Source organism: Parasteatoda tepidariorum, chromosome 2 (genome assembly GCF_982258835.1).
Source record: "Parasteatoda tepidariorum strain Cologne lab strain chromosome 2, Ptep-v5.0, whole genome shotgun sequence".
Lineage (NCBI taxonomy): Eukaryota > Metazoa > Arthropoda > Arachnida > Araneae > Theridiidae > Parasteatoda > Parasteatoda tepidariorum.
The window spans coordinates 19,446,387-19,515,576 of NC_141756.1; the positions used below are offsets into that span (position 1 = coordinate 19,446,387).

The 69,190-nt window shown below is 26.0% G+C and overlaps 3 protein-coding genes and 1 long non-coding RNA gene across 12 annotated transcripts in view; 2 read left to right on the plus strand and 2 right to left on the minus strand.

The window, feature by feature from the left end:
* Window positions 1–1,056: 1,056 nt before the first annotated feature.
* On the minus strand, window positions 1,057–20,436 carry LOC147814577 (uncharacterized). 4 transcript variants are annotated; one of them, XM_087156942.1, is made up of 14 exons: window positions 20,335–20,436; window positions 15,156–15,239; window positions 13,991–14,038; window positions 13,735–13,776; window positions 12,251–12,298; window positions 10,237–10,299; window positions 9,519–9,566; window positions 8,219–8,266; window positions 8,077–8,124; window positions 7,861–7,917; window positions 6,885–6,950; window positions 6,284–6,343; window positions 4,066–4,137; window positions 1,058–1,338 (listed from the first exon to the last, which is right to left on the minus strand). In XM_087156942.1, exons 1-13 carry the CDS (start codon window positions 20,344–20,346, stop codon window positions 4,066–4,068), a joined length of 696 nt encoding a protein of 231 aa, XP_087013068.1. In that variant the 5' UTR covers window positions 20,347–20,436; the 3' UTR covers window positions 1,058–1,338. The 4 variants fall into 4 exon arrangements, with proteins under 4 accessions (XP_087013070.1, XP_087013068.1, XP_087013069.1 ...); XM_087156943.1 differs by lacking the exon at window positions 20,335–20,436 and adding an exon at window positions 18,351–18,463 and having other exon boundaries at window positions 1,060–1,338; window positions 9,519–9,563; XM_087156941.1 differs by lacking the exon at window positions 20,335–20,436 and adding an exon at window positions 18,351–18,463 and having other exon boundaries at window positions 1,060–1,338.
* A 9,561-nt stretch (window positions 20,437–29,997) lies between these two features.
* LOC147814578 (uncharacterized) lies at window positions 29,998–38,592 on the plus strand. Of its 2 annotated transcripts, XM_087156945.1 has the most exons (9): window positions 30,001–30,305; window positions 32,769–32,828; window positions 33,712–33,759; window positions 34,477–34,533; window positions 36,093–36,140; window positions 36,238–36,285; window positions 37,068–37,124; window positions 37,928–37,993; window positions 38,451–38,592. In XM_087156945.1, the coding sequence occupies exons 1-9, from the start codon at window positions 30,285–30,287 to the stop codon at window positions 38,553–38,555; spliced, it is 510 nt and encodes a 169-aa protein (XP_087013071.1). In that variant the 5' UTR covers window positions 30,001–30,284; the 3' UTR covers window positions 38,556–38,592. The 2 variants fall into 2 exon arrangements, with proteins under 2 accessions (XP_087013072.1, XP_087013071.1); XM_087156946.1 differs by lacking the exon at window positions 33,712–33,759 and having other exon boundaries at window positions 29,998–30,305.
* A 5,828-nt stretch (window positions 38,593–44,420) lies between these two features.
* On the plus strand, window positions 44,421–47,786 carry LOC147814579 (uncharacterized). Its single transcript, XR_015430700.1, has 3 exons — window positions 44,421–44,538; window positions 45,534–45,602; window positions 47,430–47,786. It is a non-coding gene; the product is annotated as an uncharacterized LOC147814579 (long non-coding RNA).
* Window positions 47,787–54,714: 6,928 nt separating this feature from the next.
* LOC147814580 (uncharacterized) overlaps window positions 54,715–69,190 on the minus strand; it is a 19,185-nt gene continuing 4,709 nt past the window's right edge. The window contains exons 2-14 of one of the 5 annotated variants that reach the window (XM_087155620.1): window positions 68,599–68,682; window positions 67,457–67,504; window positions 67,203–67,244; window positions 65,846–65,893; window positions 63,844–63,906; window positions 63,080–63,127; window positions 61,800–61,847; window positions 61,658–61,705; window positions 61,450–61,506; window positions 60,469–60,534; window positions 59,854–59,901; window positions 57,679–57,750; window positions 54,715–54,988 (exon numbers count right to left, since the gene is read on the minus strand). In XM_087155620.1, coding sequence (XP_087011746.1) covers window positions 57,679–57,750; window positions 59,854–59,901; window positions 60,469–60,534; window positions 61,450–61,506; window positions 61,658–61,705; window positions 61,800–61,847; window positions 63,080–63,127; window positions 63,844–63,906; window positions 65,846–65,893; window positions 67,203–67,244; window positions 67,457–67,504; window positions 68,599–68,682 — 672 coding nt within the window. In that variant the 3' untranslated portion in view covers window positions 54,715–54,988. The remainder of the gene's footprint in view (window positions 54,989–57,678; window positions 57,751–59,853; window positions 59,902–60,468; window positions 60,535–61,449; window positions 61,507–61,657; window positions 61,706–61,799; window positions 61,848–63,079; window positions 63,128–63,843; window positions 63,907–65,845; window positions 65,894–67,202; window positions 67,245–67,456; window positions 67,505–68,598; window positions 68,683–69,190) is intronic. The other 4 variants (XM_087155623.1, XM_087155619.1, XM_087155629.1 and 1 more) reach the window with 4 other exon arrangements.

Below are 69,190 nucleotides of genomic sequence, written 5' to 3' on the forward strand. Positions count from 1 at the left end.
TAAATTTATTCTGTTTTTTTTTTTTTTTTTTTTTTAACAAAAACGAACTTGGAATTTGGATACGTATTATAAGATCTCAAATCATATAAGGAAATGTATGTTTATCTGTTTAAATTGATAAAGACTAGTACAAAAAAGCATCCTGAATAAATATCTAAGAACTAATTAAACTTTTCGAATTGCACCATTTTCCTTCATCTTATAGTCCTTATGAAAATTATCAGGATTTTCAATTCGAATTGGAATGATTCACTTAATAATCTAGATCAGTGATTCTCAACCACTGTACCGCGGCACTTTTGTGTGCCGCCAAATTCTTAAAATGTGCCGCCAAATATTAGAAATGATACAATAAAAATTAAAATCCTTTTTTTTATTATGAGTAAAGTTTAAATTAAAGAAAAATTTATATATATATACATATATACTTTTTGTAATTTCTCCACACTTTAACCACGTGAACATCTTTGTCGGCGATTGTCTTGTCTCTGACAATAATAAAATAAGATGGAAGTGTTTTAATTATATATGACACACAATTTTAAAAAATGTTATAAGAGGTAATCACTAAAGTAAGCTATGCAATTAATAAACAAATTAACAAAGGATAACTTACAAAAATTAAGCTAACAATTAATAATTAGCAAAAGAACTAGTTAAAAAGAAATCACAAAAAAATAACAGTTAATGCAAAAAAAACTAACAGTTAATTACTGTAGAAAGCAAGCTAACAATTAATAACTAGCAAAAAATAAACAACTGTTACTAACTAATAAAAAATTGGTTGAAAGAAATAATTAATCCCTTAATAAATTTGCTTTTGAAGTACAGATTATTTTATTTCACATTCAAAATTATTATCACAAACTATTTAACTCAGTATAAAATAGGTAATTAAACTACTTTAAATCTAATTTTTTTCATTGTGTGCCGTCAAATTTCGAAATCGTTAAAAGTGTGCCGCAACAAAAAAAAGGTTGAGAATCACTGATCTAGATAATACAAAAACAAAAGTGTTTATTAAACTTATTTACAAAAATCTTTCAAATTTACATAATTATCGTCATTTGTGTTGTACTATAACTGTGAATCGATGAATATTTAATAGTATGATAATGAATATTTTGAACATTTACATCAATAAAACATGTATGTAAAGACATACACAATACATTTCATTCAGGACGATATATTCATTCCAGTTCTAATGATGTGTGGAAAAAAAATTTCTTTTTCTTCTTTTTTTCTATTTTTATTTCATTTTTTTTTTCTTCTCATGTTGATATTCTATTTTCCATTTCTTATATCCAATCTCTCAAACAGGATTTTTCTCAAAATCTAAAAATAAATAAATTAACAAAATTAATAATTTAAAATAATTGCATGCATCTTTAAATACTGTTTTGGTGTTATCTCAGTCAGGTTCATTTCACCACTAGCTTTATTAATTGTAACAGAAATCAGCTTAGAAAATATTTAAATAAACATATTTAAATAAACATTTTTATTTACTAAAGCTTATGAAAAAGAATTTTAAGGGCTGTTTTGTTCGACGTTGCATGAAATGATGCTTTTTTTGTTACTCATGACCGCTTGATCAAGCTTAGCCTATTTTTCACAAGCGCCTTCATGTTCGTTATGAAAATGGTGCAAAATGGAGAAAAGCCGCAGTTTGAGAAAATGAAAGCCGTTTGTGGTCTCATTTTTAAATATTTTGAAATTTACTCCGAAGCTGCATTTTCTGTGCTCATAAAAATTTCTAAAAAATAAGAATAAGGCATTGATTTTGATAATCTTTACCTGAGTGGAAAAAAATTCGAAAAAATTGGTGATTTTTAAAAATGGTTAAAAACTTTTAAAATATTTTTTTATTATTTGTCCGTTATAAAGCAGAGATAATTCTTTACAGCAAGATGGTATATACAGTTTAAAATTTTAGATTTGCTTCAAGTGTAAGACACTTAAACTGCGTTTTTTTTCTTCTTTTTTTTTATTACTTTCCTTAGCTTTAAAAAGCCTTGTTAATAAAAAATATAAATCGTATTAACCGGCTAAGTATTTCAAAACACATCAAAAACAAAGACCGTGATTTGGCATTAACTCATATTCGCAGATTTGAAAAGACGCATATAGTATATTTCCCTGATGAATTCTGAAATCAATGTTCATTTATTTACATAAATAATTATAGAATATTGTTTATTTACACGATAAAATCAACAAAAAGAAAGTTAAATACTTTAACTTTAAAAAACTCTGCCAGAAGAAGTTCATGGCTTGCCAGTGCATTTCATGAACTAAAATTAAATGTAATTCAGTAAAACAAGCTCTTTATGGGCGCCATTTTAAAAAGAGAATACCTTGATACAACTTTTGATTTAGTAATCGAATTTCTCGTTAAGATAATTTTTAAAGATGCATAATACTTTCTATTTAATATACGTAGAGCCAAAGTGGCTAAGGTGCTTAAACGCTCGCTTCCCAGTGAGGTGACCCAGTTTGAAATCCCAACGATAGCTGGTTGATACGAATTCTGCTTCCAGTTCAAACCGACAACAGTGCTAACATTAAATAATCTCAGTAGTAGACGGATCATGGGTTAGAATAGTTTTGTTGTCAAACTAACCATTGGAGGCTTTTATAACCGTGGAACGAAAATACGTGTTAGTTCCATCAAACGGTACTCTACGAAGTTTACCCCAATGCTTGATCAAAGAGTTCCCTTGTCTTCAGGGTTGGGCTTAAAGTTGCAACACTACGGAGCTGAACATTAGTAGTCTTAAACTCAGAATTGGTTCAGCTGTTCAGGGCCAGTTATTAAATGAAATAAAATGAAATGAAATGGAGACATTAAAAAGCAAAATAATGTCATACATTTAGGTTTTATGAACAAGAATGCGAAGTAATAAGAACGTCCAATCCAAACTAAAAAAAGAATAAAAAAATTTTATTCCAAAATCGGAAGAAAAATAGTTAATAAGAATATTAGAAAATTTCAAAAAATAACACTGTATTTTTTCCCCCCGAGAGGAATGTTCTGGGAACATTCAGTCAGACATTTTCTGTTCGTCTCAAAAGGTCCCGCAGAGGACTGATTGTAAAAGACACGGTTCCCTGAAGCATCACTGAAGGATGTTTCCCAGATCTTTATCAAAATCTCATTGTGAAGCTCTAGGGCGACATAAATAAAGTACATACCTACCGCCTGAAGTGTTTTTATCCAAAAAGTAAAGAAAAATTCAAAAAATTCATTTCTTTAGGTGTAAAACATTTAAAAAGTTATTTGTCCTTAAACAGCAATAGATATTTCAATCTGCTATGCGAAGGTAATAAAGAAAAGAAAAAGAACGCCTAAATTTTTACGCATGCATGGACACATTGAACACTCAGTAGCTACACCCACCCCTCTTTGTATTACAGAATATCTCTGATTATACAGTGGAGCCTGTAAAAGTGACCACCTGGGTAAAGTGAGCACCTGAGTAAGGTATTTAAAGAGTCCTTTTTAAAGAGTCTTCATAAAGTGACCACCCCTATATAGCGGCCATTTGACTTGGTCCGGAGGGTGGTCAATGAGTGGGTTAGACAGGTTCCACTGTATTTCATTCAATAATACCTTTTCTTAAAATGAACGAGAATACTCTTATGTAAAATGTGTCATTGGTTATCTTTTTAATAAAGCTATAATAATCAAACAAATAGTCCTTAAAAATTAAAGTGGTAAGATCTTACTCAATTAAAAACTTTTTTAGTTTAAAAAATATATAAGAAAAAAATATAAATAAGAAAAAACAGTCAACATATTTGAGTTGGTACCCACATATTGAAGTGAACATATTGAAAATGAATACCGCCTTTTTTTTTGCTCATGTCGACTATTTTTTTTTCTTCCTTTTAGTACATCTTTGGAGTGTATGAATTGTATAATCAGGAAAATTTATATTTAATCAATCGATTCCTATAACCGTTTAAAGCTAAACATGAAATGTTTTGAAGGCGAATGTGTGAAAAACTTAAAAATAGTGCAAGTAATAGTAAGAAAAAAAAGAAGAAAAAAAAACTTACTCATTTTCGACAGCTTCTTTTATTATTCTTCGCACGCTCAGAGATGGAAACGTAAAAACCATCTGAGCACTCCTAAGAAAAAATTTTCGACAATTATTTTTAGGCATTTTAATAAATACAAAATGTACAACGAAAAACTTGAAGCAGATAGTTTTACTACTGCATTATGTGTTCAGTACACAAAATAAAAAATGAACCTCCCTAAATAACTTTTTACTTTAAATATTGGATTTTCGCGTTTTGGGACTCAATCTTAATGGCTTGAAGGAGTGACCTTGCTTAATCTAATTAATAGGATGATTTAAGTTATAAAATCAGACACAAAAAGACACTTTCTTCTGAATTCACATGCCTTTTTAATTTCAAAAATGCGACTTTTTCAAAATTTGATTTATCAGGAGCTATTCAACTGACTTCGTTAAAAAGAAAAAATTTACTTTTGCTATTTAAAATTTTATTTTTTAAAATGATATAAAAAATTGCATACCTTACAATTTAAAAAAAATTTCGACTGTTTTTAAATAAAATAATAATTATTAAAAGTTATATTTTGCAATATTTCAATTATCAATATATATTTGCAATATATCAATATTTATTAAAAGTTATATTTTGCTTTAGAAAAATATATTTTATAATTGTGTACAAACATTCTTCAATCCACTTAAAATGTTCTCGAGACATTGTGAAATATCCAAAAAAAGTAAAATTAACATTAAGGTTTCCAAGCTTTGAAACTCTCTCTTGTCCAGACTATTGAAACCGCATTTCCCAAATAGCTGCTACCCCTTTCCTAAATCTGTCGTCAAAAAGGTATGTTAATTCAGAGAAGGTCTATTTCTATATCTGAAATCATCTTTCACTGATTTGTAAGCTAAAATATGAATTATCGACATATTTAAATTAATAATTGTAAATTAATTATAGTAACTAATTTATTAATTTAATTAACTAATTATGAATATAAATATAAATAATGAATATAAATAATATTAAAATTAATAATTATAAATTAATTATATTAGCTAATTTATTAACTTTCAACTAATTGTAGTTATGATTATAAATAATATTAAAATTAATAATACATAGTAAATTAATTAGAATATATATTTAAAATCAACCTACTTTCGAACCATTTTGAACAAATGTGTTTCTGTATCTGATTTCGTAACTTAAAATATCCTCTTAACTAACTAATTAGCATATATAAAGTTATTCCCTTAAACCATTAAGATTGAGTCCTAGAACGTGAAGATCCGATCATTGAATCGAAAGTTTTTTAGAGCAGTCCACTTGCTTATTTATTTATTTATTTATTAATTTTTATTAATTAAATAATTTATTTATTTTGCTCATTGCACATTAATCCATAAAAAAGAAAAGATTTTACCCTCAATAGTTTTTCTAATGATCAAATTTCATGATCGAATTTAAAAGCAATCTCCGAAATTCTACAAGGTGATCTCAAATGTGACAGTTGAATTAATGCTAAATATTAATTAAATAACGGAATCAAATATTAACACATGCTTTGAAAAAAAAAATTGAAGAAGGTGAATTTTTAAAACTCAAATCCTAATAATCAAATAAAGTGTCGATGAACGAGAAATTATTCTAATTTTTTTCCATATATTTCATACATAAATAAATTTAAAAAAAAAGAAAATATGAAGATGTCGTAGAAAAATTGATATTTAGTTTTACACGCTTAGAAGATTTTACCGTCTAATTAATATTTTCTTTTTCCTAAGAAAATTTTCTGGAATTGGTTTTCAGTTCAGTTTTTAAATAAAGAATGTTTAAGTAAATATTACTTACATAATAATCCTCTCTAAAAGTAAAAATAATTTAGTAATAAAAATAATGTATTGAAGTTGCGAGTTTCTTTGCTTTACCTGGTAAAAATATGCGAGATAAAAATTAATAAATGTAAAATTGTTTGCCTATGTAAAGCTTATACGATTTGCTACAAAAGGTCTATTTTACATCAAAAGGCTTATTTTACAGAAAACGGGCCCATCAGAGACCGATTTAGTAAAAAAAAACAGTCTCAAATTTTTTTTTAAATTCACTGTTTGAAAATTGCAATACAGTTATAATAGTGCTAAAAAATTATAAATTATTTTTAATTAAAATTAGAGTAACTAAACAAAAATAATGCTGTAAAATTATTTTCATTATTTATTTTACACAGAAAAGAAAAATAATAACTTACATTTTCCTTATCATTTTTTCTTTTCCTTTTCTTTTCATTTTTTCTTCGTGGCTTATGATCCTGAAAGAAACATTTAAACATCTTGATAAAATCATCTTAATTTGATCTTACATCTTGTGGGACATTTAAAAATAAAATTTTATTTCTTAGCGAACCAAAAATATTCCAATTGTAAAATACAGTTTTGGTTTTAATTGTTTTATTTGATGAGTAAAGCAAGTTTCGGAAAAATGAAAAGCTTTTTTTTTCTTATTATCTTTTATTTTGCAATGTATTTTAATATTCATCTGTAAAACTCTTTAATATTTACACATACAATACATTTGTAGAGTATATTACTCATTCAAAACATATAAAATCTTCCAAAAATAAAATTCTGTAAATAAAGTTTAAAAATGTAGTAATAAAATAAAAATAAAATACTGTCCTCTTTATCAAATAATGTTTAAAAGCATGAATTTAAAAAAAAAAACCAATTCGTATGATTTTTAAAGGATGATTTCTAAGATAAACTCTTTGTTCTCTTAATATGTATATATTTATTGGAAAATGTAATTTTAAATGTAAGAAAATAAAAGAATTAAAGGGAATTACGACTTACAGATTCAGTAACTTTCTTTGCTTTCGTCAATTTCAGTATTAAAGCTTCTTCCTCTTCTACTAGTTTCTAAAATCATAATTAATAATTTTCAAGAGGAAAAAATAAATATTTATGAGATCAAATGAATTCTTGTTCATGAAAACAAAATAAAATAACGATAAATATTTGAAACCTAAAGCTTACTAGCATAATTTTAAAATTAAAATTAAAAAAATCAAGTGAAAAATTATTTGAGTTTTAAAAAATACCCGAAATTGCTTGATTTTTAATTAAAACTTTTTTGGAAATTAAAGCTGTTTTATTATAAGATGGCATCTCAGACATTAAATATTAATTATTAAAAAAATAAAATGTATAATTTGATCAACTGAATGAAACCATTTTTTTTTTTTTTTTTAAGTTTTTAATATTGCGTATCAGTTTGTTGTTTTTATCTGCAACAAAAGCCTTGAAAAATAAAAGAATTCTCAATGATAACACATATTTCTAAGCAAGTTGATAAATAACATGAAAGTAATTTTCTGGTTAAACATGAAGTTTTTTCTAAACTCAATAAAAAACAAAAAAAATTTTTTTTTTTTTTGAATTTCATTAATAGTTGTAAATTTTATCATTGTATATTAAATTGTTTCTATAAAAACGCATGAAAATATTTGTTTGATTATGTATTCAAAAAAATTAACTCAGAATTTTAAAATATTCAAATATCGAATAAGAATTTAATTTTTAGAATTTTAGTCTACAAGTATGTGTGTTATGGTCTCTAAAAGTTGAAATAAGTGCATCATTTGACCTACTATTAATGGGAGCTATTAATGAGAGCGACATTGAGTATAATAATAATTTTCTTAAAAATAAAGGAAGAAAAATAGTGAAAATATAAAAATAATAGTTTAAATGTCTAAAGAAGGTAAAAAAATAATATTCGAATTAATATCAGCATTTCTTTTTAGGTAAATGCTTTCAAGATATTCACCTTCAGTTCCTCTTCGACATGGCTAGCCTTTTCAAATATATTATCTTCCGAAGCCTTCTGTAAAAGATAAAGATGAGCAATTACTAACATACAATACAGTGAATACAGTGAATGAAATGAAAGATGCATCTGAACTTTCACAGCTAAAAAATTATTTTTAATATTAATTTTAATAGTCAAACACGAAATTATTAATAGAAAACACGAAATACTTACACATTCTTTTTCGAGATTCGTAATATTTGTTTCTTTTTTCGAAATCATCTGCAAAAAAAAAGAAGAAAAATTATTAAAAATACGTAATTAATAATCATCAAAGAATATTTGTATTTAATAAGAAATTAAAAACCATTCTTACATAATTCTCAGAACTTCTGAATAGATCAGCCTTTATACAGTCTATTTCCTGAAAAAAAAAATTTAAAAGAATGAAAAAGAAGCTAATTTTTCAATTTAAACAGAAAATATAATAACATTTTATCAGGCAGGATTCAATTCGTAGTTTAATCTTTCCATAAAAAATATGCAGTTGAAGAACAAAATTTATATATAGGAAACACAAATATAAAATTTAAAAAAAAAAAAAAGATGAAAACGATTTTTATAAACAACTAAAAATTAACGTGTATATTTCTCCAAATTTTTACCAAGATTAATTTTTTCGCATGATTATTTTTCTTTCATACATTTAATTGTTTAATAAAATGGAGAGATTAAAACAGAAGGGTTCATTTTAAAAAATAATAATAATTCAAACATATTTTTATTGTTACAATATTCTAAGTCGTAGAATTATAGACAGGCTTGCATTCACTTGCATGCAAATTTGATGGTTAATATTAAAATATTAAATTTACAAATAAATTAAAATACCAAGAAAAGATGCCCTAATACCCTCTTTCACGCAGTAGGAGTGGCCAGCCATGGTTTTACAAGTTAAAATTCAAAAAAGAAAAAGAATTCAAGAATATTAATAAAGAAAGAAAAAACAGACATCATATAATAGGCTTATGACAATGCCTGCTTGACATTTACGTTATTTAACATTTTTATAACAAGTAAAATAAAAAATAAACTCTGGTAAATATTGTGTGCCTTTTTTGTCGTATCACGTGCATTAATAACTTTACTAACTGTTGTAAAAATATTTGTAACATATAACGTAATTAATTGTAAATAAAGAACATACTTCAGCAATAGACTTAGCAATAGCTGAATCGAATAGTCATCACATTAATCTTTTTTACGAATATTTCAGCAAAAAAAAAAAAAAAAAAAAAAAATACTGACAAAAGATGTGGCTTTTAGATATAACTTTTAATTCGAAATTTTTTTGGCATTGTTGTGCCAAATACATTATAAGTAACTATTTTTTACAACAATGAATGAAAATCGGAACTTACGTTGGTAATGTGAGCAGTCATTTACTTTTACATATTATAAATTTTGCGTCATTTATTTTCGCGTCTTGAAATATCTTTTCGTCACATGCACTTCAGAAAGTTTATTGTAAAATTAAATGATTCACAACAATAAATATATAACTTCTTATTCAGAAATTTAAAACATTTTTTTAGAAGATGCAGGTAACCTATTTTCCCTTAACAATAAATCAATAATCAATGTTTTGTTTTAAATTTCAATCATACTATACTTACATAAACTTCGTTTATCTTCAAAATTTCCTTATACTCATCAGTTTTCTGCTAATAAAAAAATGCTATTAGTTGTTATTGATTTTGCGAAGAAAAAAAATTAAAAGCACTCGATTAAAAACATTATTGTATTAATATTTACAAGTATGTACGTTATAATAAAATAGACTTTAAGAATTAATGAAAAAAAAGTCTAAGGATCATATACTTAATTACAATTTAATAAAATAATTAAAATTAATCATAATTTATTCATAATTTACTCATCAGTTTTCTGCTAATAAAAAAATGCAATTAGTTATTATTGATTTTACAAAGAAAAAAAAATTAAAGGCACTCGATTAAAAACATTTTTGTATTAATATTTACAAGTATGTACGTTATAATAAAATAGACTTAAGAATTTATGAAAAAAAAAGTATAAGGAAATGAAATTCATCTTCTTAATTACAATTTAATAAAAAAATTAAAATTTATTATAATTTATTCATAATTTACTCATCAATTTTCTGCTAATAAAAAAATGCAATTAGTTATTATTGATTTTGCAAAGAAAAAAAATTAAAAGCACATTATTGTATTAATATTTACAAGTATGTATGATATAATTAAAAAGACATTCAGAATTTATGGAAAAAAATCCAAGGAAGTAGAATTCATCTTCTTAATTAGAATTTAATTATAATTTATTGATAATTTAATTAAAAACAAAAGATCTTACCATAGGCGCAGATTTTTCCTTCTCGTCTTTTGCTAAAAGCTTATCAATGAAAATAGCCAGAACCTGTTTTGAAAAAAGTAAAAACGATTAATTATGCAATGTTCATTATTTTAGCAATTCAAATAAATCTTAATTTTTTAAAAAAAAAAACTCTATAAATTACATTTCTTAAAAAATATTGCTTTCAATACATAAAATTGTAATTGTAAATTTTCAGTTTTTGGATTATTATCTAAATTAAAATCTCACAGCAATGGCGAATAATAATACCAACAAAAATAATATTCATTACGATATGCTTAAAACGAAAAACAAAAAAGAATGTTTAATAATAATACTTAGTTTATCAAAAAAAAATTTATACAACTAATTATTATTATGACTAGCTGAATCGAATAGTCATCAGTAAGAAACGAAATAATCATCAATAAGAATCAGTGTCAATCAACACTACGAAGTTATACAAACAGCTGAAAGACTTACTGACAAAGTTACCAACTGAAAGACATCTGGTGATGCAATTAATTTAACTAAAATAGTTGTAGTTTTTGTTATTATTACTATTATTTATTGCCCTTCCCTGTAATTTTATGTTATCAGATTAAGCATGGCATGTTTTTAGAAGTTTGCATAATCAAAATAAAGATTAATTAGATTAAGTCAAATTGAAATATAACTATTGGCATATAACAATTAATTTGGCAGATAGCTATTGTTTGACTTCAACACCTGATAGTCAAAAAATCACCACAATCAACAATTTCAACCTTAGTTATCTGTTTCAAAGCCTATTTCTACAGTACCAATAGTAGGTGTACTATTTAAAAGCTTCAATTAACATTATTGAGACTAATAATTATTGCTGAAATTAATTAAGCATCATTAGTGACAATAATAATGAGGTAATTTTTTATGCTTTTTCCTCGATTAATCAATTTCTACTCTCCAATAATTTAGTTTTTTAACGACCTTAATTAACCTATTAATTTAACCTATTAATTAAATTAATCAGTATTATTTTATTTTATATCCGTCGTTGAACAACCGACGCAATTATCGGGTTTAGGACTACTACTGTTCAACTCCATAGCCTTGTAATTTCAAACCCAATTCAGAAGACAAAGAAACTCGTGAATCTAGTATTGGGAGAAAATCGCCATCGAAAACTTTTTGATGGAACTAAATCGCATTTGCGTTGCATGGAAAGGAAACCACGAAAACCGCTCATGCTTATCCTGACGGCAAAGCGGATCCCTCTACCATTCAGGATCCGTCTACCATTAACGGTATCTTACGTCATCACTGTGATCGGTGCGAGCCGGGTGCAGAATTCCTATCAATAAGCCATCGCTGGGATTCGAGCTCGGTTTAACTCATTGGAAGGTGAACGCTCTATCCCCTGAGCTACCACGGCACAAGTTAATCAATTGCAGTTATCGAATATTATTAGTAAAGATACCAATATTTATGTAATTATTTTTGAATCGGTGTTCATTTTAAAGTTCGCAAAAATTCGTCCGAGTCTTACTGACGCCTTTAATATTTAACCTAAGATACCAGTTTTTATGACGCCTTTTATTTAAGAATTAAATATAGCCTTAAATACTACTGGTATTGCCGTTGTAAGTATTAGTGGTATAATGTTTAATATAGGCACTGTGGTATTAATTTTTTTATCATCCTCCAACACGGATACCATACTGTGCGCACCTAATACACAATCTTTAACTCTTAATTATATGTTGTATATTCTGGTGCGGTTTTATTCTATTAGATTTACTATGAGCTAGAAGTTTAACTCGCCAAAAGAAAGATTAACTATATACATATAATTTGAAATGTGATATTCAAAATTTATTTGTAATTTTAATTAAAATTATCGTTGAGCAAATGTGACAAAATTTATACTTTTAAAATATTTTGTCACTAAATAGTCACTAAAAAGATAATTGAATTGGACATTTTGTCACTAAAGAGAGAAATAAAAACTTGATAATAACAAAATTATTCTTACTTCCAAATCATCTTCAGGTACAGGAGACGAGTTATCAGGTGCTTCATTCTAATTTTTTAAAAAATAAATGAATAAATAACTTTTTTCACATTTTTAATTTCTATCATTTTGATAATATAAACAGCAAAATAAATGTAAGTACATAATTTCCTTAAACGTTATATTAAAATTTAATACTCATCCGGAGAATTTTTTTTTAAAACGTAGCTCAAAATACGTGTTTAAAGAAATGGACTCAGCTCAAAATGCGTCTTTACGAAAATGGGCAACTCAAAATACGTATTAAGAAAATAAACTTAGATTAAAAAATATATTTTAAAAAATGGTTGTTGAAAATGCGGTAAAGGGAAATAACTAATTAAGGAAATGTTTTCAACTCTTCAGTGACATGGACATAACATTTTATTCTGTTTTTCAAGCTTCTCTTACGAAAATTGCGCTTTTCTTTAAAAAAAAATGAAAACCTTATATTTTTAATTACTTGGCACATTAAAAAAGAAATATTTTTTAAAAAACAAAAATCAACATAGTTTTTTTAGAAGGCTGTCACGAATCATACTCATTTAAATTAGTGGTACTAAATTTATGTGGCGAAAGTTTAGATTTTAAAAAACCATTATATCAGTTAGTGCACTGTAAGAAATTTCTTGGTAAAAATGGTTAACTAGCGATTTATTCAATTGGTGATTCACCATATTCAATCAAAATGGTTAAATTACCGTAAAAAATAATATTCAAGCTGTTAAGCATGAGAAAAAGCTTTATTGATTGCTTTTCCTGATATGATTAAATAACCAGAATTCCACCCGCGTCAAATCGGCTCACTTAATAAAGCCATTCCGTAATGCTGGATACATACTATAGATGAGAGGGCTAAACGGTCCATCACGTGACTGACTAAAAAGGGGTTCGAATCCCAACGTTGATAGTGCAATATTTCTTCCACTCCTTCAGTACATGAAGAGTTTCCAGTGTCCTGCACTCTTCAGTGATCATGCATTATATATATATTGAACCATTCCCACATAAATGGCTCAACAACAGCAGAGCTCCAATTTCCAATTAATTTTAGAATCTACGCTGGTTGTAAATGGTTTCAAAACCGTATAGTTTTCTATTCATGGATTTTTAACAGTAGCAGTCGTAAACAGTTTTAAACCGGTAACGGTAAAGAAATGTCTCTAACCATAAACTTTATAGTTAATCGGATGGACAGACTGCTGTCGGTTATTTTACCGTAATTTCAGAAGGAAAAATCTATTAGTAGGTTCTGAATAATACGAAGGGTTCACCTGAAAAGTAATGTACTCATCCATTCCAAATCTGAAATCTAAGAAAATTTTTTAAACGCTACCAATTTTGCGATATTTAAATTAAATAATAAAATTTGAGTTTTTTAAAATAATTATATCGAAAAAGTTTTTTAAAAAATCTGAAATCATATTCAATTAAAATTTTAATTAGATTCTTTACTCAATACTTACAATCTTTTCTTCTCCCGACGATTCATCAGTATCAGGAGTCAACTAATAAAGAGAAATAAAAATTAAATTACCAGAAATTGAAACGATTATATCTTTTAAAAAATTTACTCAAGATACATGTGAAACTCAAACAATATTCAAATGAAACAACAGAATTTAACAACATTCTGCTTTTACATTGAGAAAAAAATTTGGAACCAAAATTATTATTTAAACAATTGTATCATTTTCGATACTTCAAAAATTTAATACTTACTGAGATTTTTTCTTTCGACGAGTCATCCGAAGAATACGATGGACTTGACTAAAAAGAATTTTAAAAAATAAAACGGTGTTTTTAAAAATTTTCACAAAATAAAAAATTCATAATATAGTATATATTTATTTATACGTCAAATTCCAGAAAAAATGAAAGTTATGACAAAATTTTTCATTGAAAGGAAGATTGTTACAAACCAAAGACCCATTTTTACAAATAGAAAAAGTGAAACCTAGTAAGTTTTTCCATAATAATTTAATGCTAATAACAATTTATATCTCAGAAAACCCTGATTAACATCAACTTAAATATATAATTCTAAAATCTCGGTCTAAAAAAAAATTCAAATTATCTACACAATAGTAGGCTTAAATTAATGTTTAAGACGAGAAAAACAAAGAAGTGTTTCAAATCTAACGAATCATTATTCAATAAAGCGGAATTAAAAGCAGCAAAACCAGGTTCTATATCAAAACATTTTTGTGTTTTTTTTTCTCTTTTTTTCCGCTTGAACAAATATTTGCGCATCATTTCATGATGTGTGAAAGAGATTCTTAAAATGAAAAGCGGTGCTTACAAAACACCTTGCATTTTAAAGTAAAAATGAATTATTTTTTTAATTACTTGAAATGCATTTCTTTTATATAATACTACTACTTAGACTTAATCAAATTAAGGCGAAATTTGATCACTTTAGCATTTATCATTAAAATCTTTTAAGCATTATTTATTAATAAACCGAATTTCGTCCATTATTTAAAATTGGACAGTTGCTGCAAAACATCTTACACGTAAAGAAACTTTGAAATGCTTGTCAATAATAATAATAATTATATAACATTTTTGTATTTTTATTTGAAGATAAATTGAATTTTAACTGTGAGAACTTGAACATAAACTTATGCATCATTTTAAACTATGATAGATATTCTTAAAATATATAACAGAAGCGGTGATTTTAAAAAGGAAATTTTTTATTACTTGAAATGCACTTCGTTTTAATTGAATAGTGCTATTTAGACATAAGCACATTGACACAAAAACTGGTTATGTTAACATTAATCATTAAAATATTTCACCAAAACGTAAGGAAAAATTTAAATTCTTGTCAATAATAATATGACTAATAATAATAATTTAGTATCAAATATCTATTACTCACCTGCTGTTCATCACTTGATAGCAACTCGATTTCCGCAGCAATTCCGGTCGCATCATAATAGGGATCAATGGTTGGAATATCAATCTATCAAAGAGATAAATTACATTTTTTTCTTGTGCATAAAATAAATGACCTATACAGCCTTTGCCTTATTCTCTATAACAGTTTTCCCCAATATTTTTGCCAATGCGAAACACTTATTAAAATATTCAAGTTTTAGGAAACATCAGGGTCCATGTAACATTATTTTATATTTTTTACTTAAGTATTTTATTTTTTTCTTTAAAGCGACACTTATTTTTTTTTCCCATAAGAAAATGTAAGTTTTTTAAAATAGTCAATATTTTGCAATATTTTTTTATTAAAAAAAAATACCTACTAATGCATATAAATAAAACTCAAATTTTATTTCGCATGCTTAAGCAATTGCTTGTCTTGAATATTTCAAAATGCAATGCTTTGTTTAATGAAAACAGACTGTCGGCTTATTTAAAGTTCATTAATAGAAAGGAAAAAAAAAAGGAAAGGTCCATCTATATTTCGCTTCCACTAGTAGGCAGGACAAGAGAACTCTTTGCTCCGCCTTCTACAAAAATAATCCATTCCGACATTGCGTCAAAACCGCGCCTTCCTACCGTTTAGCCAATAAACATTCAAATTTCTCGTAAGCAAAAATAAAGAAGGAAACTATTTTCCGATTCTTATAGGAATTTTATTCTAAGAGAGAATTTTGTATTAATAGTTCGCAATCTCTCTTCCCTTTAGTCAAAAACATAAAAAAGTAAGGCAGATGGAAGAAAGTGCTGCGTTTAAATAATTCATTTATTTCCTCCAAGCTGGAGGAAGAACTGTTCTTAGTAGCACAGATGTAAGTAAATATTTCAATTTACTTGAAAAACATCAGGTCTATTGTCATTTAAAATCAATCGATCAAAATTCTTTCACAAGTAATTAAAATGAGAATTATAATGCAGAGAAAGCTGAATATTTTAAAACTGTTTAACAAAAAATAAAATATAATTTTTAAAACTATTTTATTTAAGAAAAAAAAACTCAACAATTTATTTAATTTTTTTGATCACCCTGTTCACTAATTAAATTATAAAAGAAGCAAACCCTATAAAAACAACAACTACTGTCTGACGAACATCCCATGGGCGAGCCCCGACACTGAACTTGTTAATGATGGTCTCTACAGTACCTAAAGATTGGTATTTTTATTTTTAGGTGGGAAGAGTACTGGTACATTAGACTAAAAAAAAATTTTGATTTGGCGGATTGCTTTAGCTAATAATCAACTATTTCATGAAATCAGCAAGACTTTTACTCTTACTGGGTTATATCTGGTGATTGACAGAGAGTATTAGAATTCACAGCTTTGCATAAAAATTTGTTATCACTGACTATGTACTTTAAAATTTAAATCTTCCACATTGAATTGCTGCAGTTTTCTAGCAAAACAACGATTTCAAAAACGATTCAGCTCAGCTTGCGTTCTGACTCACACTCTTAAGGGATATGCGTAATCAGGATGACGATAAACTTTTAAAATTCAAGACTTGCTGCTCATAGGATTTAATCGAAAGCTGGAGTGATTTGAGTCGAAAAAATAAATAAATGAACGGGCCAATTCTTCAAAAAAATTGTCAAAAAAATAAATATTTTATTCCTTTTAACTTTATAAATAAAGTTTGTATTAAAACTTGAATATTATAATTTTAAGTATTATATCAGAAATCAGTAATAATTTTACTGAAATAGCTACTAGTAGCTAAAAATAATTAGTAAATGATTTATATATATATATATATATATATATATATATATATAAATCATATACTAATTATTTTTATATTTTGTTTTGAATCGGAAACTGATTTTATGCTTGTATAAGTAAACCCTCTAATTTTTTATGAATGAAAGATTTAACTAGTAGCTATTTCAGTAAAATTATTACTGATTTCTGATATAATACTTAAAATTATAATATTCAAGTTTTAATACAAACTTTAATTATAAAGTTAAAAGGAATAAAATATTTATTTTTACTAAAATAAATTGTTAAATATCTCTGTGGTTTATTTTTGGGTCACATACTATTTTTACGTTTATTTAAATAGAAATATTTTTACTCTTGAGAAATTTTTAAATCACAAATTTTAGAAAAGTGTATTAAAGAAATCGTGCTTACAACATGTAACAAGCTATTGAAAAAATTAAAAATATTTTTAAAAAAATAATTATATTTAAAAAACGGCGATAATAATTTGATAAAAACAAAAATCAATTCTAAGTTGCTACTTTATAACCAATTAATAATTGTTTTAATTTTATAAAAGCACCATTTATAACAAATAATAAAAATATAATCTAATTACAATTTTATAATATTTAGCTATAAACAAATTATCACTACTCCTGAAATTGAATAAAATACATCATAGCCTCTTTTTAAATTATAAAGTTATTAACATACAATTGAGAATTCAAAAAATATAGTTTATCGTTAAAGAGATAAATATTACCAAGCAATATGTTTTACTAAATAAAATTAAATTAAAAATTTTTAATTTTTGAATTTTTTTAAGTAAAAACATTTATACATTAAAAGAAAAAAAATTTTCTTCTCCGAAACATGTTATTATGGAATATTTTAAAACTTCCCGAAATTCAAACAATAAATATTGCGAAGAAAAAAAAAATTCCACCAAACGAAATTTTTATTTAAAAATTCTTTGTAACCGGATACAATTAACATTATGAACCCAAATTTCTGCAACGTTACTTAAAGAAATTTAATATTTAATGCTAATTAAAGTTAAGTCTATAATCCAAAACTATATAATATAAGGCTTACTACTAATAAGGAGATATCCTTAAATTAGTTAAACTTTTAAAGTATAAGGTATGCAAATGACTAACTATATAATGAAAATGTGTTCTTTATAAACATTGAAAGCCAAATAAATATAAATAACAAAAAATATATGCTTTAAAATTTACAAAATAGAGCTATGGAATATGTTTTTCCTACATTTAATATAGTTTAGATTTCATGCTTATTTACATATATTTGATTAAGAAACATTATAGAAACGTACGATTAAAAAACGTTAAGCAACTGAGTAAAATAACAGGAAATATATATTTAAAGAGACGCGGGGAAAAAAAATGTATGAAAATTCTATAACTTACGTGACAAGCCATATTCAGCAAAGACACAGCTCAAAATATTCTGCACGGACACAACTACCACCAGTACAAAATACTTGAAGAGTAATATCACATTTCTTCCCCCCCCACACACACACCCCTAAGTTCTCTTTAAAAAGGGATTGCACGCTTAGAACTCTGATGTTCTAAGGGCGGAAATGATAATAGCGCCCTCTTTCCTTTTTTCCCGTTTTAAAGATTACGCATTTTAATTTTTGTATTATTTAATCATGTTTTGCTACTTATGATTTAATAATGATCTATCTTAATACCTTTGGATTGTCATGTAAATATTTAAAATTTGTAAACTTTGATTAACAGCAATATTTTAATTTTCTGTTCACTAAAATAAAAATATTTTTTCTTTTGAGAAATTTTTAAATCACATTTTTTTACCTCACAAATATGTTACAAAAGACAATCTGTAACAAATTATTCAGAAAAAGAAAAGTTTAAAAAAAACTCATCAAAACAGAATTTTAATTAATATTTCTAGGTTACAGAATAATGTTAAAAATATGTACTCATATTCATGCTACGTTATTTACACAAAATTAATATTTAGCACTAACTACTGATATCTCCATAATCGAAAACTATATATTATTGTGTTTACTACTAATTAGGAAATATCTTTAAAATAGTTGTTTCAATGAAATTGTTACTAATTTCTGATATAATACTTAAAATTATAATATTCAAGTTTTAATAATAACTTTAATAATAAAGTTAAAAAGGAATAAAATATTTATTTATACTAAAATGAATTGTTAAATATCTCTTTGGTTTATTTTTGGGTCACATACAAATTTTACATTTACTTAAATAGAAATATTTTTACTCTTGAGGAATTTTTAAGTCACAAATTTTAGAAAAGTGTATTAAAGAAATCGTGCTTACAATATATAACAAGCTATTGAAAAAATTAAAAATATCAAAACATATAATTATAATAATTATATTTAAAAAGAGGACGATAATAATTTGATAAAATAAAAATCAATTCTTAAGTTGCTCGATAAGTGCAAAAATCATTAATATGTTTTAATTATTTATAACTAATCAATAATTGTTTTATTTTTATAAATGCACCATTTATTAAAAAATAATAAAAATATAATCTAATTACAATTTTACAACATTTAACTATAAACAAATTATCACTATTCCTGAAATTGAATAAAATACATCATAGCCCCTTTTTAAATTACAAAGTTATTAACATACAATTGAGAATTCAAAAATTAATAGCTTATCGTTAAAGAAAAATAACTAGATATAAGGATTACCAGACAATATTTTTTGCTAAATAAAATTAAATTAAAAAATTTTAATCTTTTTAAATAAAAAAATTTATACATTAAACGAAAAATTTCATATATAATTTTTTTTTCTTCTCCAAAACATGTTATTATAGAATGTTTAAAACTTCCCGAAATTCAAACAATAAAATATTACAACTTTAAAAAAAAATCAACCAAACTAAATTTTTATTTAAAAATTCTTTGCAGCCTGATACAATTAAAATTATGAAACCAAATTTCTGCAACGTTACTTAAAGAAATTTAATATTTAATGCTAATTACAGTTAAGTCTATAATCCAAAACTATATAATATAAGGTTTACTACTAATAAGGAGATATCATTAAATTAGTTAAACTTTTAAAGTATAAAGTTAGCAAGTGACTAACTATATAATGAAAACGTGTTCCTTATAAACATAGAAAGCCCAATAAAGATAAATAACAAAACATATATGCTTTAAAATTTACAAAATAGAGCTATGGAATATATTTTTCCTACATCTAATATAGTTTAGATTTCATGCTTATTTACACATGTGTGATTAAGAAACATTATAGAAACGTGCGATTAAAAAACGTTAAACAACTGAATAAAATAACAGGAAATATATATTTAAAGAGACGCGAAAAAAAGAAAATGTATGAAAATTCAATAACTTACGTGACAAGCCATATTCAGCAAAGACACAGCTCAAAATATTCTGCACGGACACAACAAACACCAGTACAAAATACTTGAAGAGTAATATCACATTTCTCCCCCCCCCTCCACACATACCCCTAAGTTCTCTTTAAAAAGGGATTGCACGCTTAGAACTCTGATGTTCTAAGGGCGGAAATGATAATAGCGCCCTCTTTCCTTTTCCCGTTTTAAAGACTACGCATTTTAATTTTTGCATTATTTAATCATGTTTTGTTAATAATGATTTAATAATGATCTATTTTAATACCTTTGGGTTGTCATGTAAGAATTTAAAAATTTGTAACCTTAACAGCAATATTTTAATTTTCAGTTCATTAAAATAAAAGTATTTTTTCTTTTAAGAAATTCTTAAATCACATTTTTTTACCTCACAAATATGTTGCAAAAGACAATCTATAACAACTTATTCAGAAAAGGAAAAGTTTAAAAAAAACTCATCAAAACAGAATTTTAATTAATATTTCTATGTTACAGAATAATGTTAAAAATATGTACCCATATTCATGCTACGTTATTTACACAAAGTTAATATTTAGCTCTAACTACTGATATCCCTATAATCGAAAACTATATAATATTGTGTTTACTACTAATTGGGAAATATCTTTAAAATAGTTAAGACTAAAAGTACAAATTAAGCACATAACTGCTGAAAATATAAAAATGTGATCATTATATATACTGAAAGGATAATCGAAGCAAATGATGAAAAAATATGTGCTCAAAAGTTAACAAAATAAAGCTGAAAAATATTTCTTCGTACTTCTAATGTACTTTGAATTCTACACAAATTTGCACATATACGAATAACGTTATTGTGCAAATAACCTAATAAAATGCGAGAAATATCTCTCTTATATCTTCTCTTTATCATGAGATTTAAGATTCTCTAATATTATATTATATAAAATATATATATATCCTATATAATATAATATATATCTTCGAAAAAGAGATAGTAAGAAAATACGATGACTTGAATGACAATATAAAGCCATAGCTCAAGCCACCTGTAGCCGTATGTAGTAATGCTGTTATGAAAAATATTCCGACTCAGCGACGACACAAGCACCACCAACTAGCTCTAGAATACTTATCGCGGAATACCTTGTTTCCTCCCCCTCTACATCTAAATTCTCTTTAAAAAAAAAGGGGGTGCCACGATTAGAACACTGATGTTCCAAGAGGGAAATGTTATGATCATTGTTTTAAAGCTCACCCATTTTTAAATTTCTATTATTTAATCGAGTTTTGTCACAAATGATATAATAATAATAATCTATTTTTATACCTTTAAATTGTCTATTGGATAACTTTTACGCAAGAATAAAAATTGCTCAATTTATAACCTTTGATAAATTTTAATAATTCATTATATTTCAAGGTCGTTCAAATCAAGCGTAATAAGATTTCTCAAAAGTTCTGGACTTTTTCTACTCATATCAACAGAAATAATCAAATTGCATACATAAAAGAATACAAAAAATAATAATTTTTATGTAAAACTGCAATTGATTTGTATATATGAAACTAATTTTGCATTTGATAAAAAATTCTTTAAGTTAAAGAAAATTTAATGTCTTACCTAAGCAAATTGCAAATTACCTGTAAACTTACGTAATATTCGTAATTTAACGATATCTCAAAATCTTGGTGTAATCCTTAATCAATATGTTGGCAATTTGATGCAAAAGAATGACTGTAATAATCGTTTAAACTGATGGTAAAGAAAAAAATAGTTTCTTTTAATTGTTTTACTATTAATCATTGAGATAATAAACGAAATGGGTGTTAAAAACAGCAAATAGATCCCCTCTTCGCAATTTAATTCCGCTTTGTTTTAATGAATATGAATACTTAGTGCAGGTGAGGAAATAAATTAACTAAATTTGACGACTGGCCTATCGTAAATTTTTAATGCGAAAGAGAACCTTTAATGAAAACCTGGGAATAGAATTAAGGAATACACCCCATTTCATTTTATAGATGAGTATAATAATAATACTTTAAAAATATCTATTTATGATAAAATATTTAACTCTGTAAAACAACAAATTGATTTTATAACTTGCGAGGCAATCTCCGTATTTCAACAAGAACTGATAACGAAACTAGTCGATGTCCGCCCACAAAAAGAACAAAAGAATTAAGGTGTGCTTTTAAAGTTGCAACCAGTTCTCAGAAGAAATTTGTGAATGAGGATATTTGGGGGGGGGGAGTGCTCAGTTCATATCATAATCTCTACGGACATTATTCAAAGTAAAATAATTTATATTTCAACTTATTTTAACATAAAATAATTCTTAAAATCAAAAGCATTCGATTTTTTTCCCTAAATAATTTTTCCATTTTGATGAATTTTACTAGGAATTAAACTAGCCAAATAAAAAAAGGTCATGCTACATTGAAAAACTTAATGAATAAATTTCGTAAAAAAAATTTAAAAATCTAAATTTGAATTAAATTACTTCTTTTTTTCGTCCCTTCCTCTAACTAAATTCAACTACTTAAAAAAATAAATGTAATTGAAAAATGTCAAAAATATGTATAAATAAATAAAGAAATAAAACTAAAATTTGGAGAAATGGATTTGTTGACGAATTCATTTCCTCGTGCATTTTCAAAACCTACTTCCGAAACCACTTTCTCATTTTTAAGAGGAAACTGTTTTCTGCTATCAATGTAAAGTTTTCTTTTGCCCTAAATTGCCTTCTTATGAATCTAAAGAAGCATACCATTTCAAAAAAAATAAATAAATAAAATTCTCTTTGTTCATTCAGGGTGGTTATTTTTGAGTCCCATACTTCTCGATAAAATTTTTCTTTCTAAAAAAACTGTAAAAAAATATACCAAATAAATATTATGAGCAATACCTTGTGAAATCTAATAAAATTAAATTTTATTATCTTTCACGTGAAACTTTATGAAAGGTTTACTTCATATTATGAATGATCTAACTTAATGTTATGACTTTATGAATAGTCTTGAATGGCTTATTGAATGAAATAAATTTATAAAATACCAAAGTACCTTTTCGCGTTTATTTATTTATTTTTTTTAATATATTCACCCATTTTTAGTAGAAAGTAACTACAGGAGAACGAAACATTCACATCATTTCGTGCTTTAGAACCTATTAATATAATTAGTGAATAAACCCCATTTCATTTAATTGATGATAATAATTATAATACTTTAAAAATATTTAACTCTGTAAAACAACAAATTGGTTTAAAAACTTGCAAGGATATCTCCGAATTTGAACAAGAACTGATAACGAAACTAGTAGGTGTTCACGTACAAAGTGGACAAAAGAAGCAAGGTGTGGTTTTAAAGTTGCAATCAGTTCTCAGAAAAAATTTGTGAATGAGGATATTTGGGGGGGGGAGGGGAGTGTTCAGTTCATATCATAATCTCTGCGGACATTATTCAACACAAAATAATTTTTATTTCAACTTATTTTAACATAAAATAATTCTTACATCCAAAAGTATTCGATTTTTTTCCCCTAAATATTTCTTTCATTTTGATGACTTTTACTAGGAAGTAAACTAGCCAAATAAAAAAAAGGATTTTACTACATTGAAATAAATGAAAAATTAATCAATAAATTTCTTAAAAATTTTTAAAAAATCTAAATGTGAATGAAATAAATTCGTTTATTCACCCCTTCTTCTGACTATATTCAACTATTTCGAAAAATTAATGTAATTAAAAAATGTCAAAAATATGTAAAAATAAATAAATAAAATAAAATAAAATAAAAAGAATTTAAATTTGGGGAAATGGATTTGTTGACGAATTCATTTCCTCGTGTATTTTCAAAACCTACTTTTATTTTTTTAAGTACCTTTTATGGTCACTTGACTGTTTTGATTAAATACGATGAAATTGTAATTAAATAAATTGCTATTTAAACATTTCTGTAAAACTGCTTATTGAAGTTGTATTTTTCCACTCGGTTATAAAATTTATTTTAACATTGGAAGGTAAGAAAACTGAACTGATTAATCATAACTCAACAAGAAACTGTTGGTGTTTTTATAAAATTATGCTTCGTTATCTTGATAATTATTTCTCTGAGACAGTAATATTTAATTTTAAATTCAAAATATTTGCGAAATTTTACTTTTTAATTGTATTTAATGCTTAGCATAGCATTTAGATTAAATTAACTCAGTTTTATGATAGATAAACAATTATAATTAAAACTGTCTGTATCATAAAATATAAATGACTTTTAAAGCTACATAAAAATAAATCAATGTTAGTTAAAAATATAATGTAGGTCAAAATATTATTTGATCCCTTCCGAAAAATCTATAATTGAAAACTGTTTTTATACCCGTTTAGTTGATCAATTTATCAAAATCAGATTTTCCATTTCAGTTTTAACTTAAACATTCATGACTTGCGTATTCCTTTCAAATACATTCAGATTTTATTAATTTTTACTTCTTTCTTTCTTTCTTTTTCTTTTCTTATCCTTAACTTGAGAAATACCAAATTAATGAGCTATTTTAGATTGGAATTTTTTTAAATTTATTGCTTTCAATATTGATTTTTTTCCCGATCAATTCAAATCAATCTTTTTCGCGCTCAATTTGCAACCAACTCAGAGTTATTCACTGTATTAAGCAAAGATAATTCTATTTAAGAGAAAGACATACTGTACACTATTGTGTTAGGTTTTATAAACTCTTTCTTATCAAATGTAACAGCGTCAAACAAGTCTTAACTACAAAACAAATCACTCTGTACCTTTTTTACATTCTAAATGATGTGTGAGTGAATCAAGTCAAAATCCCCTTTCGTTTACTTTAATGTAAAGCTGGCAGCAAGGTTTGATTAATTTTTGAGTCTAGACCAACTAATGAACAGGAAGTCCCTATTGAAGTAACCGCCTATTGTATCATTGTCTTAACTGAAAAACGGAAATTCCGTTGTAGCTGGTAAAACTTTTCTCAAAAATAAACGAAAATTTTTCACTGCAGTACCTCTACTTTATGAAATTAGGCGGGGACAAAAAACAAATGTTTGTTTAAACGGGGAAGTTTAGCATTAGTTCCATAAAAAATGATTTGGTTCCATTTAATTTTATTCATAGAAGCCGGTTATTCGATTATCCGATATACAAATCGGTGGGGACGACTACCACTTTACCATTAATTTCATCATTCTTTTTTTTTAAAACTTAGTAACAGGTGATTTTAAATTATTTACTTTCATAAAAACACATTTTAAAAATCCTATACACCGAATAAATTCGTGGTTTCAGATAAATTTAGAAATAATTATTTGCAACATCTATACTTCGTATATATGCGAAAAATAATTAATAGCTGTTGCCAACAGAAATTTGAAAATACGGCTCGATTTAGGTACTATTACTGAAAAAATACGGTGTATTCGGTAGCATTCTTAACTTATATATCGAAATCTCGTCAAAAAATATAGTAAAAAATGCATACAATGGAAATAAAAAATTTGTATTCAAGCGAGGAAAAGCAAAAACACTAGCGAAATTATTATAATCACTAATGAATAAAGCATCATCAAAATTAAAACGTCAAAAGTAGTTTGATGACCTAATTAGACTTGTGAATATTCCATATAATTCAATTCTTGTCTGTTTCCTTTGATAATTAAAGGAATTCAGATTTTTTTGTTAAGCTTTTGTTAGTCGTAATTTGTTAGATTTCAATTTTTGTCAGCTAAAATATTAAGATGAGATAATAGATTAAACCATATTTTTGTTCGAATTGAACCATTGTATCGAATGATTAAATTTACACGAAAATGTGGTTTAAATTGGCAATTTATTATAGTTGTAGCAAATTCGAATGATTACGGCTTATTACGCGGACAAAATTTTAACTGCGCAATATTTTATAACTTATACTAATTATTCCCTACGAATTTTAAAAAAAAATACAAATTGCCTAATTTTAAATTTTATTTTCTTGGAAAATTGTTTTAACCATTTTTCAGGAAAAAAAGAAAAAAAAAAAAAAAAAAACATTTAGAGTTCCGCGTTTTTTAGGATCTTAGTAATAAAATGGATAAAGGCTTACAAATTTTCCCTACGGTTGCTTTAAATTCTTCGATAGACCTAATATAAATTATTTGTTTCTTCTTTATTTAATATTTTTGAACATATTTTAAAAAATTTATTCGACTAAATTTTAATAAGTGCAAAAACGTGTGAAAGGCGGGAAATGCACGTTCTTTCCTTTTTAAATGGGTTTGGCAGACACGTGTTCTCTTGTAATGATTCTTAGAATTCAGAAAACTCTTTTTATGAGGAACAATGAAAGTGTACACATTCGATCTAGGTACTGAAGAATAAATAACACACAATGCGGATTGATATTCATAATTTACTTCCTAAATACCCTTCCTCACAACTGATAACGAACGCAGCAGCTGGAAACCAAAGATCCGCCACTGTTGTGGGTGGTTATGATGAATGAGTTTAACTTTTTGAGTGAAATTAGTACTTTAAATTTGTGAGATGCGCACCTGTGGTGAATGTGGATTTGACACTTCTATTTTTGCTTTAATCTTGAATGATACGTGCTGGGAAAACAGAACAACTGAAAGAATCATTTACTTTACAAAGTTTACTGCAACATCTGATAACAGATTTGCCATTTTCAAGCAAGGTGGTATTTTTAAATGCCAAGGTGGTATTTTTAAATGCGGGTAGTACATTTTAATCTTGTGTAGTTCTCATCCTTGCATTAAATATTATTCAAAAGCTCAAATAATTAGAGAGATTAATTTTACAGAAGATGCAAACTTCATGGAATGTAAAATGTGTGCGTTGGTTTTTATTTCACTTTTTTTTCTAGTTAGGAAATTTTACAGGAAATTAGAGTAATCACCACTGCCAGACGGAATTTATGCGCGATAGCGGAAAAAATGTAAATCTGAGACCCATTGTTATATATTAAATCTTCTATAATATCTTTTTAATAGTTTCAGTGATTCATATACCGGCCAATAGGAGAAAAAAAAAACTCCACATCAATAAGGAAATTATTGATGTGGAATTTTTTTTTTCTGCATTAAATTGTTTACACGTAACATAGAAAAAAAATCCTTTCATTATCACAACTGGGTATTTATGGTAATATCATGCATACTAAATGCCTATATTTTTAATTTCAAAGGACATATAATATTCAAAATATTTCATATATAATATTTTTTTAAAAATATTTGTTTTCTTACTATTGTTTCAGCCTGCTTGTTACGGACATAATAGCAAGCTTTAAATACGTTTTTTTTAAATCTCAAAAGAGGTATTTGCGGTCTAAATCTGCGGAGATCTGAAACTAAGGAGAAAAAAAATAATTAATTACTATTTTAAAGCTCATAACATAAGTAAACAAATGTTACAGAAACGCAATACTTAGTCTTTACTAGTAATTCCAATTATTCATCCCGATTACAATTCACTTTTGTGAAGTTTTAACCTAGTCAATTCTAAAACATTTTTTAAAAACAAATTTTAATCCTAATTATTTTTTATGCTCTTTAACCATTAGAATAATCCTTTTAAATTCTGAAACTTAATATTACGTGGAAAAAAAATCAGGTAAAATTACCGCACTATTTTGTAGTGGCATTTATGGTGGACATATGTATGAATAAATGAAAAGAATAATTTCGATGAGGAAAATCAACAAATGTATTTAAACCATTAATTAGGGTATTTCTCCATTTACATAGTAATGGTTTTGCTAGAAATTTTGGTTTTATAAATAAAAGTTCTGATTACCACACATTTAGTAGAAAATGCAAAACAGAAAAGTAAATTTAACCGAATAAATAGTTTAATGCCATGCCGTAGGGTATCATAATAAAATTACTGAATGTTATCACATTTACTAAATTTTATCATATATTATGAAAGAATATTTTATTGTTAATTTTACCAAAATCATTAAAGTGCTTCGTTAAAAATTACTGAGAAATTTCATATGAATTTTCCCGAGAGTGTTCCCATAGAGCATAAGTTTTGGCCGTATTTTTTCTCGCTCTATTTTCTTTCGAAATTAACAATTATAAAGTTTATTTAACATTATTTCGTTAAAGAAAGTTAGAAGCTGGCAGAAAGTGTGCAGCTATTTTAGTTAAACTAAAAAAATTAGACAGTATTACATTTGATAAATACAGTCAATTCGCTATAACTCGAAATACGATAACTCGAATATTACAATAACTCGATTTTTTTATGAGGCCCCGACCCTTTTATCTTCAATTTCATGTTAATTATTCTCGATTACTCGAGTTTTACTCCCTTTAACTCGATTTTTTTTTTGGATCTCTTAAAGCAAGAAAAAAAACCTAGGAGCTGATATCTTGCCCCTTCCTTTGCAACACACGCACAATGTCTTTCGCACTCTTCATGGAGAAGCTAAAGCTGTCCCTTTTGAAGTATGTGAACAGTGGTTAAATGAAACGTTACCAAATTTACTTCAAGGATACAGTAAAAATGATGTTTTCAATATTGATGAAATGGGTTTATTTTTTAAATGTCTTCCAAATAAGACTATGATGTTTAAGGATGAAAACTGCTCAGGGGGTAAAATGAGCAAGGAACGTTTGACTGTCCTAGTTGGAGGAAATGCGTCTGGGACAGAGAAATTGCCCTTACTTGTTATCGGAAAAAAACGAAATCCCCGATGTTTCAAGAATGTAAAAACGTATCCTTTGGATTACAAGTCTAACAAAAAGTTTTGGATGACATCAGTTTTATTTGAAGACTATGTAAGAAAATTGGATCGGAAATTCTTCGCTAAAAAAAGAAAGTGATACTCTTTATGAATAAATGCACAGCATATAGTGATCTATCTAATTTGAAAGCAGTAAACTTGCAGTTTCTCCCGCCAAACACAACAGCAAAGTTGCAGCCGATGGACCAGGGTATCATAAAGTGCTTCAAACAGTCTTATCGTAAATGGCTTGTCAGAAAAATGATCTTAAATATTGTAAGCAATTAAAAGATTTGTAATTAATAAGCATTAATTAAATAATCCGACAATATTTTGAAAGTTCAAAACCGAAACTAACGGTAAGTCGAACTTCCGATACGTTGAAGTTTTTCGTCAGTCCTATCAGATTCGAGTTATCGCAAATTCACTGTATAAAAGATTGTTTTATTAAACTCGAATTTAAATGACTAATTCTACCTATATCAGCTAAATCGCAATTCTTGGGTATAAAAAATTTCTTATCAATGAAGGGAAGAAATCTTTTTAAAGTAGTTACACTTCGTTTGAAAAAGAAATTAAAAAAAATATTAATATTGTAATTAACAATGATAATTGAAAATTTTTCGCTCATTTCCGTGCTTAGTGTTAATCCTTCAAAATTGCCATTAAAAGAATTAACATATTTTCTTAATAAAATAATTTATACTAAACTGAAAAAAAAAAAAATTTTTTTTAACTGTTTTTTATTTTTTTTTATTCATTTATTTTTTATTTTTTTTTATTATTATTATTATTATTAATTTTTTTTTTTTTTTGTCTAAAACAATTGATGAAAACGTCATTTTCGTTAAATCGAATCGAAAGCTGGTAAAAAGGTTTAAAAACTGAAAGAGGGAATTAAAAAACCGGTATTGTTGAAATATGGTTTGGTTTGTGAAAAATTGCCAGATGTTTGATGATATATTTTAAATTTCAAAATGCTGAATATTCTTTTTATTTCGAAATGCTGACAAGTTAGCCACCAGAGGGGGCAGTTTGGGGGAGAGGTGGGTGAAAAGGGGTATTTGTTCAGTAGTCAGTCCCACCAGAGGATATATTTTGTCGTGTTCGTTATTAGACTTCTCATTTACATTAGTTTTTTTCCTAACCATTTTTTCCATAATTAAAACACGCGTTAATTGTGAGATGGCTCCTAGGCATCAACAGGTACATAACATGTTTTTATTTTACTTTATTAGCAAAAAATAATTTTGTTTTGTTAATTATGTATTTAAACCACTATTTCTTCTAAAATAAAATGCTTTTACGTTGAAAAAATAATTATGAAAAAATTATTAACGTTAGCTATTTCGCCATTTCTTTTTCTTTCCTGCTCCTCTTTTTTTCTTTTTTTTAATGGAATCAGAATTGTCATGATTTCTTTTTCATATTTCTAGGAAACATAGATTTTTATTAATTAGTTCATAATAGTTTCAGTAAGTATTACTGATAAATAGTAAGGAAAGCCTTAAATATAAAAGACATTTTAAATCATTTTTTATTAAACATTCTAAAAAATTTTAGTTTTAATTTATTAAGAAATCCATTTGTTAAAGATTTCTCTAAATCAGGACTTTTGCGTGAAAGTTGCTTTTAAAAATAGACATAATAATTAGTTTATTCTTTGCTTGTGCATTTAAACAAATTAATTACAGCTAAAAAGGAAGAGTAAACTTCGTTTATAGACAAAAATCTATGTTATCTTATTCTATCTCTTCATCTTAAATCATTGCCTTTTTAAATATTGAGAAATTATTGGCATTTTTTTTCATCCAAAAATGCAGAAATTTATTTTTTTAACTCATTAGAAAATTTTCAAATGTTTTAATATTTTCAGAAAATAATTCGATTACTATTTTTAATTACAAGCAGGGAAATTTAATACACACAAATTTTTTTATTTTATTTCTGTCCATTTAATATCAACGATAAATCAAAAAACTGCATTTAACTTCAATTAATAGCTAATTATTTTTTAAATTATATATAATATCTAGAATGAATAAATCATATTCTATTATTTTTAGTTATAAATTAAAAATATTCAATAATCACGACAAACATTATTTATTCCAGTCCATTTAATATGAACAAAAAATCGAAAATATTGCATTGAAATTTACTTTATGGTTATTTAGTTATTTATTTTCCACTAGTATCTAAAATGGATAGGTCATATTCTATTACTTTTAGTTATGAATTTAAAAGTTTTATAAGCGCAACAAAAAATTTCTTTCCTCTCTAATTAATAAGAACAATAAAAGAAAAAATTGCATTTAATTTTTGTTTATGGTTAAATAAATATTGAAATTATATGTTTTAAGTAGTATCGAGAATATATAAAATTTATTGAAGAATTATTGTTTTATTTATTGAAGTCCTTTTAATGTGGACAATATATAGATAATTGTAGTACATTTAATTGTAGTTTAAGGCTATTAAATTATTTTAATTTAATAGCCTTAAACTACAATTAAATGTACTACAATTATCTATATATTGTACTGTTATAGATTTACATTACTTTTTCTCCAGGAACTTTGCATTAGATATTTATTCTAATCAGCACTATATTTTAACTCATGCATCATTTCCCGTAACAAGAAAGTAAAATATAGTTATTGTTATTCTGGAATTTTAGAGAATTTTTTAGCATCATTGAGATCGCTTTTCATCCATTCAAACAATAATTACAGTCAGCTTTCAATAAAATCCGATTATCAAATTTTCAATTTTCTTTCTCAATGCATAAATTTTATTTATTCACTATTTTTATTCGTTAACTAAAGACAAATATTTGCATGCGCAATAGGACCAATATCATGGATTTATCCCAAAAACATTTCGTTTGAAAAGCTAGCGCAATTTCAGAAATATATTCGCTCTAATTTTTTCAAACAATTCTTATTTTGTCAATTTTATGCAATATTATAGTCAAATTTTTCATTTACTTTTTCACTGTTAAAGTTTTTTTATTCATTATTTTTTTTTGTTTACTAACAAAAAATATTTGCATGCGCAATAGGATCATTTTAGTGACTTTTTCGCAAAAAAAAAATTTGTTTTAAAGGCGAGCTTAATTTTAGTAACCCATTAAAAATATTTAGTGCTTTAAATTTCTATTTAAAATATTAAATAAACTATTTCAGGGAAAATTATTCAGGGACGCTTAATATATTCAGTGTTCAGCGCATCGTGGGTTATAAATCCTCAGAGTCGGGCAAACGAAAGAGAATGCAGCAATGAACGTTTAAAACAATTAGTGTTAAGTATCAAAGCGTCAAGAGATCAAATTTAAAATTAAATGTAAATTTTAAAAAGAAGTGAAAGACTAAAAGAGATAAAAGTCATGTCCGTAAAATATATATGAAGAGCTGATCATTATATTGTTGTTGTTTCCTTTTGTTTTGTTTTTTCATAAATTAAAACAATATTCAGCTCTTGTAAACAAATATTAGTTATCGTTTTCCATCTTTAAAAATATTGTTGCATGAATTTCAAAGCTATCTAAGACTTGAATATCGTGATAGAGTTTTTATGACAGGTAAACACTGATATAGATTATAAGTCTGTGATTTAGAGAGTCATATATTTTACAGCATTAATAAATATTGATACTCTTTTTTATAGGAAGTTACTTATGATGGAACAACTTTTGCCATCAAACTAGAGATTTCCAGTTCTCAACAGGTAAGTTGCTTTCAACTTATCTTTTTTTCCCCCTTCTAAACATTAAGAAAGTTCCTCATTGCAAGGGATATCCTTCAAGAAACATTTTATGTGATTTTACATAAATAATGAAAATTTGTTTAAATTAAATTAATAGAACTTCTTCCTTTTTATTGTTTTTATATCCGAGATGGGTTTTCTTATTGTTTTTATATTATATATTTGGAGTCATTGATAACAAGGGAGTCGAAATTCATTCCATGTTTTAAGAATCTAACGAATCGATATAGTAGAATGCGATATTTGGAACAAAAAGTCATGTTTGATTCTCGATGAATATTGATTGGAATGGGAAACACGAATCTCAGAAATTATCAACAAATTTCATCAGGCAATCAAACTGGTTTTAATTTGTTAAAACCTTATTCAATGTCCAGGAATAAAGAGAAGATGAAGATCTTTTGTAATTTTCAATATATTTCTTGGGGAATATAAAATTTAAAAAATTATTGATTAATTCTGACCCTTTTCTAGAGAAAAATCTTAAAAATGTTATTTTATTTTTTAAAATTTTTTCCTTTTTATTATTTTTAAATTTTTCTAATTTTGAATTCTTTTAAAGTGAATTTATATGAGTGTGAATGAGTGAATCAATATGAGTAAAAATGAGTGTCTTTATTATTTGGAAGATACATCTCCAGTAAAGAAATTTGCGAGTATTATTCTTTCATGGAATTAAATACGATTTAAAATAAATGAAAAATAATTTTAATTTTATATTTTTTCTTGAAAAATATATTTGCGAAGGAAGTCAAATTATATTATTTTATATGAATAACATTTCAGTTCATTTTGTGATAATGTTTTTAACGAGAGATATTTTTCTTTCTATTTATTTCATTAGTCGAGTTCAACATCTACATTGAATGATTCATCTCCTGAAATCGATTGTGTAAGCATTTTACTCGTAAAATTTTAGATCATAGCATTTTAAAGTGCTTAGTTATTAATTATTGTAAATTATTATTATTACTTATTATTATTACGAATTATTATTAATCTGATTCTATTAATTATTTTTTTTATTATTCTATAAAGCAGTATTAGATTTATTTTTATTATTCCTACTGTTTCCTCATTTTATTCTAATAGCGCAGCACCTACAGTATCCGCTTTGTTTTCATTTTTTGGTTCGGAAACTATACCAGTAGTGAATGGTCACAAAACCATATAGTTCTGTACTCATGCTTTTTTAACCATACCAGTTGCAAACGGTTTCAAAATAGCTAAGGTAAAAAATGTTCCTACCTATAAACAATATGGGTATTCAGATGAACAGACTGCTACCGGTTATTTTACCGTATTTTCAGAAAGAAAATTCTTACAGCGTATATCTTTAGTACTTTCGTATCTTTTAACATTTCTTAGATTACGTAAATATGATCGTATTCAATTAATTAAATCTTTCGCACTTTTTATACAAATTAACTAAGAGATACGAAACAAGTTTGCTTACGTGGAGTATTAACTTTTCTTTCAAAAATGACTCTTCTCCTTAACTACTCCTTAGTTTATATAAACTACATTTTTTATCGATTAATTTGGGAAAAGACTTTTTTTTTTCATAAACTAACCCTTTAAAGATTTCTAATTAGTTGCCTTTTTTCAGAAATCCGAAGTGTTTAATGATTCATCTCGGAACGTTTCGAAGATTCAGGAAGCTTATGTAAGTATCAACTTTTTGAAATATAAATATGTAATTATGTTGTGGTGGTTGTTGTTAATAAGTGATTAATCCAGTAAAGGAGGTGAGGATGGATGGTGCTTTCTACACTAGAGAGAGCTGCAGGCTCTTTACTGCCTATACTTTCGGGTAAATTTCCTGGTGTATTTTGAGAGCATTTGACTCACAACATAATCATTGTGCTTTGAGACTTTCTTGCGTAGTATTTCTTGCATACATAGTACTTGTTACATAATTTATAATTTGTGTTTACAGAGAGTACTAAGTCTTAAACTTGAATTGCCTCTTGCTGTGTACCTTAACATTTGAAGAATTATCATTTGAAAAAAAGAATCGTTTTAAAGCACTTATTACCTTGTCACCACTATACCAACTTTAAAAATTTCAACATAAATGATAATTTGCAAAATGAGCTTAGTCTCGCATCTGGAACGATATGCTAACACAAATGTAAGATAGTACGCGTCTTGCAACGCGAACAGGCAGTAATAAAACACAGGCAGTTAAGAAACAGGCAGTTAAAAAAAAGCGAACAGGTAGTTAAAAAAGATCAAATCAGGACTGCCGTAAAAAAAGCGAGTTCATTCCAAATCTAGCAACCACGGCATATTTTTTAATAGTATATCCGTAAATAACTAATAAAAATTTTCATATTTAACTCTCCAGAATTACTTAATATTTTTAATAACTTAAGAAAAAAAGTTGATTTGTGTTCAGAAATCATATAATTCATTTCTTTTTATTGAAAACAAAATTATCTATTTGAAATTATAGTCTCACAGAATAAGCTGTAGTAAGCAGCTGCTAACTTTCTAACCGGAAGTCAAGCAAGTCAAGAGCTGGAGATACTTGTTATTTACTATATTACTATAACTATATTGAAAACATTAACCATAGGTTGGATGAAACTTCTGGTGTTTTGAAATATATATATATATATATTTGAAATATATATATTTGAAATATATATATTAGAAGATTGGAAGAAATAGCGCTTTATAATTTTCAAAACTTTTATAGAACTTTCCACAAAACTTTAAAACAATAAAAATATAAAATTTGTGGTGTTTAGTCTGTAGCTTAAAACTATACAATTGTCGGTTTTTAGATTTTTAGAAAATTAATTTTTTTCACAGTTTAAACAGATTAAAAGCGGTTTGTTGCAGCTGAAAAATTCTTTTAACTTAAATTGTTCAAAGCAAAGATATTTATAAAAAATTTAAAAATATATAAGTGTTTATTATTTAACAATTTTTCAACAATTGTTTTACTAAATTTTTGTTTAGAATTTTTCCTCTCCGTCTCTACCTCTTTGACAGTTGAGTTCGATCGACGGTAAAGAGGACTGTTAAGAATATATTTCGATTTTCAATAGGCTATAAAAAATTTTTTTTCAATATAGTATGTTAAACAGTATGAGTTTCACAAACTAAATTCATTTACTTAAAATTTTATCCGTTAAATGATATATATTTATTATCTTGAATTAACAATAACATTGAGTAATTTACTTTATTTTTTATTTTTATGTGCTTATTTAGGAAATTAATCGCATGGAAGTGGATCTTTATAACAGTACAGAAAATTACGTAAGTATTATTTATTTTATATTCTGAAAGACTGACTATTCACTTTATTTTATTTCCTAATTAATTATTAATACGAATATTAACGCATATTTTACAGATTCTAACAGAAATTCAAAAGAAAATGAGGAAATCAGACAAGTATTATGTAAGTATTGTTTCAAAAAACTTTTTTCACGAAATTTTAATATTTAAAATATATTGTCTTGTTTGAAAGTTTTGTTATTATTGTATATATTCCTATTTGGAAAGTGAAATCAAGAACTCAAAGTTTCGAACATTTCACAACTAGCTAGATTTCTCAAATCTTTACTTGTCCAGTGACAATGAAAGTTTTAGTCTTCCCGGGCCACTGCAACAACACTGTAAGATATTTGAGATGAAACTATGGCTATAGTTTCAGCTTTTTGGATACATCATCCGTAAAATTTTTCTATCACAAGATCCATTTATATCGTAAATTTTACTGTAATTTTTATTTTATTACAGTTATTCAGCTATTTTACGATGATTATGGCTGTTAGTAATTACGGGTTATCAGATTTTCTTCCATAACCTGTTTTCGCGAAAATGAATGTTACGTTAAAAAGCACCTTTAATCCAATACATTTTACCGTAATTTGATCCTGAATTTCTTACAGGGAAAACATATCGGCATGATTATCACTAAATAAAATACATACATTATAAAAAAAAACTTCTTTTAATATCATGTTTCCGATCAATTGAATGAACTATCAATCAGAAACTTTTTTATTTTTGAAAGTTAGGAAACTGAATCTTCCTACTGTTTTAAAATTTTATCTGGCACAAATACAATTATTTTTTAATTTTCTTAAAAAAGAAAAAAAAAACTTTTTTTTTAAATTGTTATTTTATTTATTTTCTATTTATTGATCTATATTTATATAAATGTTTATCTTTTTATAGGAAGTTTTGAAAGACCCGCTTTATTCAGAGCTGTGCAGAATACGAAATGATCGAGAGGTATCTTTAGTCAATAAATTTTAAAAACAATGCTGCTATTTAGCAAAATTTAGTTATTTTTCTACTTTTCATTTAAAAATGAATAAAATTATATTATTTTACTTTTCCCTATTTTTGGCAATATTGTCATACTTGAGCCACTATTACTGAGGGGCAGAGCGTTCGCCTTCAAATGAGGTGACACGGGTTCGAATCCCATCGATGGCTGTCAACACAAATTCCGCATCCAGCTTGCACCGACCACAGTATTGACATGAAATAGCCTCAGTGGTAGACGGATCATGGGTTAGAATTTCTTTGCCGTCAGGCTAACTGTGGAAGCTTCTCGTAGTCTTCGGAGTTGAACATTAGTAGTCGTAAACCTAAAAAGTGGATCGGCTGTTTAAAGACGGTTATAAAATAAAATATTGTTATACTTACTGTCTTTCTCTGGAATTAGCTTGTAAAAATTCTAATAGAAACATAAATAATATTTTAACGCGATTTAAATCTTCTATTATGTTCTAAACATTTCAAAACTTTTCGAATGGATAGTTATGATTTAGTTTTAATATTCAAAGTTTCTAAATAGAGCAAAATCATAAAGCATTTTAAATCCTTTATTTAACTCTAAGTAATTCAATATTAATATATTTTTGAAATAATATTGAATTGAATTAATTTGAATCTTTTATTCAACTCTAAATATTTCAATATTTCTTGAATTGAGCGAGATATTTTAATTTTTGTATGAACATTTTTTAATTATTTTTTCATTTTGAAAGTGCTGATTATCATCTGATAAATATTTTTTCTTTATTTAGAAAGTTGTAACGGAACAAGGAACTCTTTTAAAGAAGTTAACGGATACTGAGATGCCCACCAAGTCGGTAAGTTTAAAATATATTATTGACATAATTTTCTCTTATTTATTTAATTGAAATGAGCCCCAAGTGAGAAGGTTCAAACGTATTTCTAATGATTTTTTCAATTATTCCGAACACATATTTAATCAAAGATTTTTAAAAGCTGTGATATTTTGAAGAAAAAAAAATCCCTCAGATTTAATAACGTAAAAAAGCATGAGATTTTTCTATACTTTTTATAGTTTGGTTTTACATGAATTGTCAAGAGATTAGTTTTTAAACTAATTTTAACATGATGACATTACTGACAATGAATTGGTCAACAAGCATTAAAAAAAAACTGTACCTCATATTGAAAACTTGATAAGTTTAATATAAGTCTAAAAAACTAAAACAAAATGCACCTTTAGAGACTAAAACTTAGGTTCAACAAGATGTCTATTTATTAAACAAGAATACATTTTATTCAACTCTTTGATAGGTTGATTTTCCTTTGGACGAAGTGCTTTTTAATTTTATGGATGTTGGTATGGAAATCGAGGTAACCAGCAATGAGAAGGTGAGCTTCATTTCTCTCTCTTTTTAAGCATTTTTTAAAGTTCCTTTGTGCTTAAGATATCTTGCTCGGAATGTTTAATTTTAAATAATGAACTAAAAGCTGTTTCAGAACAATTACTATTTAAAGAATTTAGCGTTTATTCCTTATCTGATCAAATTTTAAGTAAATGTGATTATGTTTAGAAAGTACAATTCAGCAATTAAGACATGCTTTCAAATAATAATAATACAAATGACTTATCCATTTTTTTAGCATGCAAGATAGTCTTTGATCTTTATTACATACATTAAGAACACCTCTCACAGCGTTAAAGACGCATTTGAGTCACAAATTTTAAAAGAAAAGTGTTTTAATACAGATGATAAAATATAAATATGTAAATAAAAATATATAAATATGTTAATAGTATGTATTAACGCTTTTTATTTTTATTTTTAGAAATTTGCTGAAAAACCGGAAGTAGTTGAGCTGACCAGCCAACCAAATGCTGAACAGTCGACCAAATCGGTAAGTTAAAAAAATTATTTCATATTTTTTAATGTAAGTGCATTAGATGATTATATTATTTTTTATAGTTATGCTTTGGTATTGTAAGAATTGTCAAAAGATAACTGTATAGAACTGAATTTAAAATGGTGACATTACTGTGCATAAATTTTAAGTGAATCTGATTATGTTTTGGAAAGTACAATTCAGCAATTAATACATGCATTTCAAATAATAATAATAGAAAAAACTTATCCATTTTTTTTTACATGCAAGATAGTCCTTGATCTTTATTACATACATTAAGAACGCCTCTGTCACAGCGTTAAAGACGCATTGGAGTCACGAATTTTTTTAAAAAAAGTGTTTTCGTACTGATGATAAAATATAAATAGGTATATAAAAAAATATAAATATGTTAATAATATGTATTAACTTTTTTTTTTTTTAGAAATTTGCTGAAAAACCGGAAGTAGTTGAGCTGACCAGCCAACCAAATGCTGAACAGTCGACCAAATCGGTAAGTTAAAAAAATTATTTCATATTTTTTAATGTAAGTGCATGAGATGATTATATTATTTTTATAGTTATGCTTTGGTTTTGTAAGAATTGTCAAAAGATAACTGCATAGAACTGAATTTAAAATGATGACATTACTGTGCATAAATTTTAAGTGAATCTGATTATGTTTTGGAAAGTACAATTCAGCAATTAAGACATGCATTTCAAATAATAATAATAGAAAAAACTTATCCATTTTTTTTTACATGCAAGATAGTCCTTGATCTTTATTACATACTTTAAGAACGCCTCTGTCACAGCGTTAAAGACGCATTGGAGTCACGAATTTTTTAAAAAAGGTGTTTTCGTACTGATGGTAAAATATAAATAGGTATATAAAAAAATATAAATATGTTAATAATATGTATTAACTATTTTTTTTAGAAATTTGCTGAAAAACCGGAAGTAGTTGAGCTGACCAGCCAACCAAATGCTGAACAGTCGACCAAATCGGTAAGTTAAAAAAATTATTTCATATTTTTTAATGTAAGTGCATGAGATGATTATATTATTTTTTATAGTTATGCTTTGGTTTTGTAAGAATTGTCAAAAGATAACTGTATAGAACTGAATTTAAAATGATGACATTACTGTGCATAAATTTTAAGTGAATCTGATTATGTTTTGGAAAGTACAATTCAGCAATTAAGACATGCATTTCAAATAATAATAATAGAAAAAACTTATCCATTTTTTTTTACATGCAAGATAGTCCTTGATCTTTATTACATACTTTAAGAACGCCTCTGTCACAACGTAAAAGACGCATTGGAGTCACGAATTTTTAAAAAAAAGTGTTTTCGTACTGATGATAAAATATAAATAGGTATATAAAAAAATATAAATATGTTAATAATATGTATTAACTTTTTTTTTTTTAGAAATTTGCTGAAAAACCGGAAGTAGTTGAGCTGACCAGCCAACCAAATGCTGAACAGTCGACCAAATCGGTAAGTTAAAAAAATTATTTCATATTTTTTAATGTAAGTGCATGAGATGATTATATTCTTTTTTATAGTTATGCTTTGGTTTTGTAAGAATTGTCGAAAGATAACTGTATAGAACTGAATTTAAAATGATGACATTACTGTGCATAAATTTTAAGTGAATCTGATTATGTTTTGGAAAGTACAATTCAGCAATTAAGACATGCATTTCAAATAATAATAACAGAAAAAACTTATCCATTTTTTTTTTACATGCAAGATAGTCCTTGATCTTTATTACATACTTTAAGAACGCCTCTGTCACAGCGTAAAAGACGCATTGGAGTCACGAATTTTTAAAAAATAGTGTTTTCGTACTAATGATAAAATATAAATAGGTATATAAAAAAATATAAATATGTTAATAATATGTATTAACTTTTTTTTTTAGAAATTTGCTGAAAAACCGGAAGTAGTTGAGCTGACCAGCCAACCAAATGCTGAACAGTCGACCAAATCGGTAAGTTAAAAAAATTATTTCATATTTTTTAATGTAAGTGCATGAGATGATTATATTATTTTTTATAGTTATGCTTTGGTTTTGTTAGAATTGTCAAAAGATAACTGTATAGAACTGAATTTAAAATGATGACATTACTGTGCATAAATTTTAAGTGAATCTGATTATGTTTTGGAAAGTACAATTCAGCAATTAAGACATGCATTTCAAATAATAATAACAGAAAAAACTTATCCATTTTTTTTTTTTTACATGCAAGATAGTCCTTGATCTTTATTACATACTTTAAGAACGCCTCTGTCACAGCGTAAATGACGCATTGGAGTCACGAATTTTTAAAAAAAAGTGTTTTCGTACTGATGATAAAATATAAATAGGTATATAAAAAAATATAAATATGTTAATAATATGTATTAACTTTTTTTTTTTAGAAATTTGCTGAAAAACCGGAAGTAGTTGAGCTGACCAGCCAACCAAATGCTGAACAGTCGACCAAATCGGTAAGTTAAAAAAATTATTTCATATTTTTTAATGTAAGTGCATGAGATGATTATATTATTTTTTATAGTTATGCTTTGGTTTCGTAAGAATTGTCAAAAGATAACTGTATAGAACTGAATTTAAAATGATGACATTACTGTGCATAAATTTTAAGTGAATCTGATTATGTTTTGGAAAGTACAATTCAGCAATTAAGACATGCATTTCAAATAATAATAACAGAAAAAACTTATCCATTTTTTTTTTTTTACATGCAAGATAGTCCTTGATCTTTATTACATACTTTAAGAACGCCTCTGTCACAGCGTAAATGACGCATTGGAGTCACGAATTTTTAAAAAAAAGTGTTTTCGTACTGATGATAAAATATAAATAGGTATATAAAAAAATATAAATATGTTAATAATATGTATTAACTTTTTTTTTTTAGAAATTTGCTGAAAAACCGGAAGTAGTTGAGCTGACCAGCCAACCAAATGCTGAACAGTCGACCAAATCGGTAAGTTAAAAAAATTATTTCATATTTTTTAATGTAAGTGCATGAGATGATTATATTATTTTTTATAGTTATGCTTTGGTTTCGTAAGAATTGTCAAAAGATAACTGTATAGAACTGAATTTAAAATGATGACATTACTGTGCATAAATTTTAAGTGAATCTGATTATGTTTTGGAAAGTACAATTCAGCAATTAAGACATGCATTTCAAATAATAATAATAGAAAAAACTTATCCATTTTTTTTTACATGCAAGGTAGTCCTTGATCTTTATTACATACTTTAAGAACGCCTCTGTCACAGCGTTAAAGACGCATTGGAGTGACGAATTTTTTAAAAAAAGTTTTTTCGTACTGATGATAAAATATAAATAGGTATATAAAAAAATATAAATATGTTAATAATATGTATTAACTTTTTTTTTAGAAATTTGCTGAAAAACCGGAAGTAGTTGAGCTGACCAGCCAACCAAATGCTGAACAGTCGACCAAATCGGTAAGTTAAAAAAATTATTTCACATTTTTTAATGTAAGTGCATGAGATGATTATATATTTTTTTATAGTTATGTTTTAGTTTTGTAAGAATTGTCAAAAGATATCTGTATAGAACTGAATTTAAAATGGTAACATCACTGTACATAAATTTTAAGTGAATTTGATTGTGTTTGGACAGTATAATTCAGCAATAAAGACATGCATTTCAAATAATAATAGAAAAGACTTATCCATTTTGCTTTCACATGCAAGATAGTCCTTGATCTTTAATACATACTTTAAGAACACCTGTCACAGCGCTAAAGACGCTTTGGAGTCACAAATATTTTTTAAAAAAGTGCTTTGATACTGATGATAAAATATAAATATGTATATAAAAATATATAAATATGTTAATAATATGTATTCACGTTTTTTTTTTTTTTTTTTTTTTTTTTTTTTTAGAAATTAGTTGAGAAACCGGAAGTATTTGAGCTGACCAGCCAACCAAATGCTGAACAGTCGACCAAATCGGTAAGTTAAAAAAATTATTTCATATTTTTTTAATGTAAGTGCGCGACATGATTATAAAATTTTTTATAATTATGCTTTGGTTTTGTAAGAATTGTCAAAAGATAACTGTATAGAACTGAATTTAAAATGATGACATTACTGACAATGAATTGGTTTAGTAGATTAGCAAATATATTTATAGCGTGATAAATATTAAAAAATCAATGATTAATAAAAAAGTTTTAGTACTTGTTATTAGCTCAACAAGTATTAAAAAAATTTTCCCCTCATATTGAAAAACATACATTTTTCACTGATTTATGTGAAATATAGATAATTTCAAGCAGCAGTGTTTCACCATTGTATATATTTAAGTGTATATGAATATATGTGTGTGCATAGAAAATTCAAAATCTATATTTTACTTTATTGATGCTATGGTAAATACCTATACCTATCATTAAGCTACAGTTTATTTTTTAAAAAAATCATTCTTACACAACATATACACTCGATTTTCTTGTTTTTGATAATTTAATACTGACTTTCTATCAAATAATAAATAATTTTGTTAAGATACTCTAGCAAACTTTTTTCTTAATTATAATCGGAAACAAATGTTTCGTTTTTTCAGTTGCGGGAGATTTATTAAACAGATTTTGTATTCCTTCACCTAGCTTATTTTAAATCGGCAATCGGTTCATTTTTTTTCTTAACTACATTTTAGTCTATGTTTTGTCGTAATGTTCAAGTTTTAACGCGTTATATGTAACAAGGGTTTATATGAATTTCTAGCAGGTTTAGGGCCCATGATCAGGATTAAAATTACATAACACATAAAATTAGAAAATGAAATTACATTACTCGCACATGATGACATTGTCTGGAAATGTCATCATGTGCGGCTAGGGGTGGTTTCTCTAATATGTACTGTTTCCTCGTATGCTTATGAACAGATAATAATAGGGGTTGCTCCTTTCGCCGCATACCGTGACCGTTTTCGGGAATGGGCTTTTATTCAGTTTTTATCCTGATAACACTCCCGGAAGTTTGCTGAACATTTATGTGACCCCATGTTAATTGTAACGTTTTCAATTTTGTACAAAGCCGACAAAAGTAGGCTGAAAATGTCATTAAAAATATAGGTTTAAAATCAAATCAAGTTTCAAATTAGGAAACCCCACACCAAAATCAGTAAAGATGAAGTATTTGTTTAAATGGTTCAAAGAATTAGTTCCCTTGTGTAATTCATTTAAAACTGCTTTCTTGAAAATAAATTTTACACATAAAAATTGAGATACTTTTAAAAAAATAATTATAATACTTTTTTAAATAAATATATATACTTTTGATCTTATTTTTTAAAAATCAGTTTCAATAATACCTTGAAGATATTTGGAAAAAAAATATTTTACATTTAAAATTACTTTTTCTTTGAAAAAAATCTTGTATAATTGTCACTTAACACTTGTTTTTCTTTCAGGCTAGTAAACGTCAACGTAAAAGAAAGCGCGCAGATGAAAAAGAAAACGTAAGATATTATTTTTTAATTAATTAGTTAATTATTTTATGAAATCAACAACGCATTCAATTGCTTCAGTTATTTAGTTTATTTAGTTACTTTAACTTTAATTTTTAAATAGTTTTGCATCTACTTGACAGTTTCTGGGATAAATTAAAATTTTCAAACAATGAAGAGGATTGTTTATAAATTTTCTTAGTTTTATGAGAATGACCAGACATTCATTTGTACTTAAAAGTGTCCTTTCGTACTAAATTAGCACAACTCGTTCTCGAAATAAATAGGCCTACAGTACGAAATAGATGATGCTTTCCTTTTTAAAACAACTTTAACAACTTTTATCTCGAATATTTTTATAAGGGAACTTGTAAATTTATTACTCATTTTTTATTCCCAAATTAATGGAGAAAGTAAAATCGGAAGGATACTTATGCATACAAAATATTTAGTTATGCATAAATTATTTATTCAATGATATTAACTAAAAACTCAACGGGAAGTTTTCCATAAAGAGAGGGAAAAAATCCGCAACGATGTAAACAATTAAAAAAAATCATGATTTTTATATATTCTTTTCTTAATTTTCATTTTTATTTTTCTAGATTATCTGAATTTAGTTCAATTATACGGTTTGTTTACTATAAAGCATGTAACCACATAGTTTCAACTACAAAAACAGCATCAATATTTTTCAATCACCGCATCTCTCTATCTTAATAGTTAGGAAAATAAAATCTTGGTCAAATACTATTACTAAATCAATATTTATTACTAATTAATTATTACATTGATATCTTCCTTTTGAACTATTATGATTACTTTTAACAAATAAAAATTCAATAATTGAAAAAAAATTTAAAGTTTTTAATTTTCTTGTTTAAAGAAGAAGAAAAAAGAGAAAGAGTATAACAATTTTTTTTTTTTTTTTGATCAAATTAAAAAAAGTAATTCTTTACTTTGAGTAATTCTGAAAATAAATAATGGATTTTTTATTTTTTATTTAGGATTTTGCATCATATTTTGTCTCTATTTCCGAGCGGACTAAATTTCACAAAAGAAGTTGCCGAAAATGAGTAAGTTGGTTTTATGTTTAATGTATTAATACTACTCTTTTTTTTCCTTTTTCATATTTTTGTAATCAAGACATTTCATGTTAAACTTTAAGCCATCTAAGTACTATTTAATAAATTATAAACAAAATAAATTTTAAGACACATTTTACATAAGAAAATTCTAAAAAAATTACAAAAAGTTAATTTTGAGTAGAATATATTTGAATAAAAAAGAAAGCTATTTTAGAATAAAATATATTCAGAGATATCTGGTAATAAAAAAATATGGTAGTGACTCTTAAGTGTTAAAACACCATTTTTAAAATAAAAATTTTAAAAGTTATGAGGTATAAAATAAAAATTAAGAATGCTGCAAAATATTTTCTCCTAAGTCTTAAATTTAGACAAACAAGTACATGGTTGGGTGCCAATTGTGCAAACATATTCCGCTTGTGCCAAACGCATTGCTAGCCAACTCACATGCATATATTTCTGCATAATTAAGTGTGTATAATGTCAAGTACGAAGACAGCAAAATGTTTTCATCAAAGTTATAAATAAATTACTGTTTTGCTCCATTATTCTATGTACAGTTCGTAAAATTAGTAACAGGACACCCAGAAAACCTTTGTTCCAGTGATTGACTTTTCGAAAAAGCAATGCAAATGGATTAAAAGGCTCACAAATTTTTTAACACAAAAACTTTCTTTATCTTAATAAATAGGCTTATTTTTTGTTGAAATCTTTGGATATTAGAACAGACAAAAATATAAGAGGGGTGAGAGATCAGCAATTTGTAAATATATGGTCTTCTCACTAGTTTGCTAGGAGACTGATTGTTAACTTATCGTTTTGCTTATTTCACCATCTCTCTAGAATTAGTAATATGATTTTCGAATATTTTCCACACGAACGTAAAATTTGCTTAACCAAAGACATTTGTACTGAAAAAATTACGTCAAAAACTTTTTGAACTCTTTAATGACAAAGTCGAAAATATGAAAGAAGTTGGTCGAATGGTCCTTGAGAACTAAAACTTATAGTACGCCCTGTTAATGAAGGTGAAATTCTGAAAATGTAATATTAATGTTAAGGGGTCCAAAAATTTGACCTGTCATCTAACCAAATTCCTGAAATCAAAATTGGACGAAAAAAAAAGGCATTTTTATTCAAATGAATTACATTTTTGGGACTAATACTCTTAACTTTAAATATCGTTATGCTAATGAATTACGTATTAATACTCGAAAATCTGACTAACACATTAAAAGCTATATAATTTTCTTCTTCTTTTTTATTTGTACTGTTCAATCCATGTTCTGCTTAACTCTTGTTTGATGTACGGCGTTCTCAGTATCTTATTCTGAGTTTTTTAACAGGGAAAAATTTCTTATCTGTCAGCGCGAATTTTTCGCTCAAGACAAAAATTAATATTTAATTACAAAAATTACTTATATTAATTCGCATTAATTTTCGAAAATAATTTAAAGGACTTTTCGAAATAGTTTAATTTATGAGCATCTATTCCAATCTGGGAATGGCGTCGATACCTAAACAGTATCTCGATTTATGAGATGGTCCTCCAATTGAAAGTTAAAGGGTGGGAAAAGGTTTCTGTTCAGAAACTTTGTGCCAGATAAGTTTCTGAAATTCTTTTTTACAAAACTCACGTGTATAAAATATTGTTGATCACGCAAGATTTTTATATTTTTCTACATTATTTATTGCACAAATAAATTAAAACTTGCTCCTAAAACCTCGCTAATTGTTGAAATAAACCTCTCTAAAAATTGAGGTGACAAGTTGTATTTAATTTTTATTTCTAATTTTTTATTTGTTTATTTTCAGATTTTGATTGCAAGATCAGCAACATGCGAGATCAGTAACAAAATACTGACATCATAGACAAAAAAATGGAAAAAGAAGGATTAAGATAGAAAAAGAAATTTCGATCTTTGGATTCAGTGAAAACACTATTTTGTTTTTTAATTTTGTGGACAAGATCTTTAGTGAACATGTTACTGAATTATACACTAAGCAGTTTATTTGTAAATGATTATATGCTATTATTATTATTAAAATGATTTCATTATTTCACTTTTAATATTTTTCATGCTCATCCTATTCAATGTTCAATTTAATCACAATTAGAGTGAGATGAAAACGACGAAAATTATCTGTCAATTTGAAGGAGTTTTGAAATTGATTTTAATAAAATTTTTTGTATTTTATTACTTGCCTTGCGTGTGTCATACTTTTTTTTCTTTTTTGTCTCACTTAGATTCAGATTTTTGTTAAAAATCCTTATAAATTTTATTTGAAATACTAAAAAATTGGCAAACGTAACAAATCTAAAACTCTCTAAAAATGGCGTGTTTAGATTTTCATTTTAGATACTCTGCATAATTATAGTTGTCAATTTAAGAATACAAACATCACCTTAGCATTTTATACAAGCATCTCCCTAGAATTTTAAATCCTATAAAACTTACTACGATCCAAACTTACTATAATTAAAGGGGGGAAATTAAAATTATCTTTTGCTTTAGTTGGGCTATTATTTTTAACTCTAATAATATTGTACTACTAGATTAGAATCTTGTTGATTCATTGTTGATAGAATTAAAATTTGATGCAATCTTTGATAGTAATTTGAACCATATTATTGTATTTCCAAAAATTGAATGTGATATTGTAGCTCACTTTAACAGAAACAATATCAAATAAATTTTATTGTATTTATATTTATATAATAAAATTTTTTTGATAATGTTTATTAAGCAGAATTGTGAACCTAGCTGTAAAATATCTACCTAGTTGGAGGCGCGATATAGCCAAGACTGGCTCTTGCGCCAAAAATCCAAACAAACAAACAATATATATATATATATATATATATATATATATATATATATATATATATATATATATATATATATATATATATATATATATATATATATATATATATATATATATATATATATATATATATATATATATATATATATATATATATATATATATATATATATATATATATATATATATATATATATATAAAAATAATAAAGGATAAAAAAAGAGGGAAAGGAAAAAAAAATGAAACGGCACAAAACGAGCGAGCTTATTGGTGTATTAAAGAAATATATTCGTTAGCAATCCTCTTAGTGTAGTTGCGTCAATACTATTGCAAAACAATATCAACACCAACTGAAATTATCAATATAATTTGATAGTAAACATAGAAAATAATTAATTAAATAGCATTTCAATAAATAATGTAATTTATGAAATTAATTTCTTATAAATTTATAGTTATCATTAATTTATACAACAAATCATCATAAAATCAATGAAAATAAAATCATAAGCCAGTCAAAAGAGATACTTTTAATCTCTTGATAAGAAAAGATTAAGCCTTGCAGATAATCCCTTCCTCCCTGGTAAATCCTTTCTTAAATAGATTTTTACATGAAACTTCATGAATGGTTTACTTTACTTTACGAATAATAGAACTTAATGTTTTAACTTTATGAATAGCCTTGAAATAAATTTATAAAATACCTAAGTATCTATTCTCTTTTTTATTATTATATTAATTATTTTTGATTAGTGGTAGGTAACTGCAGGAGAACCAGAAACTCAAGTTGTTTTGTGTTTTAGAGCCAAACAATAGACTTAATGAATAAACCCCACTTCGTTTAAATAATGATGATAATAATACTTTAAAAATATCTACTCAAGATAAAATATTTTGCTCTTCAAAACACCAAATTGATTTAATGAATATCAAAACATTTTAAGAATTTGACTAAGAACTGGTAACGAAGCTAATAGGTGTTCATGCACAAAATGAACAAAGGAAGTGCGTGTGAACTTTTAAATTTGCAACCAGTTTAAATTTGCAAACAATTTTTAAATTTGTGAAGGAGGATATTTGAGGGGGGGGGGGTAGTCCAGTTCATACGCATACTTTCTGCGGACATAAACTTATTTCAACGTAAAATAATTCTTACTTCAAAAATATTCCGTTTCTTTTCTAAATATTTCTATTTATTTTGATGAATTTTACTATGATGCAAACTAGCCAAATAAAATTAATAAACAAATTTTACTAGGAAGTAAACTAGCCAAATAAAATTGACTTGAAAACCAACATTTTTTCTGCAACTTTCATGTGACGCAATTTCTCACTGGACACGGCAACTTCAAGGCATATTTAAAAAGATTTGGCTTAAGTTTCAGTGATCTGTGTGATTGCAATATTGGAGGAACATAAGACGTTGAGCATTTTATTGTAAAATGCTCACAGTTTGAGAAAAATGAAAAAAACTTAATAATTGCCTTAAAGTCACACAATATTAACTTTCCTCCCCCTCTTCGCACTTTTGTGGGAAACAAAACCGCTTTCAAACTTTTCTGCGAATTCATTGATTCAGTTTTTAATGTAAATTTATAAATCACTTTGTTTTGCATACTATTTTAAATTTTTCGTTTTTCTCATCCTTTTTGTAAATGTTTTTATTTATTTTTTATTATTATTTTTCGTTTCTAAATTTTACATGAGTATGCAATTCTGTTTAAATATCCTGCATTGTTTGCTACCATACTTACGTCTGTAAACCTCGTGTTGTGCTTCTTAAGTGGTGCACGAGGAACCATTTTGTTCTTGAATTTAAAAAAAAAAATAAAATTAATGAATAAAGTTCGCAAAAAAATTGAAAAATCTAAATTTATGAAATTAATTAGTTTATTCACCCTTCTCCGAACTATGTTCTACTATTTTGAAAAATTAATGTAATTACAAAATGACAACAATACGTAAAGATAAATAAATAAAAAAAAAATAATAAAAAAAAGGAATTGAAATTTGGGGGGAAAGGGTTTGTTAAGGACTTCCTTCCCTCATGCATTTTCAGAACCTACTTTCAAAATTTTTTAAACTGAGCAATTGCATTATTATAAATTTTTATTATAAATTGTTATTCTTACTATAAATATAATTGAAAAATTAAATGTAAAAGATCAAGATGTTTTGAATCAAATATGTTATTTGCATGGATTTTGTATTTCTGGGAAACTATTTAAGTTAGAATACACCTTTATTTCATTTAAAAGTTAGATTAAAAAGAGAAGAAAAAATATTTTAAGTTAAATGCGATTTTAGGAAGAAAAAAATATTAATGAGTAAATAAATATATTATAGTTCACATTGGACACGCTTTCATTTGTAATTGCTATTTATTTATTTTAACGTTTTGCAATGTTTTACTTTTACAAATTTTTTGCAAAATTTTTTACAAATTTTCATGAAGTAGTTTTTGAGTAATTACCACTCGCCTATAAATTATAGATAGCAAATAATATCGATTAAATAAAAATCCAAAACCCCATTCTTGCTGATTAAACTTACTCTAATGTATTTGATGTAGCTTCACAGACTCATACTGGACACTTTCATTTCTAATTGCTTTTTATTTATTTTAAAGATGTGCAATGTTTTGTTTTTCTCAATGTTAAATAGTTTACATATTAATGCTTTTTTTTTCAGCAATTTACAAATTTTTATGCCGTAGCTTTAGAGTAATCACCACTCTCCTATGAATAGTAGAAAGCAAATGATATCGATCAAATTAAAATCAGAACCTCATTCCTGCTGATTAATCTTAATCCAATATATTTTATGTAGCTTAACTGATTCACACTGGTCACTCTAATTTCTAATTGCTTTATATTTATTTTAAAGCTCTGCAATGTCTTATTTTTCTCACCGTTAAATTGTTTACATATTAATGTTTCTTTTTCCGCAATTTACAAATTTTTATGCTGTGGCTTTAGAGTAATCACCACTCTCCTATGAATAGAAGAAAGCAAATAATATCGATCAAATAAAAATCCAAAACCTCATTCTTGCTGATTAATCTTAATCCAATATATTTTATTTAGCTTCACTGATTCACACTGGACACTCTAATTTCTAATTGCTTTTTATTTATTTTAAAGCTTTTCAATGTCTTATTTTTCTCAACGTTAAATTGTTTACATATTAATGCTTCTTTTTCCATAAAAATCCAAAACCTCATTCGTGCTGATTAATCTTAATCCAATATATTTTATGTAGCTTCACTGATTCACACTGGACATTCTAATTTCTAATTGCTTTTTATTTATTTTAAAGCTTTGCAATGTCTTATTTTTCTCAACGTTAAATTGTTTACATATTAATTCTTCTTTTTCCGCAATTTACAAATTTTTATGCTGTGGCTTCAGAGTAATCACCACTCTCCTATGAATAGTAGAAAGCAAATAATATCGATCAAATAAAAATCCAAAACCTCATTCTTGCTGATTAATCTTAATCCAATATATTTTATGTAGCTTCACTGATTCACACTGGACACTCTAATTTCTAATTGCTTTTTATTTATTTTAAAGCACTCCAATGTCTTATTTTTCTCAATGTTAAATTGTTTACATATTAATGCTTCTTTTTCCGCAATTAACAAATTTTTATGCTGTGGCTTTAGAGTAATCACCACTCACCTATGAATAGAAGAAAGCAAATAATATCGATCAAATAAAAATCCAAAACCTCATTCTTGCTGATTAATCTTAATCCAATATATTTTATTTAGCTTCACTGATTCACACTGGACACTCTAATTTCTAATTGCTTTTTATTTATTTTAAAGCTTTGCAATGTCTTATTTTTCTCAACGTTAAATTGCTTACATATTAATGCTTCTTTTTCCATAAAAATCCAAAACCTCATTCGTACTGATTAATCGTAATCCAATATATTTTATGTAGCTTCACTGATTCACACTGGACACTCTAATTTCTAATTGCTTTTTATTTATTTTAAAGCCTTGCAATGTCTTATTTTTCTTAACGTTAAATTGTTTGCATATTATTGCTTCTTTTTCCGCAATTTACAAATTTTTTTGCTGTGACTTTAGAGTAATCACCACTTTCCTATGAATAGTAGATAGCGCGTTTTATTGATTAAATAAAAATCCATAGTGGAAACCCCATTCTTGCTGATTAAACTTACTCTAATATATTTTGAGCAGCTTTACTGACTCACTCAGGACACTTTCATTATTAACTACTATTTACTTACTTTAACGTTTTAAAATGTTTTGCTTTTTCTCAACGTTAAATTGTTCACTTTTAAATGCTTTATTTATTCATTATGCATGCATATTTATAATTTTAAAAAAGATAATTGCATATCAAATCTCGTAGAAAAATATTAATTACCAACTTGAAGCCCATAGTTATCAAATATTGGAGAAATTACAGTTAGCAGTTACTCGTAATTTTAATAATAAATATGTTTATTCTTATTGTCATTATTCAAACAAAAATTTGATTTCAAGACATTTATTTTAATCAGCTCTAATAAAAGACTTTTTTTTTTACTAAATTTTTAAACTTTTTTTCTCTTTTTTCTTTCTTTTTTTAAACACAATTCCTTTAATTCTGAAACGTTAATTTTTATCTTTGAAATGAAAATATAAACATTGAATAAAAATCATTTTTAAAAAAATATCAAGAATCAGCTAAAATATTAAGAAACATAAATGACACCTTTGAGCAATCGAAGTTAAAACCTTTAAGTTGAAAATAAACTTTGATTAAAAAAAGAACATTTTTAGCGATTTCCTCTGGTACTTAACCCTTTAAAAGAAAACCCGTTAAAAACCTCTTTTCACACTATCTATAATAAAGCTTCATAATATTTTTGCAGTTTTAATAGTCATCAAGTGTACTAATATTATTCATTATATCTATATTGCTATATTTGGTACCTGTTAAAACTGCACCAATTACCATAATGCTAGATGTGCCAAAATTTGTTCCGTAATTGACCAATTCTATCGTGACAATGCTGAGCAATGAGTTTGTAAGACATAAAAAATAAAAACCAATTAAGCATAAAATTCAGTGCAAAAAACTTCTTTTTAATGAGAAAAGCTAATAAATATCGCTAATAAAATCTTTAAAATATTAGAAAATTGAAAATCGCCTGCTGTCTCATTTTTATCAATGGTGACTCCTAAGCCTATGAAAAAATTTCATTTTTCGTTTGGCTAAATCGAGCAAACTAATTAAAAATTTCGAATGAGTCTTAGGATCGCAGCCGCAGTTCGAATATCAAGACAATAGGAGGAACAGAGTTCTATTAATTCTGAAAATCGATATAGTACTAAGAGAAACTCACACGCAGATTAACTCTTCATTTTAATAGTTTAGAAATACGTTTGGAACATTTCAAAGCTTTTGATTATTTTATAGCATTTTTTTTCTGTTCACTCATTTTAAAGAACAAAAAAAAAATTTCTTTTTTAGAAATGCTTATTATAAATTTAATTTCGTATTTTAACTATATTTTATATATCATAACTTATATTTTACAAATAGCAAAATTGAATTTTGAAATTACATATTTAAAAGAAAGGCTTTATTTCTTAAAAAATCCTTTTAGAGGAAACAGTACCCGTATTTTCACTAACTCAGTTGAAAAAAGAAAAACTTGTTAGAATTTTCTTTGCCCTAAAAACCGTGACTCCCACTAAATTTCTTATATTGAGAGCTTAACAATAATTTTAATAATAAAAATACACACTAGGAACAAAATTATTGTGAAATTTATTAAGTTCCTTTACTCTAAGAAAATTTTGTTCAACTTAGAACTGAATCTAATTATTAAACCATAATACTGTGCAAACTTTTGACAGCCTTAATTGAATTCTTAATTGCGACCATATTTTCACACAATTTTTTATTAATTTATAAATTTATTCTGTTTTTTTTTTTTTTTTTTTTTTTAACAAAAACGAACTTGGAATTTGGATACGTATTATAAGATCTCAAATCATATAAGGAAATGTATGTTTATCTGTTTAAATTGATAAAGACTAGTACAAAAAAGCATCCTGAATAAATATCTAGGAACTAATTAAACTTTTCGAATTGCACCATTTTCCTTTATCTTATAGTCCTTATGAAAATTATCAGGATTTTCAATTCGAATTGGAATGATTCGCTTAATAATCTGTATAATACAAAAACAAAAGTGTTTATTAAACTTATTTACAAAAATCTTTCAAATTTACATGATTATCGTCATTTGTGTTGTACTATAACTGTGAATCGATGAATATTTAATAGTATGATAATGAATAATTTGAACATTTACATCAATTAAACATGCATATAAAGACATACACAATACATTTCATTCAGGACAATATATTCATTTCAGTTCTAATGATGTGAAAAAAAAATTTCTTTTTCTTCTTTTTTTCTATTTTTATTTCTTTTTTTTTTCTTCTCATGTTGATATTCTATTTTCCATTTCTTATATCCAATCTCTCAAACAGGATTTTTCTCAAAATCTAAAAATAAATAAATTAACAAAATTAATAATTTAAAAAAATTGCATGCATCTTTAAATACTGTTTTGGTGTTATCTCAGTCAGGTTCATTTCACCACTAGCTTTATTAATTGTAACAGAAATCAGCTTAGAAAATATTTAAATAAACATTTTTATTTACTAAAGCTTATGAAAAAGAATTTTAAGGGCTATTTTGTTCGACGTTGCATGAAATGATGCTTTTTTTGTTACTCATGACCGCTTGATCAAGCTTAGCCTATTTTTCACAAGCGCCTTCATGTTCGTTATGAAAATGGTGCAAAATGGAGAAAAGCTGCATTTTGAAGAAAATGAAAGCCGTTTGTGGTCTCATTTTTAAATATTTTGAAATTTACTCCGAAGCTGCATTTTCTGTGCTCATAAAAATTTCTAAAAAATAAGAATAAGGCACTGATTTTGATAATCTTTATCTGAGTGAAAAAAAATTCAAAAAAATTGGTGATTTTTAAAAATGGTTAAAAACGTTTCAAATATTTTTTTATTATTTGTCCGTTATAAAGCAGAGATAATTCTTTACAGCAAGATGGTATATACAGTTTAAAATTATAGATTTACTTCAAGCGTAAGGCACTTAAACTACGTTTTTTTTTTCTTTTTTTTTATTACTTTCCTTAGCTTTAAAAAACCTTGTTAATAAAAAATATAAATCGTATTAACCGGCTAGTGATTACAAGACACATCAAAAACAAAGACCGTGATTTGGCATTAACTCAAATTCGCAGATTTGAAAAGACGCATATAGTATATTTCCCTGATGAATTCTGAAATCAATGTTCATTTATTTACATAAATAGTTATAGAATATTGTTTATTTACACGATAAAATCAACAAAAAAGAAAGTTAAATACTTTAACTTTAAAAAACTCTGCCAGAAGAAGTTCATGGCTTGCCAGTGCATTTCATGAACTAAAATTAAATGTAATTCATTAAAACAAGCTCTTTATGGGCGCCATTTTAAAAAGAGAATACCTTGTTATAACTTTTGATTTAGTAATCGAATTTCTCGCTAAGATAATTTTTAAAGATGCATAATACTTTCTATTTAATATACGTAGAGCCAAAGTGGCTAAGGTGCTTAAACGCTCGCTTCCCAGTGAGGTGACCCAGTTTGAAATCCCAACGATAGCTGGTTGATACGAATTCTGCTTCCAGTTCAAACCGACAACAGTGCTAACATTAAATAATCTCAGTAGTAGACGGATCATGGGTTAGAATAGTTTTGTCCTCTAACTACCATTGGAGGTTTTTATCACCGTGGAACGAAAATACGTGTTAGTTCCGTCAAACGGTCCTCTACGAAGTTTACCCCAATGCTTGATCAAAGAGTTCCCTTGTCTTCAGGGTTGGGTTTAAAATTGCAACACTACGGTGCTGAACATTAATAGTCTTAAACTCAGAATTGGTTCAGCTGTTCAGGGCCAGTTACAAAATAAAATAAAATGAAATGAAATGGAGAGATTAGAAAGCAAAATAATGTCATACAAGGTTTTATGAGGAAGAATGCGAAGTAAAAAGAACGTCCAATCCAAACTAAAGAAAGAATAAAAAATTTTATTCCAAAATCGGAAGAAAAATAGTTAATAAGAATATTAGAAAATTTCAAAAAATAACACTGTATTTTTTCCCCCCGAGAGGCATTCCCAGACATTTTCTGTTCGTCTCAAATGGTCCCGCAGTGGACTGATTGTAAAAGACACGGTTCCCTGAAGCATCACTGAAGGATGTTTCCCAGATCTTTATCAAAATCTCATTGTGAAGCTCTAGGGCGACATAAATAAAGTACATACCTACCGCCTGAAGTGTTTTTATCCAAAAAGTAAAGAAAAATTCAAAAAATTCATTTTTTTAAGTGTAAAACATTTAAAAAGTTATTTGCCCATAAACAGCGATAGATATTTCAATCTGCTATGCGAAGGTAATAAAGAAAAGAAAAAGAACGCCTAAATCCTTACGCACGCATGGACACATTGAACACTCAGTAGCTACACCCACCCCTCTTTGTATTACAGAATATCTCTGATTATACAGTGGAACCAGTAAAAGTGACCACCTGGGTAAAGTGAGCACCTGAGTAAGGTATTTAAAGAGTCCTTTTTAAAGAGTCTTCATAAAGTGACCACCCCTATATAGCGGCCATTTGACTTGGTCCCGAGGGTGGTCAATGAGTGGGTTAGACAGGTTCCACTGTATTTTATTCAAAAATACTTTTTCTTAAAATGAACGAGAATTATGTAAAATGTGTCATTGGTTATCTTTTTAATAAAGCTATAGTAATCAAACAAATAGTCCTTGAAAACTAAAGTTGTAAGATCTTACCCGATTAAAAACTTTTTTAGTTTAAAAAATATATAAGAAGAAAATATAAATAAGAAAAAACAGTCAACATATTTCAGTTGGTACCGACATATTGAAGTGAACATATTGAAAATGAATACCACCTTCTTTTTTTTTGCTCATGTCGACTATTTTTTTTCCTTCCTTTTTGTACATTTTTGGAGTGTATGAATTGTATAATCAGGAAAATTTATATTTAATCAATCGATTCCTATAACCGTTTAAAGCTAAACATGAAATGTTTTGAAGGCGAATGTGTGAAAAACTTAAAAATAATGCAAGTAATAGTAAGAAAAAAAAGAAGAAAAAAACTTACTCATTTTCGACAGCTTCTTTTATTATTCTTCGCACGCTCAGAGATGGAAACGTAAAAACCATCTGAGCACTCCTAAAAAAAAATTTCCGACTATTATTTTTAGGCATTTTAATAAAACTGATCATATAAAATGTACAACGAAAAACTTGAGGCAGATAGTAATACTACTGCATTATGTGTTCAGTACACAAAATAAAAAATGAACCCCTAAATAACTTTTATTTTAAATATCGGATTTTCGCGTTTTGGGACTCAATCTTAACGGCTCGAGGGAGTGACCTCGCTTAAACTAATTAATAGGATGATTTAAGTTATAAAATCAGACACAAAAAGACACTTTCTTCTGAATTCACATGTCTTTTTAATTTTAAAAATATGACTTTTTCAAAATTTGATTTATCAGGAGCTATTCAACTGACTTCGTTAAAAAGAAAAAATTTACTTTTGCTATTTAAAATTGTATTTTTTAAAATGATATAAAAAATTGCATACCTTAAAATTTAAAAAAAAATTTCGACTGTTTTTAAATAAAATAATAAAAAATAATCAATATTTATTAAAAGTTATATTTTGCTTTAGAAAAATATATTTTATAATTGTGTACAAACATTCTTCAATCCACTTAAAATGTTCTTGAGACATTGTGAAATATCCAAAAAAAGTAAAATTAACATTAAGGGGTTCAAGCTTTGGAGCTCTCTCCTGTCCAGACTATTGAAACCGCATTTCCCAGATAGCTGCTATCCCTTTCCTTAATCTGTCGTCAAAAAAGTATGTTAATTCAGAGAAGGTATATTTCTATATCTGAAATCATCTTTCACTGGTTTGTAAGTTAAAATATGAACTATCGACATATTTAAATTAATAATTGTAAATTAATTATATCAACTAATTTATTAATTTAATTAACTAATTATGAATATAAATAATGAATATGAATAATATTAAAATTAATAATTATAAATTAATTATATTAACTAATTTATTAACTTTCAACTAATTATAGTTATGATTATAAATAATATTAAAATTAATAATACATAGTAAATTAATTAGAATATATATTTAAAATCAACCTACTTTCGAACCACTTTGAACAAATGTGTTTCTGTATCTGATTTCGTAACTTAAAATATCCTCTTAACTAACTAATTAGCATATATAAAGTTATTCCCTTAAACCATTAAGATTGAGTCCTAGAACGTGAAGATCCGATCATTGAATCGAAAGTTTTTTAGAGCAGTCCACTTGCTTATTTATTTATTTATTTATTAATTTTTATTAATTAATTAATTTATTTATTTTGCTCATTGCACATTAATCCATAAAAAGAAAAGATTTTACCCTCAATAGTTTTTCTAATGATCAAATTTCATGATCGAATTTAAAAGCAATCTCCGAAGTTCTACAAGGTGATCTCAAATGTGACAGTTGAATTAATGCTAAATATTAATTAAATAACGGAATCAAATATTAACACATGCTTTGAAAAAAAAAATTGAAGAAGGTGAATTTTTAAAACTCAAATCCTAATAATCAAATAAAGTGTCGATGAATATTTATACATAAATAAATTAAAATAATATATTTCATACATAAATAAATTTAAAAAAAAAGAAAATATGAAGATGTCGTAGAAAAATTGATATTTAGTTTTACACGCTTAGAAGATTTTACCGTCTAATTAATATTTTCTTTTTTCCTAAGAAAATTTTCTGGAATTGGTTTTAAGTTCAGTTTTAAAAAAAAGAATGTTTAAGTAAATATTACTTACATAATAATCCTCTCTAAAAGTAAAAATAATTTAGTAATAAAAATAATGTATTGAAGTTGCGAGTTTCTTTGCTTTACCTGGTAAAAATATGCGAGATAAAAATTAATAAATGTAAAATTGTTTGCCTATGTAAAGCTTATACGATTTGCTACAAAAGGTCTATTTTACATCAAAAGGCTTATTTTACAGAAAACGGGCCCATCAGAGACCGATTTAGTAAAAAAAAAAAAACAGTCTAAAATTTTTTTTTAAATTCACTGTTTGAAAATTGCAATACAGTTATAATAGTGCTAAAAAATTATAAATTATTTTTAATTAAAATTAGAGTAACTAAACAAAAATAATGCTGTAAAATTATTTTCATTATTTATTTTACACAGAAAAGAAAAATAATAACTTACATTTTCCTTATCATTTTTTCTTTTCCTTTTTCTTCGTGGCTTATGATCCTGAAAGAAACATTTAAACATCTTGATAAAATCATCTTAATTTGATCTTACATCTTGTGGGACATTTAAAAATAAAGTTTTATTTCTTAACGAACCAAAAATATTCCAATTGTAAAATACAGTTTTTGTTTTAATTGTTTTATTTGATGAGTAAAGCAAGTTTCGGAAAAATGAAAAGCTTTTTTTTTTTTCTTATTATCTTTTATTTTGCAATGTATTTTAATATTCATCTGTAAAACTCTTTAATATTTACATATACAATACATTTGTAGAGTAAGTACTCATAGTACTCAAGTAGTACTCATTCAAAACATATAAAATCTTGCAAAAATAAAATTCTGTAAATAAAGTTTACAAATGTAGTAATAAAATAAAAATAAAACACTGTCCTCTTTATCAAATAATGTTTAAAAGCATGAATTTAAAAAAAAAAAAAACACAATTCGTATGATTTTTAAAGGATGATTTCTAAGATAAACTCTTTGTTCTCTTAATATGTATATATTTATTGGAAAATGTAATTTTAAATGTAAGAAAATAAAAGAATTAAAGGGAATTACGACTTACAGATTCAGTAACTTTCTTTGCTTTCGTCAATTTCAGTATTAAAGCTTCTTCCTCTTCTACTAGTTTCTAAAATCATAATTAATAATTTTCAAGAGGAAAAAATAAATATTTATGAGATCAAATGAATTCTTGTTCATGAAAACAAAATAAGATAACGATAAATATTTGAAACCTAAAGCTTACTAGCATAATTTTAAAATTAAAATTAAAAAAATCAAGTGAAAAATTATTTGAGTTTTAAAAAATACCCGAAATTGCTTGATTTTTAATTAAAACTTTTTGGGAAATTAAAGTTGTTTTATTATAAGATGGCATCTCAGACATTAAATATTAATTATTAAAAAAATAAAATGTATAATTTGATCAACTGAATGAAACCATTTTTTTTTTTTTTTTTAAGTTTTTAATATTGCGTATCAGTTTGTTGTTTTTATCTGCAACAAAAGCCTTGAAAAATAAAAGAATTCTCAATGATAAAACATATTTCTAAGCAAGTTGATAAATAACATGAAAGTAATTTTCTGGTTAAACATGAAGTTTTTTCTAAACTCAATAAAAAACAAAAAAAAAAATGTTTTTTTTTTTTTTGAATTTCATTAATAGTTGTAAATTTTATCATTATATATTAAATTGTTTCTATAAAAACGCATGAAAATATTTGTTTGATTATGTATTCAAAAAAATTAACTCAGAATTTTAAAATATTCAAATATCGAATAAGAATTTAATTTTTAGAATTTTAGTCTACAAGTATGTGTGTTATGGTCTCTAGAAGTTGAAATAAGTGCATCATTTGACCTACTATTAATGGGAGCTATTAATGAGAGCGACATTGAGTATAATAATAATTTTCTTAAAAATAAAGGAAGAAAAATAGTGAAAATATAAAAATAATAGTTTAAATGTCTAAAGAAGGTAAAAAAATAATATTCGAATTAATATCAGCATTTCTTTTTAGGTAAATGCTTTCAAGATATTCACCTTCAGTTCCTCTTCGACATGGCTAGCCTTTTCAAATATATTATCTTCCGAAGCCTTCTGTAAAAGATAAAGATGAGCAATTACTAACATGTAAATACAGTGAATGAAATGAAAGATGCATCTGAACTTTCACAGCTAAAAAATTATTTTTAATATCAATTTTAATAGTCAAACACGAAATTATTAATAGAAAACACGAAATACTTACACATTCTTTTTCGAGATTCGTAATATTTGTTTCTTTTTTCGAAATCATCTGCAAAAAAAAAGAAGAAAAATTATTAAAAATACGTAATTAATAATCATTAAAAAATATTTGTATTTAATAAGAAATTAAAAACCATTCTTACATAATTCTCAGAACTTCTGAATAGATCAGCCTTTATACAGTCTATTTCCTGAAAAAAAAATTTAAAAGAATGAAAAAGAAGCTAATTTTTCAATTTAAACAGAAAATATAATAACATTTTATCAGACATGATTCAATTCGTAGTTTAATCTTTTCGTAAAAAAATATGCAGTTGAAGAACAAAATTTATGTATCGAAGACACAAATGTAAAATTTTAAAAAAAAGGCGAAAATGATTTCTATAACCAACTAAAAATTAACGTGTAGATTTCTCCAAATTTTTACCAGGATTAATTTTTTCGCATGATTATTTTTCTTTCATACATTTAATTGGTTAATAAAATGGAGAGATTAAAACAGAAGGGTTCATTTTAAAAAATAATAATAATTCAAACATATTTTTATGGTTACAATATTCTAAGTCGTAGAATTATAGACAGGCTTGCATTCACTTACATGCAAATTTGATGGTTAATATTAAAATATTAAATTTACAAATAAATTAAAATATCAAGAAAAGATGCCCTAATACCCTCTTTCACGCAGTAGGAGTGGCCAGCCATGGTTTTACAAGTTAAAATTCAAAAAAGAAAAAGAAATCAAGAATATTAATAAAGAAAGAAAAAACAGACATCATATAATAGGCTTATGACAATGCCTGCTTGACATTTACGTTATTTAACATTTTTATAACAAGTAAAATAAAAAATAAACTCTGGTAAATATTGTGTTCCTTTTTTGTCGTATCACGTACATTAATAACTTTACTAACTGTTGTAAAAATATTTGTAACATATAACGTAATTAATTGTAAATAAAGAACATATTTCAGCAATAGACTTATCACATTAATCTTTTTTACGAATATTTCAGTAAAAAAAAAAAAAAAAAAAAAAAAAAAAAAAATTCTGAGAAAAGATGTGGCTTTTAGATATAACTTTTGATTCGAAATTTTTTTGGCATTGTTGTGCCAAATACATTATAAGTAACTATTTTTTACAACAATGAATGAAAATCGGAACTTACGTTGGTCATGTGAGCAGTCATTTACTTTTACATATCATAAATTTTGCGTCATTTATTTTCGCGTCTTGAAATATCTTTTCGTCACATGCACTTCAGAAAGTTTATTGTAAAATTAAATGATTCACAACAATAAATATATAACTTCTTATTCAGAAATTTAAAACATTTTTTTAGAAGATGCAGGTAACCTATTTTCCCTTAACAATAAATCAATAATCAATGTTTTGTTTTAAATTTCAATCATACTATACTTACATAAACTTCGTTTATCTTCAAAATTTCCTTATACTCATCAGTTTTCTGCTAATAAAAAAATGCTATTAGTTGTTATTGATTTTGCGAAGAAAAAAAAAATAAAAGCACTCGATTAAAAACATTATTGTATTAATATTTACAAGTATGTACGTTATAATAAAATAGACTTTAAGAATTAATGAAAAAAAAGTCTAAGGATCATCTACTTAATTACAATTTAATAAAATAATTAAAATTAATCATAATTTATTCATAATTTACTCATAAGTTTTCTGCTAATAAAAAAATGCAATTAGTTATTGATTTTGCAAAGAAAAAAAAATTAAAGGCACTCGATTAAAAACATTATTGTATTAATATTTACAAGTATGTACGTTACAATAAAATAGACTTAAGAATTTATGAAAAAAAAAAAAGTATAAGGAAATGAAATTCATCTTCTTAATTACAATTTAATAAAAAAATTATAATTTATTATAATTTATTCATAATTTACTCAACAATTTTCTGCTAATAAAAAAATGCACTTAGTTATTATTGATTTTGCAAAGAAAAAATATTAAAAGTATTGTATTTATATTTACTTATTGTATTAATTATTGTATTAATATTACATTATTGTATTAATATTTACAAGTATGTATGATATAATTAAAAAGACATTCAGAATTTATGGAAAAAAATCTAAGGAAGTAGAATTCATCTTCTTAATTAGAATTTAATTATAATTTAATTATAATTTAATTAAAAACAAAAGATCTTACCATAGACGCAGATTTTTCCTTCTCGTCTTTTGCTAAAAGCTTATCAATGAAAATAGCCAGAACCTGTTTTGAAAAAAGTAAAAACGATTAATTATGCAATGTTCATTATTTTAGCAATTCAAATAAATCTTAATTTTTAAAAAAAAAACTCTATTAATTACATTTCTTAAAAAATATTGCTTTCAATACATAAAATTGTAATTGTAAATTTTCAGTTTTTGGATTATTATCTAAATTAAAATCTCACAGCAATGGCGAATAATAATACCAACAAAAATAATATTCATTACGATATGCTTAAAACGAAAAACAAAAAAGAATGTTCAATAATAATACTTAGTTTAACAAAAAAAAATTTATACAACTAATTATTATTATGACTAGCTGAATCGAATAGTCATCAGTAAGAAACGAAATAATCATCAATAAGAATCTGTGTCAATCAACACTACGAAGTTATACAAACAGCTGAAAGACTTACTGACAAAGTTACCAACTGACAGACATCTGGTGATGCAATTAATTTAACTAAAATAGTTGCAGTTTTTGTTATTATTAGTATTAATTATTACCCTTCCCTGTAATTTTATGTTATCAGATTAAGCATGGCATGTTTTTAGAAGTTCGCATAATCAAAATAAAGATTAATTAGATTGAGTCAAATTGAAATATAACTATTGGCATATAACAATTAATTTGGCAGATAGCTATTGTTTGACTTCAACACCCGATAGTCAAAAAATCACCACAATCAACAATTTCAACCTTAGTTATCTGTTTCAAAGCCTATTTCTACAGTACCAATAGTAGGTGTACTATTTAAAAGCTTCAATTAACATTATTGAGACTAATAATTATTGCTGAAATTAATTAAGCATCATTAGTGACAATAATAATGAGGTAATTTTTTATGCTTTTTCCTCGATGAATCAATTTCTATTCTCCAATAATTTAGACTTTTAACGACCCTAATTAACCTATTAATTTAACCTATTAATTAAATTAATCAGTATTATTTTATTTTATATCCGTCGTTGAACAACCGACGCAATTTTCGGGTTTAGGACTACTAATGTTCAACTCCATAGCCTTGTAATTTCAAACCCAATCCAGATAACAAAGAAACTCGTGAATCTAGTATTGGGAGAAAATCGCCATCGAAAACTTTTTGATGGAACTAAATCGCATTTGCGTTGCATGGAAAGAAAACCACGAAAACCTCTCATGCTTATCCTGACGGCAAAGCGGATCCCTCTACCATTCAGGATCCGTCTACCATTGAGGGTATCTTACGTCATCACTGTGATGTGTGCGTGCCGGGTGCAGAATTCCTATCAATAAGCCATCGCTGGGATTCGAGCTTGGTTTAACTCATTGGAAGGTGAACGCTCTATCCCCTGAGCTACCACGGCACAAGTTAGTCAATTGCAGTTATCGAATATTATTAGTAAAGATACTAATATTTATGTAATTATTTTTGAATCGGTGTTCATTTTAAAGTTCGCCCGAGTCTTACCGACGCCTTTAATATTTAACCTAAGATACCAGTTTTTATGACGCCTTTTATTTAAGAATTAAATATAGCCTTAAATACTACTGGTATTGCCGTTCTAAGTATTAGTGGTATAATGTTTAATATAGGCACTGTGGTATTAATTTTTTTATCATCCTCCAACACGGATACCATACTGTGCGCTCCTAATACACAATCTTTAACTCTTAATTATATGTTGTATATTCTGGTGCGGTTTTATTCTATTAGATTTACTATGAGCTAGAAGTTTAACTCGCCAAAAGAAAGATTAACTATATACGTATAATTTGAAATGTGATATTCAAAATTTATTTGTAATTTTAATTAAAATTATCGTTGAGCAAATGTGACAAAATTTATACTTTTAAAATATTTTGTCACTAAATAGTCACTGAAATGATAATTGAATTGGACATTTTGTCACTAAAGAGAGAAATAAAAACCTGATAATAACAAAATTATTCTTACTTCCAAATCATCTTCAGGTACAGGAGATGAGTTATCAGGTGCTTCTTTCTAATTTTTTAAAAAATAAATGAATAAATAACTTTTTTCACATTTTTATTTTCTATCATTTTGATAATTTAAACAGCAAAATAAATGTAAGTACATAATTTCCTTAAACGTTATATTACAATTTAATACACATCCGGAGAATTTTTTTTTCAAACATAGCTCAAAATACGTGTTTAAAGAAATGGACTCAGCTCAAAATGCGTTTTTACGAAAATGGGCAACTCAAAATACGTATTAAGAAAATAAACTTAGCTTAAAAAATATATTAAAAAAATGGTTGTTGAAAATGCGGTAAAGGGAAATAACTAATTAAGGAAATGTTTTTAACTCTTCAGTGACATGGACATAACATTTTATTCTGTTTTTCAAGATTCTCTTACGAAAATTGCGCTTTTCTTTTAAAAAAAAAATAAAAGCCCTATATTTTTAATTACTTAGCACATTAAAAAAAAAAATCTTTTAAAAAGCAAAAATCAACATAGTTTTTTTAGAAGGCTGTCACGAATCATACGCATTTAAATCAGTGGTACTAAATTTATGTGGTAAAAGTTTAGATTTTAAAAAACCATAATATCAGTTAGTGCACTGTTAGAAATTTCTGGGTAAAAATGGTTAACTAGCGATTTATTCAATTGTTGTTTCACCCTATTCAACCAAAATGGTTAAATTACCATAAAAAATAATATTCAAGCTGTTAAGCGTGAAAAAAAGCTTTATCGATCGTTTTTTCCTGATATGATTAAATAACCAGAATTCCACCCGCTTCAAATGGAAGCCATTTTGCTCCGTAATACATACTATAGATGAGAGGGCTAAACCAAAGCCACCTAGAGTAGGAGGCTTTGGCTAAACGGTCCATCACATGACCGACTAAAAAGGGGTTCGAATCCCAGTGTTGATAGTACAATATTGCTCCCATTTCTACAGTACATTAGTTTTGCATTCATGGATTTTTAACAGTAGCAGTCGTAAACAGTTTTAAACCGGTAACGGTAAAGAAATGTCTCTAACCATAAACTTTATAGTTAATCTGATGGACAGACTGCTGTCGGTTATTTTACCGTAATTTCAGAAGGAAAAATCTATCAGTAGGTTCTGAATAATACAAAGGGATCACCTGAAAAGTAATGTACTCATCCATTCCAAATATGAAATCTGAGAAAAAATTTTAAACGCTACCAATTTTACTATATTTAAATTAAATAATAAAATTTGAGTTTTTGAAAATATTTATATCGAAAAAGTTTTTTAAAAAGTCTGAAATCATATTCAATTAAAATTTTAATTAGATTCTTTACTCAATACTTACAATCTTCTCTTCTCCCGACGATTCATCAGTATCAGGAGTCAACTAATAAAGAGAAATAAAATTTAAATTACAAGAAATTGAAACGCTTATATCTTTTAAAAAATTTACTCAAGATACATGTGAAACTCAAACAATATTCAAGTGAAACAACAGAATTTAACAACATTCTGCTTTTATAGAGAAAAAAATTTGGAACCAAAATTATTATTTAAACAATTGTATCATTTTCGATACTTCAAAAATTTAATACTTACTGAGATTTTTTCTTTCGACGAGTCATCCGAAGAATACGATGGACTTGACTAAAAAGAATTTTAAAAAATAAAACGGTGTTTTTAAAAATTTTCACAAAATAAAAAATTCATAATATAGTATATATTTATTTATACGTCAAATTCCAGAAAAAATGAAAGTTATGACAAAATTTTTCATTGAAAGGAAGATTGTTACAAACCAAAGACCCATTTTTACAAATAGAAAAAGTGAAACCTGGTAAGTTTTTCCATAATAATTTAATGCTAATAACAATTTATATCTCAGAAAACCCTGATTAACATCAACTTAAATATATAATTCTAAAATCTCGGTCTAAAAAAAAATTCAAATCATCTACACAATAGTAGGCTTAAATTAATGTTTAAGACGAGAAAAACAAAGAAGTGTTTCAAATCTAACGAATCATTATTCAATAAAGCTAAATTAAAAACAGCAAAATCAGGTTCTATATCAAAACATTTTTGTGTTTTTTTTCTTCTTTTTTTTAACTTGAACAAACATTTGCGCATCATTTCATGATGTGTGAAAGAGATTCTTAAAATGAAAAGCGGTGCTTACAAAACACCTTGCATTTTAAAGTAAAAATGAATGTTTTTTTAATCACTTGAAATGCATTTCTTTTAAATAATACTACTACGTAGACATAATCAAATTAACACAAAATTTGATCACTTTAGCATTTATCATTTTTAAGCATTATTTATTAATAAACCGAATTATTTAAAAGACGGTTGCTACAAAACATGTTACACGTAAAGAAACTTTGAAATGCTTATCAATAATAAGAAATAAATAAAATTTTTGTATTTTCTTTTGAAGATAATCTGAACTTAAACTGTGAGAACTTGAACTTAAACTTGTTCATCATTTTATACTATAATAGATATTCTTAAAATATATCACAGAAGCGGTGATTTTAAAAAGGAAATTTTTTATTACTTGAAATGCACTTCGTTTTAATTGAATAGTGCTATTTAGATATAAGCACATTGACACAAAAACTGATTACGTTAACATTAATCATTAAAATATTTCACCAAAACGTAAGGAAAAATTTAAATTCTTGTCAATAATAATATGACTAATAATAATAATTGAGTATCAAATATCTATTACTCACCTGCTGTTCATCACTTGATAGCAACTCGATTTCCGCAGCAATTCCGGTCGCATCATAATAGGGATCAATGGTTGGAATATCAATCTATCAAAGAGATAAATTACATTTTTTTCTTGTGCATAAAATAAATGACCTATACAGCCTTTGCCTTATTCTCTATAACAGTTTTTCCCAACCTTTTTGCCAATGTGAAACACTTATTAAAATATTCAAGTTTTAGGGAACATCAGGGTCCATGTAACATTATTTTATAATTTTTACTTAAGTATTTTATTTTTTTCTCTAAAGCGACACTTATTTTTTTTCCCGTAAGAAAATTTAAGTTTTTTTAAATGGTCAATATTTTTTTATTAAAAAAAAAATCCTACTAATGCATATAAATAAAACTCAAATTTTATTTCGCATGCTTAAGCAATTGCTTGTCTTGAATATTTCAAAATGCAATGCTTAACCGCATTTAATTAAAACATGCTTTCGGCTTATTTAAAGTTCACTAATAGAAAGGGAAAAAAAAAGGAAAGGTCCATCTATATTTCGCTTCTACTAGTAGGCGGGACAAGAGAACTCTTTGCTCCGCCTTCTACAAAAATAA

What these genes read in the sequence shown, in the direction of transcription:
- LOC147814577 (XM_087156942.1), bottom strand. An exon ending in CGTCGAAAGAAAAAATCTCA is followed by an intron (nt 13,777 to 13,990) that starts GTAAGTATTAAA and finishes TCTCTTTATTAG; the next exon opens with TTGACTCCTGATACTGATGA. An exon ending in GAAAAAATGATAAGGAAAAT is followed by an intron (nt 4,138 to 6,283) that starts GTAAGTTATTAT and finishes ATTTTTTCTTAG; the next exon opens with GAGTGCTCAGATGGTTTTTA.
- LOC147814578 (XM_087156945.1), top strand. Translation starts at nt 30,285, where the DNA reads ATGGCTCCTAGGCATCAACAG. An exon ending in CATCTCCTGAAATCGATTGT is followed by an intron (nt 33,760 to 34,476) that starts GTAAGCATTTTA and finishes GCCTTTTTTCAG; the next exon opens with AAATCCGAAGTGTTTAATGA. An exon ending in CTGAGATGCCCACCAAGTCG is followed by an intron (nt 37,994 to 38,450) that starts GTAAGTTTAAAA and finishes ACTCTTTGATAG; the next exon opens with GTTGATTTTCCTTTGGACGA.